This window comes from Camellia sinensis, chromosome 15, assembly GCF_055761805.1.
Source record: "Camellia sinensis isolate YWXY chromosome 15, ASM5576180v1, whole genome shotgun sequence".
NCBI classification, from domain to species: Eukaryota; Viridiplantae; Streptophyta; class Magnoliopsida; order Ericales; family Theaceae; genus Camellia; species Camellia sinensis.
Window position 1 is genome coordinate 104,183,982 of NC_138975.1, and position 72,089 is coordinate 104,256,070.

Below are 72,089 nucleotides of genomic sequence, written 5' to 3' on the forward strand. Positions count from 1 at the left end.
TTTTCTAGTTTACAACCATGTCTGGAGGAATTATGCTAACTAATTAAAATAAGGTTATCTCTTTGGTTAAAGTCATATGATTCTGGATGCCTTTATTCTATTAATGATATTGTCTCCAACATTCAACAAGTGAGAAGAAGCTACTAAAAGTTTGGTAGGCTGCAGTGGGGTTATGATGAACAAATTAGTTGGTTGGGGAAGGCTGATCTGATATGGTGTATTTCAAAGGGTTAGTGAGTTGCTGTTGTGTTAATGTTGAGTGGAGGCAGAGCAGATCATGAGCTCTGTTTTGTTTAATCATAGTGAGCTGTTGTTGTGTTAATGTTGTTGCTTCTGTGCTGCTGATTTTTTGCTATCTTGCCTGCTTAGCTTACTACTAATGCTGCTGCTGGATGGTTGTTTCTTATGGTAACCTGTTCTTGCTGCTATTGATGCTATTATGATGTGGATGGGGTGTTTTGTTTCTTATGGTTGTTGCAGATTCTAGTTTTGGCTTTGGTTGTGCACGTTTAGGTGTTGGGAGTAGTTAGTTTTGGAGTTGTTTTGTGTCTCTGTTCTTCTTTTTTGTCGTTGATTGATCTCTCACCAATCTCAGGTTTGTGCTAGTGTATGATTGTGCTTTCTCTCCGGTGCCAACCTAGTTGGGATTGTAGAGTTTTAGCTATGATGCTTTTTTGCACTACCTTGTTTTATTGTTGTAAGTTTTCCTCTTGTATTTGGTTCTTCATCAATAAATATTCTTTTGCTGATAAAAAAAAAACTAGCAGTATGTTGTTATTATTTAGGATCATGTTAAGATCCCAACTGGATTTTATGTTCATCTCACGTTGCTAATCCTTTTTCAAGTGATGTCGAGAAGTGTTTCAAGATCGAAGATCTTCCTTATGTGTTGGCCATGGGGCCTTTTACTTGTTGGTGGAATGCAGATGTTGAAAAAGGGTTGAACCCTTTCTCTTATATGTAATGACGTAAGCCTGCAGGCAATTGATTTAATTGTAACTCATGTAGCATTTATTATATATTCGAATGAGAGAATCTTTATTTATTTATTCTTGTTAATGAATAGAATTTCTGCATGTTGTTTCTGAAATTGAATTATAATAATGGATTTGGTAATAGTATTCGAGTAATTAAAAGTGAGGTGTTACACATATCTTATACTTAATATTAATTTTCTTCCTTTTTTAGAAGAATTAGACAAATTTTTTATAGTTTGTAATGTAACTGAATTATTAAGAAAGTAAGATTGTAATAATTACTGCATACCATTAGAGTACAATTGTAAGGATAAACACAATAATAACTTTTTAATACTTTGCTTACTTCTTAACATATTTTTATACATTTGTCACATATATGTATCTCATATTCATGTCCGTACTTTTCAAAAAATAAAGATAAATAAGAAAATATGATGATTACCAAAATCAGATTTCAACAACAAACACGTAAACTTGAGTATAATATTTTTGCATATAACACATTTAATTATAAAAGGAAAAAAAAAAAACAATAAAACTAGTGTAGACTTGATATTGTAATGAAATTTTCATTTTCATTAGGAGCTACTAAAAAAGAGTCAAGTTATTCTCTTAAATTAATATGATTTTTAAAAATAGTTTCTCACCATTTCTTATGACACTACAAGAAAAAACGTTTTTGGCGACCAAAATTTCATTTTTCGTCGCTGAAAGTAGTACAAATGGCGACTAAAATGGAATTAGTCGCCAAAATTGAACACTTTTGCCGACTAAAACACTTTAGTCGCCGAATACAATGGTTTTAGCGACTAAAAGACAGTTTAGTCGCTGAATGTAGGGGTTTTAGCGACTAAAGGCTGTTCAGTAGCCAAAAGTGACGGTTTTTGGCGACTAAAATAATTTAGTAGCCAAAAGTGATGGTTTTGGCGACTAAAAAGCAGATTGGTTGCCGATTATAGGTGTTTTGCCGACTAAAAACAGATTGGTCGCTGAAAGTGAAGCTTTTTGGCTACAAAAAAAAATTTAGTAGCTAAAAACTGAGTATTGGAGACTAAAATTCAGTTTAGTAGCCAAAAGGGGACGTTTTTGGCGACTAAAAGTAGGTTTCGTCGCCAAAACTGCTGATTTTTAATTGGAACTTCTTTTTTTAGCGACAAAAAAATAATTAGTAGCCCAAAATAATAGAATTGGCGACTAAATAATGGTTTTAGTCGCCAAAAGTGGCCTAAATTTTTTTTTAGTAAATAATTTATTTTTTACATAAATTATATTGAATTAAAAAAATTATATTTATAAATATTATTTTGTATTAATAGCGGTTAATATACTATATATATAATATATATTGCATATATATTAATGTGATGGCATAGTGGCATAGTGGAGGGAGCCTTTGGCAAAAGGTTTGGACTGTGGTGGTCGGATGTCTCAAGTTCGAAACTTGGGAGCAACTGGTTCAAAATTTATTTAGTCGCCAAATGTATAATTTAAAAAATATAAATGAGCTTTGGCGACGAAAATTTTAGTCGCTACAGAGTTTGTTTTTGGCGACTAAAAGTGGGTTAGTCGCCCATACCTTCCGCGACTGTTTTCCAGCAACAAACATGGCGACTAAAAAATTTAGTCAGGAAAAGCTGAAACCTGACTTTTGGCGACTAAAACATCACTTTTGGCGACTAAAAATTTAGTCGCCAAATGTGTATTTTCTTGTAGTGTGACAATATTCCTAGCCACACTTGTTTCTTATGTTTTTAAATTTTGTCAATCATCATATCCATATCCATATCCATATAGTATCGTACTTGTATCATGTATCTAGATCCACGTTTCATATTTTACATGTCATTCTACACACTATACCTTCTTGTGCCATGATCATATTGGTTTGAAGATTTTAACATTTTCTATATCAAACAAGACGTTTTTTCTTTTCAAATTGGCATTTTTTCCAGGGCCACGTCAAGGGTATTGACACTAGATCCTTTGTACTTGTACCACTTCGCACAAACTATGAAGTATCCCAAATTCAAGACCTCCAAACCAACAATCAAGTAGTAAAAATAGTCCAATCTCCCCTTGTTAAGATCCTCTGGCAACCAATTCCTCTTCCCATCTCCACCTGTCACACGATGAACTATAGACACAAGGAAGCTACTCAAATAACTAGACAATGCGAATCCACAAAACAAGAAAGATCCAGCTATGCTTCTCATGTTTTCCGGGAATTGCTTGTGGAAGAACTCAACTTGACCGATGATAGTAAATGCCTCAGAAAATCCCGTTAGTGTCAGCTAAGTGATTAACCACCACCAAGACATAGAAGAAATCTTGCCTTTTCTCGGTTCAATCCCCAATGTTGGCCTTGTAAGAGCCAATGTCCTCCTTTCCTTCTCAACAATTGCTGATAGGATCATAGTGAATACAGCAATAACCATGCCCATGCCCATCTTCTAGAGGATTGTGATACCGTCATCCTTTTTTGTGAGCTTTTGTAGCATTGGAACTATGAGTCTGTTATAGATGGGTATCCAAATTGTGAGGCTTAGCATCTGGAAGACATTGTATGATGTTGCTGGGATTAGGAAACCGGTGTTGCCTAGTTGCCTGTTGGATTGGAGGGCTTGGAAGACTATGAAGGTCTGCTGTTGGACTAGGGAGATGGAGTAGACGGTCCCTGCTGCCCATTTGGGGAGTACTCTTAGTACGCATTTCACTTCTTCTACTTGTTGGATGCTGCAAAGTCTCCATGGATTGGTTGCTGAACCATCTGGTTTGATTTGATCTTCTATGGTAATGATTACTGCTTTGTTGAGAAATCTGGGATCATCAATGTTTTTGGTTACCTAGTGAGGAATTAGTAACATATGAATATAGCAAGATAGAAAAGTGTAATATTGAAGACATGAAAATTATTTACATCCTCATCATCTATGCAGATATGACTATGTACCTAATGTACATTTTCTTATTCAACTGCACTCTCTGGGAAGTTACTTCTGTATTCAGTGCTCATGTGTGGCTAACTGTCACGACCCAAACCCGGCCCTATGGGTTTAGCACCGTAACCGGCCAGTAATCCGAGATTACCGAAGGCCTGCTGAACAGTAATACAGTAAAACAGAGTGCAGGGCCTGGCGAAAGCCAATACAGTAAGTAAATAGTGTCCATTGAGCTGTGACAGTCTGTATGCCAAAAGATTTTTCATGCATTCACATACAACAGTACAGTCTATGCAAAATTTACAGTCACACAGTACGGGGACCTAATCCCCTGATAACAGTACGGTAAGCAGTCAGTCTATATAATCCATTCAGTTATTACAGAACAGTAAGACAGTGCAGAAGGGGGAATTGTAAAACACCCCTAAGCCTTAACAGATAGGCTCGGAACCTCGCAGTGAGGCACAAAGGCTGGCTTGACAAAACTGGAGTAACCCTGACGCTCCTAGCCGCGGTCTGGTGCCTGTACACCTACATATATATATATGAGCAGTGAGCTAAAGCCCAGTGAATAACATAAAGCGTAAAGAGGTTAAGGATGAATGTCCTTACAGTATGAAAACAGTTCATTTCAATCAGTCATTCAGTTGTTCAGTACAGTAAACAGTCATATGTGGTACATCCGTTAGCATAGCAGTAAACAGTAGGTCTAGAAGACCGAACAGTAATGATGGCCATCAGTCAGTAAACAGTAGTGGTTCCACGAGGGAACCGACAGAGATCTCTATAACAGTAACAGTAAACAGTAGGGGCTAAGGATGCCACAGTACAGTTCAGAAATAAAGGACATACATTCATTCAGTAAATATTACCAGTTCAGTAAACAATTCAGTTCAATATTCAAAGATAATCAGTTGAACATATCTTTACACAATTGTTACTCACAGAGTTTGGGCTACGGTATGCTAGAGCGTGTCTCCCCAGTCGCCAACCCTACACAGTTAACAGATTGAACACACTAAGCCACACAATTGGGAACGGTAATAACTTAATCCCTAACGCCTCGGTGTGTTCTACATCTATATCCTCAACAAGATATCTTAAACTAGGCCTAAGAATGCCTAGAATGGGATGAGGATGCAAAGATGTACATTTAAAAGCATTTTCAGAAAAACAAAGTCCCGCTCGAGCGCAGGTTTCCCCGCTCGAGCGGACATGCAACAAAGGTACACGCTCGAGCGTAAACTTTCCCGCTCGAGCGTACTGTGAAAGTACTGGATGGGTGAAATCTCCGCTCGACGCCCGCTCGAGCTTGAGACATGACTCCGCTCGAGCGCCCGATCCTCCGCTCGAGCAGACTGTAAAACAGTGCAGAGAGATGCTGGACGCTCGAATTCCACGCTCGAGCGGAAGTGCGAAATGTGGAAAACCCAGATTGCACCTCCAAGCTCAAACTCAAGTCGTTAACAACTCAAAACCGATCCTCTTGGGCTCATTTTCTGGAAAACTCTTGCAAACATATAGAATGACATGATTCAAAACTCAATTTGAGAAATCAAAGCCCAAGGGTGTTTTATTCAAACTCAATTTCAAACCATTTTTCAAGAACAATATGAACATGCAAACATACATGGATTCAAATCATTTTCAAAGCTTTAATGCTGTTTCAAAAGAGCTCAAACCTTCAAAAATAAGATGAACTCATGGAGTATGACCAAAAGATGGACATGCATGTGATGAAACATGGACTACAACCTCAAAACTCATCAATACTAACATGCATGCAAAGATTGAGCTTCAATTCACCATTAATGACCCAATTCATGACTTAGCTCTACAATCTAACATGGACCATGCAGCAATCAACTCAAAACATGAACAAGAAGACAATGGAGCTACCTTAAGTCTTGTAGTTCAAGAAGGGAGCTCAACCATGCAATCTCTTCAACAATTTCTTCAATTTCCAAACAATTCACAAGCAAAATTGAGATGAAATCAACTCCTCAAGTCTCTCTCTCTCTAAGGTCGGCTAGAACAAGAAGAAATGGCTGATGAAATGTTCTACAAGTGTGTACATAAGGCTCAAGTGTGTGTATTGAGTGGGCCACTAAGGGTGGCAGTTCGGTAATTAAGTCCAACTCTTTAATTAGCTTAATTTAATCTAATTTAATCATACCTAATCAGTTTTCAGGTAAATACACCATAAAGTCACATTAATTATGACGGTCATAAAACATTAATCAATTCCGAATTCGGCCGCCGATAGGGCCTTCAATTAGCAATCTAAACATATAAGCATGAACAGACAATCATACAGTCAAACAGATAGAATGCAATTTAACTAACCTATACTCAATCAATTCGGTTTCCAATTTCAGTCAGTCAGTTCAGTACTTTTAATCAGTCCAATTATCAGTCATAATCAATTCAGTTTAACGGTAATCGATGGTTATCGACAATCAATCAGTCATTAATCGGTAAACAGTATGAGGGTTGTTACACTAACCGTATCCCCAATTAAATGGGAGATAATTCATCTAATTAAATAATGAAGTTTTTGCTGATTATTGTTTGGAAGTCAAGAATGGCTGGTACTAATGGAAAAATCATGTGAGCTACAGATTTTGTAAATCAAGTTTCAGCCGAGCTAGTTTTTGTATGATGGTTGTTGGCAAGGTTGTTGGTGGCCGATCTTAACTTTGGCTCCCCCATTTTGTGTATAAATGGGAGTGCATGGGATGCGTGTTTGAGCAGCAACATAGCTATTAAAAAACACAGAGTGAGTGGTGTGTGTGAGTGTGAGTTGTGTTGACAGTATTGTCTCTGTCAGCTGACTGATTTTTTTAGGATCTAAAGCAAATTTTTAACACGGATCTTTCATACATATATTAAGAATAAAAATTATGTGTCTAATTTTTTTTATTTTTTATTTTTCACAGTATTCGTAAAAAGGTTATTTCCAATATATATATATATTTGTTAAAATTTTCTTAAATATACATTAAAGTTTACAATAAGAAAAATGACCAAGATAATTTAAAATGAAGTATCAAATAAAAAGTAAACAAATTGTAACAAAAATCACTAAAAGGTCATTCTTCTAAATTTTTAATTGTAAAATTACTAATCTAATTGGCACAAACCAACTTAGAAGCTAAATCATTTTTAATGGATAAAATTACTAATCCGTTCAATTTTTAATTTGACATAAAGGTAATATTTAACCAATTTTAATTTGAATCAATCGTATTCTATATATAATCTAGGGTTTTTTTTTTAAGGTCCCTCGTATTAAGACATTATAGCATAAAGGACATCTAATATTTTCATAATGTCTAAGGTCCCTCAAGTTGATCTAGAGAAATTTCAGTCCAGAAAAATTTCATTGCAGAGAAATTCCAGTCCAGAGAAATTTCTGCCCAGAGAAATTCTATTCAGAGAAATTCTGGACTACACAGAGAAAATCTCATATTTCTCTGAACTTTCCAAAGAAATTCACTTCAACCCAGAGAAATTTCCCTTTCTAACTCAGAGAAATTTACTGAAAACTAGAAAAATTCTCATCTCCAATCCAGAGAAATTCACTTAACCCAGAGAAATTCTCCCTCTCCAACCCAAACCAGATAAATTCTTCCTCTCCAATCCAGAGAAATTCCAATTTCTGTGATTGGGATGCCAGAGATGGAGAAAATTTCTCTACTTTAACATCATGGGCAACTTTGTATACATCAAGAAGATAAATACAGAAGGGAAAAAATGCAATGAAGCATATTACAGATTCAAAAACTCTAATCTAACCCCAAACAAACAAAATCACGATGAAACATATCGAAAACATACCAAAAAACTGATAATAAACTTGAGAGTATGCAGAATTCATAAAAAAAAAACATACTGAACAAAAACAGAATCTAGATCAAACTAACCGCAGAGAAGTACCTTATCGGGATGAAGATAGACTTTGTCTCTAAAGAGAAGGAAAAGAAACTTGTGCACTTCTGCTATTCTTTTTCTTTCTTTTTTTTTGTGTAATAATATTTAAAATTTAGCTCTGGTAATTTAGCTCACACAACGTCTATTGGCAATGGAAGAAGAAACAAAGATGTTGAAAGAAGCTTTGGCAAAGTGCAACAGTGAATTGCAAGCTTCCAGGAGTATTTGGCAATGGTACTGAATTTTCTCTGGGTTGAGAATTTTCTCTAAGTTGAGAATTTCTCTAGTAATTTAGCTCACAGAACGTCTATTTCGATTATTTTTTTTTCATTTGAACTAAATTTTCTCTGGGTTAAGAATTTTCTCTGGGTTGAGAATTTCTCTGGAGAAAATTCAATTCAAATGAAAAAAAATAATCGAAATAGATGTTCAAAATAAAGAGAATCCTTGACAGTCTTGTGGTGCAAAATAAGCCCCAATCCAAGACCATCCATTCCTGCATGCATACATACCACTCCTGCATGCATACATACCACATAAGAAACAAGAAACATACCCATAAAATCTTCTTAAAGAAAACAGTAATCAAATAGCATGGAATAAATTGACTTCTTGAAAGCCAAGAAATTTATATACCAAAATCTAAACATTGACATATGTCATTATAAATTCAGCAAATCTAGACTACTATTCTACTATTGGAGTTCAAACCCAGTGCTCAAACAGTGATTACCAATCAAAGACCCAAGTCTCTATTTCTCCCCAACAGAAGAAAACCCATTAACTCTAACAGAATCTGTAGACAACACCACTAAATCCTGACTACCTGAACTCTCAACTCGAGCTCGAAACCGGTACTTGTTCTCTGAATTTAATGGATTGGCAGCATAAAAATCCTCATCCATCGAAGGAGGCCATGCAGACTGAGGCAAACCCAGTGGCCTCGCATATCTTCCATTATTATTCTCGAACCCACCTCCATTAACAACTCTCCCTTCTCTGTTTTGATCCATCATCTATTGTTGAAGCTGGTTTTGCGATAAAAACAAAATTTCTCTGGTTTGTCTTCCCCAAATCGAAGAAGAGCACTGTTGTTTCATCATTTGGTCATGTCTCGTTTGCTAAAACTGCAAAACAAAACAAAACATAAACAAAACCCAAAAATAAACAACTAGATGAGAAAAGGGAACAAGTATATATTGTGAGAGAGGCACTGATTGGCATAGAAAGAGGTGTTGATGTTTTTCAGAGGCAGTGGAGCGAGAGACCAAGGAGGGCCGAGAAGGCCTCTAGCTTTGGGAGGTCCTTCATCGTTCATCTTCAACCTCGCCACTTGTCCCGCGGCCTCATAAATCAGATCCCAAGAGTCGTTGTTTCCACCCGGCGGCGTAGTCGGCGGTGATCCATCGAACTTGGCGATTTACTTTTGTTCGTTACTTTGCTATTTGCGAAAGAGAAAGAAGATAAGTGGCTTTGTGATCAGCGATTTGCGAAAGTCGAAGAAAGAATGGCGTCTGGTAGTGGTGATCAAAATGAGGTAGACTGAGAGAGAGAAAGAGAGAGAGTGAGAGAGACAAAAGTTAAATTTCTCAGATATATGTTTAGGGACTTTAGACATCAAAAAATAATTTTATGGATTCCTTCCATTACGAAAAGTGGGAGAGGGACCCTAGACTAATTTTCCCTATAATCTATACATTTGGAAAATAATCATTCAATAATTTCAAATGATTCACCACATCAATAAGTTTTTTGCTTTCTTCCAATAAAAAATAACTATATAGTAGTTTTAAATAATTTATTATATCAATCATCTATTAGTTTTTAACCAACTAGGCCTAGCCTAGTTAGCCACCATACCTTCCTTAGGGCTTAGTCCCAAGGAAGACATGTGTTCAATTCCCCTTAGGGGATTGAATGAAGGGAGAACTTTGTTTTTTGTGTCATCTTTGATCACTTAGATATTTGCTTTGTATCTCCTTGAGAGAGTTGTTCAGTAGTGTCTGTTGGTTGAAACTCATGTTTCATGTTGTGTAGGGAAAATTTTGGATTTGGTGAGAGAGGTTGTATTTGGGTTTGGTGAGTATTGTGTGAGTTTCCTTTGTCACCATTGTAGCTCTTGAGAGTGTTATTCTCTTTTATTAGTGAATTGTTCTCGTTGTGATTGTCTGTGGATGTAGGCTGAGGTTGAACCATGTAAATCTTGGTATTGTGTGATTTGTTTCTCTCTTAGATTTGCATAATTTATCTTGGTGTGGTTGAATTCTTTTGGGACTCATTGCACGAACTATATTCTGTATCATAATTTCCACTGTGCACATCAGTCTCCTCCTCCATTGTTGTATTTGTTGTTTGTTCCTTATGAAATTAGTAAAATCCGTTGTCTGTAGACATAGGTGCATTACCGATTCACGTAAAGCTTGTTTGTATTGTTTGTGGGTGCGTTATTAGCGCTTATATCTGGGCCTTGGGCACAAGAGTTGATACATCTCACCCTCCTCCAAAAATCTTGGCAACTTCCTCCCTTAGAGGTTGATCTATTGATTACGACTTTCCCAGCGTGACGCTTCAGTTCAAAGCTTATCACTGTGAATGCAATTTTTTTCCCTTATTCCCGTTCCTTCTCTTTTCAAGAGAAGGAAGATTATACCAAATTAATTAAAATTGATTTAAAGTAATTTATTGGCCATTTTGTTATTCACAATTTCGGTCAATCGATATGAATATGTTTGGCAATCTCATCATCTAATCCGAGATACGACTCTGGACTTAATGTCAAAGGGTCATAAAATTAACATTGTTGCTAGAAATATAAAAATAGAACACAAAATTAGATACAAAAAAAAGTATAAATGAACAGGATTTATAAATTAGATCCATTTCTAAATTATCTTGCCCATCAAAGCATTGCGTCCAATTTTATGATTGGTTTATGTGTTTAGACTTCAAGTCAATTTTTATTTATTTATATATTTATTTGATCTGTCTAGAATATATATTCTAAAAATTTCAATAAATTACGAAAGTTTGGAAGAAGTCAACCGAAGATGAAAAAAAGTCAAAATTTATCACACAAAAAGCATAAAAAAGCTGAACTACTTTTTGTTTAGTGATTTTTTTAATACTTTTTGTATATATATATATATTAAAATTGGAAAATGCATTGGACCCCACCATCCCCTCTATTTTCTTATTGGCTGAATTTTTTTTTTTTTTTTCTGTCAGGCAATCACAGAGTCTCACGTGGAGTGGGGGTGCTAGGGGTCCCCAGCACGGTTGATTAAAATTTTATTCTCGTCTTATCTAACCCAACCTAAATGAAAAAATCACTATTGACAAAAACAAACTAAAAAAAAGTCAAATTATATGCTGCAGTAAAAAAATAAAATAAAATAAATCAGGAATAGTGTTAGTTACCTAAATTGATTTGAGTAAGGGAGCTTGGAGTTGATAGAATAACTACATGGTTAAAAAGAGAGATCAAAGGTTGGTCCACAAGGTCATTCTGAGGTGCTAGCAAATAGCAAATGGTGGATGAATGGCTATTTGTAGGGGTATTATGCTGGTTGGTCTGTCTTGATGAATGGCAATTTGTCTGAGTTGGGTGGCTACTTGGCTATTTGGCCCTGATTTAATTGCTGAATATTTTAGAAGACAACAATACCAAAGGAATCCAAGAAATTGGCTTATGGGAATGGGATGACTTGGTGATGGCAGATAATATGAACTTTGAGTGGTTGCTGAGAGGGAGATTTGCGCCGGATAAGTACGGCCGAGCTGCAATAATGCGAGTTATGATGGACCTTGCGAGAGCCGTTTGCTCGGTCGAAGCGGTTCCCCATCCCGCCACGCCAGTCCGAGCTACATTTGTCGACTAGAGTGTGGAATCATGCGTAAGGCAGACTGAGCTGTGATTCGGCTAGGCATTCGGTCGGATCCGCAATGGTGCGTCTGGACCGAGCAAAGCATGGCCCGGAATGAATTTAGACCAGGGAGAAGGTCGGCACGCCTCACGGCCAGTCAGTCCGGAAGGATCGACTTCTTATAGCTCAGTTGTATTGATTATGGTTGTGTTTATTCCCAAGGGATAAGTCGGTCGTGACAGCCCGGTAGAGTGTGCCACCTGGACCAATGGTGTGACGGAGGGGAAATCCACACCTGGCACGTGTCAATACCGTTTGGCAGTTCCATACATACTGTTTGGAGGTTTTGGCCTTTGCACGCGTAAGGCAGTGAGAGGCGAGCACTGCTACTTATCCAGGGAAGGACAGCAGAGGTAGTGCGCGCACAATCCCTGAGGCTACATGGCCAGCCTAGAAAAGGGAAGGATGGGGAACGTTGAAGGTAAGCAATTCATGCGATTTGAACAATTCTCTCTCTCTCTCTCTCTCTTGACTTGATCGTCGGAGGGTCTATCCAGCAGCACATCGCCGGGCAGCTCACCATTTCTTTGTCTTCAGGTCAAGTGTCGTTACGTGAAGCTTGAGTTCAAGGAGTACGGAAAGCTAAGGATATTTCGTCCGCCGTACAATTGGCGTCGTCTATGGGAAAAAATTCTTTGATACATAAACCTTACTCTACAAGCTTTTTCGACTGTTTCCATGGCTAACAATGATGAAACTCCACTGTCCATCGTCGATGGTGTCACGCCAGAATCTGTTCAACAAAGAGAAGGCTCCCCTGCTATTCCAGCCATTGCGGGCCTGGAAACCTCTTCGAGAGATGCGCGAGACAAACGCGCACGGAGTACTGATTGCTCGAGGAGTCTAGAGGCCCGTCGACGGCGGGGGGAGTCGCATGCACAATGCCTGGAGCACAAACTCAAAGACCAGGACGCCCTCATTCGCAAGATAGCAGCTGAAATGGAGGTGTTGAAACGCCAGATCAAGGGAAAGGGTGTTGCTGGAGAGGGCAGCCTTAGTGAGCGCACCCCGTCTCCTCGTTCTAGCAGTCGCCACCAAGAAAGGATGCACTCTCTCTCTATCACCAGAAGCTATGGGGTTAAGGACTCCGACCCACTGGTGGGCAAATCTCACACTCGCGATAGCACCTACCGTTCCTCACGCCCATCATCGACATCATGATACTCTTTTTCCGCCCGTTCGGGAGACCTGAGGGATGTGTTGGAGGAGAGGGCTCGCCGTAGGGAGGCTCAGAGACTGCCGGCGTTGTAGAGGCTAAGCTCCCAAATCCGTTGTAGTGAGGAAATGGCAATGCCAGGACCCAGAGTGGTGGCCCCAGCGCTCGTGGACAAAGAGCTAGCGAGACTTACAGCTACGCCGATGTCTCCAAAAATCGAGAGTACACCACTCCCTATCGAATTCCACCAGCCTAAGTTCACGTTGTACAACGGCAAGACGGATCCGTACATGCACGTGAGTCATTACCGGCAAGTAATGGCAGGACACCGACGTAATGACACCTTGATGTGCCTCATATTCCCAGCAAGCTTAGGAGAACTGGGCCTGAAATGGCTCGAAAGGCTTCCGAAGGGGAGTATCGAGGGATGGCAGCAACTAGCGGAGGCCTTTGTCACCAGATTCAAAACCAACACTCGAACGCCAAAGGAGGTCGACCATCTCCTGGGCGTCAAGATGGTGTCTGGAAGTTCGCTGAAGGCATACAATGCGAAGTACTGGGAAACTTACAATGAGATCCTCGACTGCCCTACCAATCTGGTGATTACTCAATACAAGCGTGGTCTCCCAGTCAAACATAGGTTGCGAGACTCGCTTACAATGCACTAGCCCGCAACCATGGAGTCCTTAATGCAACGGATCAACGAACACATCCGTGTGGAGGATGATTCCGCTTCCGCAACTGAGAAAGCTAATCCAGTCGCAGCGGACAGAAGAATGGCGGGGAAGGTTCACTCGGTGGGGCAGGAGGACAACAGCCCAAACGACCGGTCAAAAGATCAACGTCGTGGCTGGAACCGCGATGATAGAAATAAAGGTCGCAGAAACGACCGAGCTAACGCTCCCCGTGACGAAGAGGAAGATGCCAAGAGAAAATTGAAAGTGCGGACCGGTATCACCACGGTCTTTAAAATCCTTATTTACCACATCTTGAGTGAAATTCGAGGTGAACCTTTTGTTCGTTGGCCGGCCAAGTTGGGGAGTACATAGAGAGGCTTCAACTCAGATATCGCTGCACCTTCCATAAGGAACGAGGGCACCGAACAGAGGATTGCTTGCCGCTCAAACAACATTTGGAGGAGCTGGTGGCAGCTGGACATCTGGACCAATACATCGATGGGGGCATGAAAGCCGCTCCGTTGGGACAGACCAAACCAAACGGCCTAGCCGCCCTGGACGCGGCGCCACAAGGTGTAATCAATGTCATCCATGGCATCATTGAACCTGCAAGGGTCTGCGAGCTGAGAGGGATGATTAAGAAAGCCGAGCACATGAGGGAGGTACTCTCTGTTCAGCTCGTTGTGAAGAAAGGAAAGACCGAAGAAAAAGATATCCTTTCATTTTCAAGTAAGGACTTGGAGAGAATTCAAGTGCCCCACAATGACGCCCTAGTAGTGACTCTTCGCGTCAAAGACTTCGACATTAAAAGAATTTTGATTGACTAGGGGAGTTCGGTCGAAATCATGTATTATGACGCGTTCAAACAAATGAAGTTGGAGGACAAGGACTTAGCCCCTGCAACGTCTCTTTTGGTTGGCTTCAACTCTCAACCAGAATGGCCGATTGGAAAGATCATATTGCCGGTCAAAGCGGGTTAGGTCATGAAACAAGTAGAATTCTAGGTGCTTAAGGTCCCATCCACCTACAACTTAATATTGGGCAGGGGCTGGTTGCACGCCATGCAAGCCGTAGCGTCGACCTACCATCAGGTTTTGCACTTCCCAGCGCCAACCAGGCAGGTAGAAAAGGTTTGGGGAGACCAGGTAATGGCAAAACAGTGCTTCGTCACAGTGAATGGCAGCCGAGCCACCAAAGGGTTTGTTCAAATGATAGAGGGCCCGGAGGGAAAGGACGTCCTGGAAGACGTAGGAAGAAAGGCCGAGGAGAAATCAGTTGAAGATTTGGTGGAGGTACACATTGACGAGAACGATCCAACTAAGTTCTTTCTTTTGGGATCATCCTTGTCCAGCACCGAGCGACTCGAATATGTCAACTTCTTGGTTTCCAACATAAAAGCTTTTGCATGGATGCCTTACGACATGCTTGGAGTCGACCCTAGCTTCATCTGCCATCAGTTGAATGTCTTTCCGAATGCACTGCCGGTAATCCAGAGGACACGACGCTCGACCCTGCACCATGTCGAGATAGTGGCAGAGGAAGTCAAGAACTTATTGGAAGTAGGGGCAATAAAAGAAGTGCAATAACCTCAGTAGATCTCTAACACGGTCGTGGTGCTGAAGAAAAACAATAAATGGTCGGTGTGCGTTGATTATAAGACAGTCTATCGCGCGTGTCCAAATGATAGCTTTCCCCTCCCAAGAATCGACCAGCTGGTAGATTTAACTGCTGGCCATCAGAGGTTTAGCTTCCTGGATGCATATCATGGCTACCACTAGATTTTCATGTATGAACCGGACCGATAGATCACTTCATTCACCACTCCAAGAGGCCTGTATTGTTACAAAGTCATGCCATTCGGACTGAAAAACGCCGGGGCAACTTTTTAGAGGATGGTAACCAAGATATTCGCTTCCCTTCTGGACCGCACCATGGAGGCTTACATCGATGATATAGTGGTAAAGAGTAAGGAAAAGTCTCAACACCTCGCTGACCTAGCAGAGATGTTCGCTACACTTAAACAGCACAAGCTGCGTTTGAATGCCTCCAAGTGCGTCTTCGGAGTTGGCACCGGAACGTTTCTGGGTTTTTTGGTCACAAACCAAGGAATTGAAGTCGACCCTTCCCAAATCAAGGCGATACAAGAACTGGAGCGACCAAACTCCACAAAGGACGTGCAACATCTTGCCGGGATGGCAGCCGCGCTGAACAGATTTATAAGCCGGTCTTCAGATCGTTGCAGGCCCTTCTTCAAAACTTTGAAGGCCAAGTTCTTCTAGGATGACGAATGTGACCGTGCGTTGGCGGATCTAAAAGTATAACTTTCCTCAGCCGCTATCCTGGTCACACCAAAACCAGGCAAAGAACTGTATCTCTACTACTTGGCAGTCTCTCAAAATGCGGTGAGCGCCGTCCTAGTCTGTGCTGAAGGAACCCAGCACCTTTCCATCTTCTACGTAAGCAAGACCTTGCTGCCGGCTGAATCAAGATATCTGCCGCTGGAAAAATTGGCCCTGGCCCTCATGATGGCTTCCAGAAAACTAGCACACTATTTTCATGCCCACACAATAGTCGTGCTAACTGAGTTTCCACTTAAAGTGCTATTTGAAAAGGTGGACTTTACCGAGAGGATTTTGAAATGGACTGTAGAATTAGGGCAATACGACATCAAGTTCCAACCATGTACCGCAATCAAGCTCAAGCTCTGGCTGACTTTGTGGCGGAGTTTGCCCCTAGAATGCATCCAATTTGCCTGGTTGATTTGGCTAGCGCGGATTTGGCGCAACTGATGGTTCAGGTAACATGGACAAGTGGTGGATCACAACTGGGAGAAGGGCAAATGAAAGCCGAAGTGGAGAACCCAGATAACTTATCAAAAGACAAGCCCGACCAAGACATGGAAAGAGACCAAAATGAACCGACCAGTACCTTGGAGTTGAGAAGCTCCCAAAACCCATCAGACTGCTGGAAATTGTTTATTAACGAGATGTGGAAGCTATTCGTCGGTGGGGCCTCCAACAGACATGGCGCCAGGCTAGGAATCGTACTGACTTCCCCGGATGGGTTGGTTATCGAGCAAGCAATTACGCTCGGCTTCTCGGCGTCCAACAATGAGACAGAATATGAGGCCCTCCTCACCAGATTGAGAAGTGCATTAAGAATGAAAGCGTCAACCGTTATGGTATTCAGCGACTCTAAGCTGGTGGTCAATCAGGTCTCTGGGGAGTATGAAGCCAGGGATGAAAGAATGACCAAGTATCAGGCACTGGTACGCGTAGAAATCAAAAAGCTCGTCGCGATAAGAGTGGAACAAATCAACCGCGAAAAAAACAACACAGCTGATGAACTGGCCAGCCTTGCATCCATGCAAACAATTTTCCCCAATCCTTTGATGATAGAATTCCTACCTCGGCCTAGCTTTGAGGAACCAGAAGTGTCTGAAGTACTCTGCACCGACTTAGGACCATCCTAGATGAACCCCATCATCGCCTTCCTAAAAGATAGAATTCTACTGGAAGAAAAGAAGGTGGCCAACAAAATTCGGGCCAAGTCAGAACAATTTTGGCTCTCTCCATCTGGAGCCTTATACAAGAAGTCTTTCACCGGGCCGTTTCTGAAGTGCGTTCGGCCCGACAAGGTGGAAGCTTTCCTCTAGGAGATTCATGAAGGCATCTACAAGAGTCATATTAGGGGAAGATCTTTGGCTTACCGAGCAATTTCCCAAGGTTATTGGTGGCCATGCATGCAGGCGGACACGGAGAAATATGTTCGAAGGTATGAAAAATGTCAAAAATTTGCTCACCAAATCCACCAGCTGGCCAGAGAGTTGCTCCCCCTTACAAGTCCTTGGCCGTTCGCGCTTTGGGGGTTGGATATTATGGGACCACTCCCAACAGCTCCGAGCAACCGCAAGTTTTTCATCGCTGCTACCGACTACTTCACTAAGTGGGTCGAGGCAGAGCCATTGGCAACCATAAAGGAAAAAGATGTGAAGAAATTCATTTGGAAAAATGTCGTCACTCGCTTTGGTATACCGAAGGCCCTCATCTCGGATAATGGCACTCAATTTGATGGAAAACTCTTTCGCGAATTTTGCGAGGAGTTAAAGATCGAGTTCTATAATTCAACACCGGCCTACCCTCAGTCAAATGGTCAAGTAGAATCCTCAAACAAGACCATCCTGGATGGACTGAAGAAGCGGCTAGAGAAAGCCAAAGAGAGGTGGGCTGAAGAACTCCCAATGTGCTTTGGGCATACCGCACCACGCCGAGACGTTCGGCCGGGGAAACACCATTCGCCTTGGGCTATGGCATAGAAGTCGTCATCCCACTGGAAATCGACATGCCAACCATCTGGTTTGAAAGCTTTTGGCCAGACTTGAATAATGAAGTAGTGGCCTTGGAACTTGACCTAGCTGAAGAAAGAAGGGAACGGGCTCTGATCCACATAGCAGCCTATCAGCAAGAGGTCTCCAAGAAATACAACAAGGTCGTGCATCCAAGGGTATTCAAGATCGGAGACTGGGTCTTGAGAAAGGTAATGGGCAACATGGTGATCCCGGGCGAAGGCAAACTCGGTGCAAATTGGGAAGAACCATATAAGGTAACTGGCCTTGCGGGCAAAGGGGCATACTATCTGGAGGACTTGGATGGTAAAGCTATCTCCAGACCGTGGAATGCAGCTAATTTTAAGATTTTTTACTTTTGAAATGTAATTGTTTTTGTTCCTTAGCCTTTTGGCATTTGATATAAATCGCTGACATGTAATGAAAGATAGCCCTACTTTTTTCTTATATTATGTGTTTATGACATCACAAGGACATTGGGCCACTATGGATGCCAGGGGCAAGGAGACCAACTTGCACTAGAGCGAGCTGATTTTTTCTCACCGACGTGAAGACAAGTCGTACAAACAGTTGGTGTTCTGCCCAACTTGTAAGGGCCGAGCTGATTTTTGCTCGCCCGAAATGAAATGTTGGCGTTCTGCCCAACTTGTAAGGGCCGAGCTGATTTTTGCTCACCTGAAATGAAATGTCGGCGTTCTGACCAACTTGTAAGGGCCAAGCTAATTTTTCCTCGCCCAAAATGAAATGTTGGCGTTTTGCCTAACTTGTAAGGGCTGAGCTGATTTTTACTCGCCCAAAATGAAATGTTGGCGTTTGACCAACTTGAGAGGGCCGAGCTGATGTCGCTCGCCCGTGTAAAATATTGACATTTTGCCCAACTTCCTATGGGCCGAGCTGATTTTGGTTGCCCGACCTGGAACTTGTATTTGACAGATATTTCACAGATATTTTAAGTCGAAGAAAATTTGCTCATTATAACCGAGATATTAACGATTGCACAGAAATAGATACAAGGTGGGCAAAAAGTTAAAGTTTTCATTGATTGAGCAAGTTGGATTACAAAGGTGGGGCCAAGCCCGGTTACATAAAAAATAAATAAATAAAAAAAAGGAGGGAAGGGAAAGAAAAAAGGATCGAAGATTAATGTAGATCTATGTCAACGGTCTGCTCGACCAATCCCTCCGCGACCTCATCTACCGTAGCGTCCACCACCGCGACAACCTCCTTCTCGGTCTCTTGATCTTTGGCCCCCTCAGAAGCTTCAGGAGGAATTTGCTCAGTAGGTTGCGCGGCGGTAGCTTCCGCTTCAGCTGCTTGCTTAGCCTCTTTGATGAGCCTCTTCTGCATCGCGCTAGCATAAGCTTGCATATGGGCCGGGATGAAGGCGGCAGGAGGGTTTTGAAACACCTCAGCATCTGGGCCAAGGCCAAGGTTTTCCATGGCGGCTTTCCAGCCGCACTGGAAAAAGATGTCCTTGGTCCCCTGAACCTGCCGTTCATAAGTCCTCTCACCCTCTGCGTAACTGCGATCCTCAGCAACGTCGACCTCCTTGTCCAGCTCGGCTTTATGGGCGTCGCGGAGCTTGCGGAGCTCGTCTATGTATCGAGCCTTAGTCTTTTGGAGGGCCCTTTGCTTGTCCTCATCTGCCCAGGCCAATCTTTCGGCAAGTTTGTCGCGCTCGGCCTCTGATGCTTCTTGCGCGGCCTTCAATTTTTGCAGCTCGGCCGCCTTGGCCTTATTGTCGGTAATGGCCTCCCGCAGACTCTTCCTCACAGCTATCATTCGCTTGTGGGTGAGATGGTTCTTCTGCGCGGCCTGCAAACACACGAAGATTGTTAGAATAGAAAAAACTAAGCAACAACTTGACGATCAAGAAGACTGCCAACTTACCAACACTACTGATTTCGCAACCGAGCGGAGCACCTTCAGGTCAGACAGCTCTTCGTGCTTCTTCATGTCAGCGGGAAGGAGCAGCCCCTTGGTCATATTGAAACCGAAAGAGTAATCCTTGTCCGCGTAGACTGAGTCCACAGTGGAGACAACCCGACCATTGTATGATAACTCTGGCGACCAGACCGGGAGGGCACTGGATCCTGTGGATGGCTAGGTGATCGGTTGTTCGGTCTGGTCCCCCAAGTCGGTAGAGGCATGCTCGGTTGAATCCTCGTCGGCCAGATGTTGTTCGGTTTGATTTTTTCTCGGTCTCTTCTTCGACCGACCCGCAACTTGTTCGCTGGCAAGAGCCAACACAGCCCCCTCCTCTTGCATGGCCGGTATGAAAGAAGTCCCCACAGATGCCTCCGGTGGCTGGGAGTCGCTTGCCTCGCCTGTGATCATTGACTTGATTGCTCGGATCTTCGCCATTTCTTGCTCGGCTGTTAGAGGGACCAGTTTGATCGGTGGAAGGCTTGGATCTGGTTCTGGAGAGGGTGCACGTAGAAAGTCGGTCACTCTGCTCTTGCGCGGCGCCGTATAGCGGTAGCTCGGTTCGAAGCCAAGCAACTTTGGTGATTCTCGCTCCTCAGTCGGATGACGCAACAAAACCCTTATAGCTTCCTGTTTAGCATGGGAGTAATCCTCTGCCAAGAGCTTATAATCTGCAAAAAGAAGAAGTGTTAGATTCGCCGAGATGCTCACCGGCACTCCCAAAATCTTTCCTAATGTACCAGCCCGGTATGGGTGCCTCAGTGTCCTCGTAATGACCGGACACCCACAGGAAGTCATCATCGTTAGTTTCTTTATCCGGATTACCTTCGATGAGGTTTGCTCGGGCTTTCCTGACCTTCAAATACCAGCAAAGCCCACCTTTATTTTTGCTAAAACTATATTGGTGAAATATCTCAGCGAGGTCGAGATTCGGACCGAGTATTCTATTTAGCTCGGCCACACCGTTTATTATTTTGTATGTATTGTTGGAGACTGGGCACGGCCTTGTCTGCCTCAAAAACTCGCAGGTCAGCGGTTGGACCGGGAAGCGCAGGCCTCCTTCTACTATGGACACCACCGTGAAGGGGCATTTGTCTAGCTCAGCCCAAGGAGTGTCTCCTTTCTTGGCGAGCTCCAAGTGGACATCATCTGGGATGTTGTACTCTCTACGGAACTCGGCCAGTGCCCCAAGAGAACTCACCATGAACCAGTATTTCCCCATCTATCCCGGTTTTATTTATTAGGGTGACTTAGGTCGTATCTCGGTGAAAAGTTTTTGAGTGTTTGCTCAGACTTTGAGCTTCACCGTTGGTAACGCCGAATGGGCCTGGTCGGTCCTAGTTTGTTCTGCATTATTAAGAAATAAGGCCAAGGATTAGCGTGGCATAAATTGCACGGCTTCTATATGGACGTTCCTAGCTCGGTAAAAGTTTTCTGGGGCGTTTGATCGGTCTGACTCTACCTCGGTTCAGTTATCTGGCCGATTTGGCCTTCCTAGTTCGGTTCCGGCTTTCAGCTCGGTCGAGGCCCCAAGAAGAGACCTTAAACAAGTTTTTACTCGGCTAAATCCTATTATGGATCTAAATGGTGGATTTAGCTCGATCTTACCCAGGGTTCAAGCTGTTTATCCTAAATATGGAATTTGTGCACTGAAACTTGGGGAAACAAGGGGCATGGGAGCCCCATCTGCTTCTCCGGTTCCAGTTTTTCCTAGGGTGTACCAGTACTACCCCAAAGAGGGGTACTGGTAGGATTCTAACAGTCCCAAGCAAGAACATGAAGAACAAAAATGAAGAACTTGAAGAACACAAATGGAAAATACAAAGTATGGGCGGAAAAACTTACTGATATCGGATGCCAATCAGAGAGCAAACGATCACGAGCTTATTTGCAACTTCTGAAAGAACGGAGATGGTTGAAAATGAGGCAAACAACAGCAAAGGTGGTGGTGGTAGGAGCTCGACGATTCGAAAGCTAGGGTTTGGCTCTAAGAGGAAGGTGAACAGTAAGGGCATGGGGGACCCCTCGTATGTGTATAAAAAGAGTGGCAAATCTAAAAGGCGGCAGACATTTGAATTTTACGCGTGAGGGAGACAGTTGTGGGGCTGCATGGGTCCAATGGTGTGAAGCCACGTGGCATCGAAGAGATGGCTCTGTCAGTACGGCTATACGATCGATGACAAGACTACTGGCGCAATTCAAAAGACAGACCAAATAGGATAGCTCGGTAGTGGCGGTAATCCCAATCACGCTCAGCTCGGATAGGATTAAAGGGAAATTGAAAGGGAGATTTGCGCCAGATAAGTACGGCCGAGCTGCAATAACGCGAGTTATGACGGACCTTGCGAGAGCTGTTTTCTCGGTCGAAGCGGTTGCCCGTCCTGCCACGCCGGGTCGAGCTATATTTGTCGACCGGAGCGTGGAATCATGTGTAAGCCAGACCGAGCTGTGATTCGGCTAGGCATTCGGTCGGATCCGCAATAGTGCGTCTAGACCGAGCAAAGCATGGCCCAGAATGAATTTACACTGGGGAGAAGGCCGACACGCCTCACGGCCAGTCAGTCCAAAAGGATCGCCTTCTTACAGCTCGGTTGTATTGATTATGGCTGTGTTTACTCGCATGGGATAGGTCGGTCATGACATCCTGGTAGAGTGTGCCACCTGGACCAATGGTGTGACGGAGAGGAAATCCACTCCTGGCATGCGTTAATACCGTTTGGCAGTTCCACACATACTGTTTGGAGGTTTTGGCCTTTACACGTGTAAGGTAGTGAGAGGCGAGCACTGGCACCTGTCTAGGGAAGGACAACAGAGGTAGTGCGCGCACAATCTCTGAGGCTGTATGGCCAGCCTAGAAAACGGAAGGAGGGGGAACGTTGAAGGTAAGCAATTCATGCGATCTGAACAATTCTCTCTCTCTCTCTCTAAAAAGTGCTCCCTTTTTCTTCAAGTGGTCTGACTTGATCGTCGGAGGGTCTATCCAGCAGCACACTGCCGGGCAACTCACCATTTCTTTGTCTTCAAGTCAAGTGTCGTTACGTGAAGCTTGAGTTCAAGGAGTACAAAAAGCTAAGGATATTTTTCCCCCCGTACAGTTGCTAATGATGTTATATAAAGATTGTTATGCTGCTGGTATGCTATGCTGCTGGTATGATTTGCTCAGCTGGTACGCTATGCTGTTGTGATGGACTCTGGTTCTGTTTGGGTGTTTTGCCTCTTGGCTGCTCAGTTATGCTCTGGTTAGTTATGATGTGCTATTGTTTGTTGAGCTTGCATCTTGACTGAGGGTGATCTGAGCATGGCTGCTGCTGTGATGGACTCTAGTGTGGTTTGGTGGTTTTGTCTCAGGTCTGTGTTGGTCTGCTCTGCTAGTGGGCTGTTTTGCTGGTTTGTGTTAATCTGTTTTGATATGTTTGCTCGAGCTACTCAGCTAGCAGCAACATTGGTTTGGGGTCTAGCAGCAGTAGTGCTTCAGTGGGTCTGATTGCTCAGTTGTGCTGTTGTTGCTGTGGTGTTTTGGTTTATTTCTTTCATTAGTTTCTCGCCAACTCTAGGGGTGCTAGCAAATGATAGGATGACCTTTTAGGTGCCAACCTAGTTGGGATGATTTAGCTCATTGTGATGCTCTTGCACTTCCCTTTTCTTTATTGGTGTAATTTATTTTGTACCATGTACTTGATCCTTACATCAATAAAGTCTCTTTTTTGCCGATAAAAAAAAAAGATTGTTCTGTTAACACCACTTTCCTCTTCTTAATTGCAGCCACTATGACCTGCACCACACTAGTCAATGGACTACCATGTGGAACCACCATGACATAAATTCTTGTACCAATGAAGAACACAACACAAGACAAGAACATGAGGAATGTAGGAATAGCCAATCCCAAAGCCCAGTTCACATTAGACTGAACATATGCAAATCACTGTCAATGACACCATCATTGCAAAAGTGAATGTGAAGTAATACCAATTGAAGAAGCTTGAAATTGCCCTCTTTCCAGACTCAGCTTTGGGGTTGAATTGGTCTGCTCCAAAGACCAGGTTACATGGTCTTATGGCACTGGCTCCAACTACTAGTAGTCCAAAGCCACTTAGTAGGAAAGTCATTTGCCATGGGGTTGGACCTTTTGCAAGACGTTGAGGACTCTTTTGATCCACATTGGGGGGATGGTGGGTTGAGATTGTTGCTGTGAGTGTCAGTGTGAGCATACCCTGTGATTAAAGATGGAAAATCAAATAGCGTATTATTAAGAAATATACCTCGAAATGAGCTGTATGGTGTAGATTTAAAATTGGTGGGATGTAAATCATACCTAGAATGATTGTGATCTATAGATGTATTCTGTTGGTATTTTTTCTGGGTTTGTGGTATTGTTGAATGGAGTAACATATGTTTTGTAGAAGAAACAGTTTCTGTTTAGTCCTGTAAAAAGCACTTGATGGTCTAGTTCAAGTAAGTGGTATTACTATGGATTTCAATTCAATTATTTGATCCCTTAATTTTTAAGGGTTTCGTATATAGATTATTCATTAAAAAAATCAAATTAATTTGATAATTATATCCGTTTGATTTAAACATATTGGGCAAATTACAATAGTATTCTTTATACTTTGGTCCTTGTGTCATTTTAGTTCCTGTAAATTCAATTGACTCAATTTTGACATGAATTTATGACTTTATCCCAATTTGGTCAAATTGATTACAACTCTTAACATTAATTTATGAAAAATATTCAAATAGGTGTCATGCGCCATATTTTTAAAGGCAAAATTATAAACTTACCCATCTCATTGAGTTAACTTCAATCAATTTAGTGATATTTTTTTTTCTTAAAAAATTATAATGATATTATCAGTTGGACCAAATTTGCGCAAAATCTAAAATTAAGATTCAAAATAGAGTCAATTGAAAGTGTAGGAACTAAAATAACACAAAAGGTAAAATATAAAGATTACCAGTATAACTCGTTCAAATATATTTGTCTTACAAAAATAAATAGACTATTTTTAAAATTATATATATTTATTTTTTGAAGACATATAATGAAATCACGTGACTAAAATCATTGGATCAATCTTAATTTTTCAAGTGAATGATCTTCATATTGAGAGTTAAAAAATAACCGATAAAATCACTAAAATAGGACGCGTGAGAACTAGAGCCCATCTCTTTTGTAAAATGGTAATTTCAAAACTTTGCCAAAATTTATTTCCGACGTAAACAAATAAAATCCCTTGCCAAAATGACATTGGTTTTGTTTGAAGTTTAGTGCTTGCGGTGAAGTAATGAAAATGGAGATCTACATATGCCAATAAGGGTTGTCTGGGATGTTTTATATAAGTGTATTTTTTAATTTTTTGATTAAAAAAGTAGAGAAAAAATATGTATGTTTAGGATATCTTTTTGACTTTTTAAGAAAATATGTGTAATAAAATATTGTAATAAAATCAAAATGAGCATTCTACCATTGTTGACTTTTTGATTTTTAACTTTTTGACTTTTTGGTAGTTGCATTCAAAGGACAAAATAATAATTTTGCCCTATAGGGTTTCCCTACAAGTTTCCCCCAAATAGTATAAACTTTTTTACTTTTTTTTAAGTAACTTTTTGACTTTTTTAAAAATCAACAAATTAAATATTTTTAATTCAAAAAACAGTTAAAAGGGAATTTTGGGTAAATTCTAATTTGCACACTTGCACTTTTCACCAAATTCCACTTTGATCCCTATATATAATGTCTCAATGGGACCACATAATTAAATGTGGTGTTATCATTTATAAGAAGCTTACAATTTAAGTGATTCAATTTAGTTAATAGGCTTAAGGGTATATGTGTTATGGACCTAATGTGTAGATACTAGTTGTATAAGTTCTATTTCTATGAGGGGCAGAAATAGAAATTAAAACATATTGGTTAAAGTTGGTTTTCATTCCTTTTGAACTTCCACAACTTTCTTAATCAAACAGGAGTTAAAAGAAGTTACAAAGTTAGTGGTCTTGTATGGTGGAACATGGAAGACAAAGTGGAAGAAGTTAAAGCACATGTGAAGAATATGATGAACAAAGTGACTTAGTGGAAGACATGGAGGGATATGTGGCATTGTGGGAATGAAAGTGGAAGAGTAGGTAGTTTTAGGTAGTTATTGGGCAATTATTGCTGGAAGTTTTTTCCTATAAATAGCCATTGATGGCTACATTTACAAGGAACCAGAACCAGAACCAGAACCAGATCCAAAAACCAGCCTATTTTACTTTACATTTTCTAGTTCTTTATTTTCTAGTTATTTACTTTCCAGTTCTTTACATTCCAGTCCTTTACTTTCCTGCACTGCATTTTAATTTCTTAGGAGTAGTTCTTAGTTAGTCTGTTCATGCTGGAATCCCCTTCGAGGCTGTGAAAGTGCGAAGGTACATTTGTAAACATTGGTTTACTTAATGAAATTATTTTCTGACACTGTTCTCTCCCTTCTTCTTTTACTTTTGTGATTAGTTATTCTAAATTTTCTCCTAAAACAGGCCACCAGTAAAAGTCCTCTTCATTGAGGCTAAAAGAACTTCAAAGCAATTGTCTGATAAATTGGTTGGCATTTATTATCTCTGTAAAAACTTATTGATCCTTGCTGGCACGCTCTAATTACATTTTTAACCTTCGAAAACCAAAAAAGCCAACAGATACCACGTCATCATCCATACGTGATATTATCGACGAATAGCATATTATTACTTATCTACCATGTACAAATCTCAACCCCATTACGATGACATGGAAGCTGCATAGAAGCTATAACAATGACATGGGTGGATGGTTACAATTAAAAGATAAGATTTACTCAATCATGTGTTAGGTTATGATTTAATGATACCACATATGCATTGTAACGTAGTATCACTATTATACTCAAGTTTTACTCCTAATGCTGACTAGAAAAAGTTGCCATAATTGTCTTGAATTTGACTACTTAACTTTTCTTATAACTATCTTGAATTCGGCATCTTTTAGGTTGTGTTTGGTTCATAGATTGTATCATATTGGTCTAATAAATAACGGCCATTAGGTTTGGTGGACAGAAAGTTGTCACATGCTCAAACGATGTGTCAATTTGGTCCGTGTAGTTTACACGATGTGACAATTTGGTCTCTAGGATTTTAATTTGCTCGATTTTAACAGGGATCAAACTAACATATCGTGTAAACTACATGGACCGAATTGACACATTGTTTGAGTTTCCGTCTACCAAACCTAACAGCTGTTATTTATTAGACCAATATGACACAATCTGTTAAATTAAGGGAAAAAATCGAGCAAATTAAAACAATAGGTACCAAATCGACACATCGTGTAAACTATATGGACCATTTGGGTAATTTACTCTTTTTTTTTTTTTTTTTTTGAAATTCCTATCTGAATTCATAAATCAAACATAACGTTAATGGTTTCCAAACTTGATATGCTATTTGTTTCCGACTTAGGGAAATGTGTAGAGCTACCATAATGAATTTAGGGGTTTGGATGGGTCGTAATGGATTTCGAGAAAGTAGATCAACTTGTTGAAAAGAAGTGTTGTGCAAATTAGGGTTAGAGTAAAATTGTCTTTTTTGTATTTTGATTTCCATTTAATTTCAAAATAAATTTATGCCTACTCACAAAATTGACAAGTGTATTACACCATTGGTTAGTTTAAAAAAAAAATGTAACAATTGTAATTTGATCCAAAATTATGGGGAGCCTCTCTGTTGGCAGTTAAACGATAAGGCTCAGATTGGTTAGATAGATAATATAGGAAAGTGAAAGAAAAAAGAAAAAAAAAAATGTATGTGTTTGTTTAGATAGAGAGTCCTAAAAAGTAATTGAAACTAAATTTTACTATACAATTCAAATTAGTTTGTTAGTTATGCTAACAATTTCTTGCAGAATTTATAGGGAAATTTATTTTTTTTCCCACAAATCCTGACAAGGTTTATTTTGTTTTCTTTTTTTCCCATCTTTTGATCCACAACTCCCGTTATGTATTGATTATATTTTTCTTCCCATCATTTTCTTACAAATTTTTTCATCTATTCAAATGCAATCAAGAAAATAAATTTTCCTTTCTTTCACTTGACTTTCTACTATTTTCATTTTCTATATCCGTTTCTTTCTAACAAATGGAGTCTAAGGGAGAAAGTACTCCAAGCTTAAACTACAAATGATTCTATTTGTACATCACATTTTGTCTCAGTACATACCATTTATGTTGTTCATATATCAACTTCCACACAAAATACAAATGCTCGAATATCTACTTCCGAACAAAATATAAATTTTTTGATATCAACTAGTGAACGAAAATTTACAATTAATTTTTGTTCAAAGTTGATATTTGAATTTATTTATTTATTTTCGGAAGTTGATAGATGAACTGCACAAATAATATGTAGTGAGATAAAATAGGATGTGCGAATATAATTACCTTTGAACTACAGCTTGTTAATTTTGTCCTATTTGTAACATACATACTTAAAATATTGAATGTAGAGAATAATTTATAATAAAAAAAACATTATATCGTTAATTATTAATCTAACAAAATAATATATAAGAATAATTAGTGTGAATATTATAGAACAATGACAAAAAATAATATATATATATATATAGAGACAAAAAATAAGAGCAGGGAAAAATAGCTAGAGATTTTGAGAGTGGCGCTATCATTGCTTTAAAATTACTTTTCTCTCCCTTGAAGTTACAATTAGAGTAAAGTAATTCCATAATAAAACTCAGGTTGCTCACAGCATTCTTCATCTAGAGTTCATGACCATCAGAAGACTTGAATCAAGCCACGCATCATAGTTGCTCAAAACAATACTTAAACTACATATATAAATATGTATAATAGGACAAATTACAACGGTAGTCTCTGTAGTTTACCTATTTTATCATTTTGGTCCCTATTGTTTTAGTTTGATTAATTTTGCTCCTGAATTTTACGGATTGTGTCATATTAGTCCAATAAATAACGACGGTTAAGTTTGATGGATTGAAAATCAAATGATGTGTCAATTTGGTCCCTGTTGTTTTGACTTTCTTATAAACTACAGGGATCAAATTGACACATCCTATAAACTACAGGGACTAAATTGACACATCATTTGATATTTCATCCATCAAACTTAACCGCCGTTATTTATTGGACTAATATGACACAATCCATAAAATTTATGGGCAAAATTGATCAAATTGAAACAAAATGGACCAAATAATAAAGCGAAAAAATTGTAGGGACCATTTGCATAATTTGCCCTATAAAATAATATAGAGAACTCTCTCTCAAGATCATTCATTTTTAACCTCACCTTTCTTGTGTGTTTTATTCTTTAGAAAACCTAGGATTATTTATAACATATGTAATCAAACATAGGTTTCGTTTGGGATGTGGGTTAACTTTTTGACTTTTTAACTTTTTTAGCTTGGGGCCAAAAAGCCTCGTTTGGGATAAGCTTTTTAGTTTTTTTGCCTTTTTTGAGAGAAAAAATGAAATGATTATGGTTTGAGTGTGACATTTTGTCTTATTGGGCTAAAAATTCTATTTGGTCTTTTTGTAACTATTTTAGCCAAAAAGCCCAAAAACCTTCCATACCAAACGAACGCATAATTAGAACACGCTTAATGATAATAATAAATCACATTTTAACATTATATTAAATAATGAAATAGTGAGATATAAAACTTTTTGTAACTCAAAATTTATTGAATTAATTAAAACAATATTTTATTTATTTTTATTAAAATATCCCAACATTAATTGCATTATTGAATTAATTAAAATAATATTTTATTTATTTTTCTTAAAATATCCCAACATTGGTTGCATTAATAGATTATATCTAAAGTACTAAATATCTATATTATTTTAAGTCCAAATACATGTTAAACTCTTCTTAGTGTTTTTTTTAATTTTTTTTATTTTATTTTTAATTTTCAAGCATAGCACAACTTAAATGCCAGTTAACAGTAATATTAGAAATACAAAAGTGAAATACAAAAACTAGATATAAAAAAGTATGAATAAATTAGATTTATTAATTTTGATCACTTTTCCAAAAATGCCTTGCGTCCAATAAGAGACAATTAATTTTGGATTTTAATAATAGTTGACAAACAAACATAAAATTCATATATTAAAAAATATATAAGTAAATAAATTTAAAAAAAAAAAAAAAAGAAGAATGAAGCTTATACGTAATGATTTTTACTCAAACACCTTAAAACAAGGAAAAATTATTTAAAAATTCTATTTGGGGAAATGTTGTTCCATTTAATCTTGGAAGTTTTCTTCCAAACTAATTAGTCCTTTTTATTTATGGCGTGTTGTTTTTGTTTAATTTGGGAGTTGTGGAGTTTTCTTTTGTTTCCCCTTGGATGTTATTTTTCTCTGATGTTTGGGCAGGTTTGTTAAAGTATGGTGTTATGTTTCCATTTTTTTTTTTTTTTTTTTGGATTGTGTGGAGTGATTTGTGGGATTGATGATGTTACTCATTTTATGTGTGTTTCTGATGTGGAATCGTGGGTTATTGTTGTAGAGATTGTATTTTTTTTCTTTATTTTCAATTGTTGCTTCGGGTGCTGTGTTGTTGACGTATTGTGCAGCAATTTACAGGTCAGTTTCATTGTTGTGTTGCTGACGTGTTGTGTGACATTTTTGCAGGTCAGTTTCATATATTGTTTTGTTGTCAGTCCAATGTCTTTGGGTGTGGTTTCGTTTTTTATGATTGTGTCGGGAAGTCTAGATTTATGGTGCCAATGTTACATTTCCATTCTAGGGGTGTATTTTGAATTCTTCTATGCTGGATGGGTTGTTTTATTTTTGGTTGTTGCGGTGTTATGATTCGTAACATTATGTGTTGGTGTTTTAATGTACCGCAAGTATGGAGTTTGCAGTATTATTGTGTACATATGGACAGACCAGTATGGTTGTTCACCTTCATCAAGCCTTCACATTTACACAGTTGATTAATGATGTATGTGGAAGGTTTGGTAGCTTGGTGCTGGGGTCGATGTATTTCTTGTTCACCATTCCTAGATACAACAAGTTCAAGGTTCATTGTAACGAAGATGTGCCAAAACATGTTATGCCTTGCAAAGTCGTTTGGACTTAATCATATTGATATGCTTATTCAAATGCGGAGTGAAGTGTCTGGTGTTGAGTGTGGTGAGGCGGATTCTCCAAATGTTGGTGTGCCTGACACTGTTGATGGGCGGACGAGCGATATAGAAGACCAGACCGATTTATTGTCATTATATTGTCTACACAAATTGAAGACGTTTTTGTTGGTTGGGTGAGCATTTGATATTAAACATGTTGGTCAATCTTTTTTGGGGTGACACCCTTGAATTCCAGACAGTTCTTTGCAAATATGTCGTAGAATGTGACTTTTAGTTATAAAAAATGATTCTGTACGAATCACAGCAGTGTGTAAGTTCGTTACATTAACTAGTTGTGGATGGTTGGTTCGTGAAAGGGTGTGTAGACGTCCCCGAACGCCCCGGAAGGGTGAGCTCCCGTTCTGTTCATTTGGGGTTCACTACAGTTCGGACTCTCAAATTGTCACGGTTCTAAATCTGAACCAAAGAGTCCAAATCCCATCAAATGGCCTAATGTATTCACCGCCATTGTCTATTCGGATGTACTTCAATTTCTACCCTGTTTCTCTTTCAACCATGACCTAAAAATTCTTAAACACATCTAGAACTTGATCTTTAGTTTTTAGTGCAAAAGCCCAAACTTTCCTTGCATAATCATCAATGAAAGTAACAAAATAAAGTGCACCACTATGTGTTCTAACTTTCAAAGGACTACAAATATCTGAATGAATAAACTCCAAAACATTTTCTTTTCTAGAAGCAACATTTTTATGAAAAGAAACTCTGTTATTTACCCGCCAAGCAATGAACACAAGTTTTAAGATGCGTACCTTTAAAATTGGATAGAAGCTCTTTTTTGAAGAAAACTTGCAGCCCATTTTCACTTATGTGCCCAAAAGTTGGGAGACTTTTGTTATAACGGATAGAAGCTGGATAAAAGTTCTTTATTTTATCCAAATGTTCCGGAATAAGGCTGCCCTCTTTATATTTTAAATTAACCAACTTACGAAATAGAAAATCTTTATTTGTGGTTGATTTTCTATCATAAAAACCTTCTAATTTTTTCCATAAATCATGTGCTGAAGTTTCAGTAGCAACATGATTAAACACACTGTCATTAATCCATTGACGGATAACACCAACGGCTTTTCGATTAAGCCTATTCCATTCATCATCTTTCATACCCTAAAGTTTGCCACTATCACCTTCAAAGGCCCATACAAATCTTAACAAAATAATAGGTCCTCTATTTTAGTTTTCCAAGTTACCTAATTGCTTCCACTGAAGCTAGACATACAACCCACATTCTCCTTCATTGATTTACACAAATAAATAAACCCAAATAAACCGTAAGCTCTAATACCAGTTGTCAGGGAAAATAAATGATTTCCCATAAACCAATGCGAAAAAATTAAATCAACAATGACACAAGAATTTTTACGTGGTTCCCTCAATGTGAGGTACATCCACGAGATTAAAATCCAATCCCACTATCAACCAATAATTGTCCTTAGGTGAATTCCAATAATCACACAAAAACTATCCTTAGGTGAGACACGGATGGTCTCACAAAAACTATCCTTAGGTGAATTCCAATAATCACATTTTGATTGAAGTATCACTTTTATTTTTTTATTTTTTTTTTTATTCTTTGGGGTGATAAGTGGCCCCATTAATCTAAGTGTTATGCTCCCATAGTGGTTTGTGTTTGAGATTGTTTGTCCATTCCATTCCCTCTTTCCATTATTATGATTAGTGTTGTGTTTTTTGGTTAAGATAGTAGCATAAACATGGGTGACCCATCTAGTGAATCTACTACTTCTCATCCATCCAAAGGGGAGAGTCCCAATCCAGTTATGACTACTACTTCTAAGAACCTGAATCCTAGCCTCAAAATCATCACCTCTCTGTTTAATGGTCAGAATTACCTTGCATGGTCTTAGTGTCTGACACTTTTTCTAAAAAGTAGGGGGAAGATGGAATATGTTTATGGAAGAGTTCAAGCACCAGATATTTTTGATCTTGGCTATGATAAATGAGAGATTACCAACTCTTTGATGATGGGGTGGCTCATTCATTCCATGGTCCCTGAGATTGGTGAAGGCTATTTATTTATGGAAACTGCCCAGGATGTTTAGGAGGCAATAACTGCTACATATTCCTGGAAGGGAAATTTTCCTCATTCATTTGAGTTGTACCGATCTATTGAGCACTTAGTACAGGGAGAGCAGACATTTTTTCAATATTACACCTTTTTGACTAATGGTTGGAAACGCCTAAATCCTTTTCTGGATTACAAGCCTATTTGCATAGTTGACTCAAGTTGTTACCGGATGTTTTTTGCCCAAGAGAGAATCTTCAAGTTCTTGGAAGGCCTTACTGTGGAGTTTGACCCGATTCAGAGTTATGTCCTTATTGTGGATGTTCTTTAATCTCTTCAGGAGGCCTTTGCTTATGTCCAGAATGAAGAGAGTCATCGTTATGCTATGTTATCACCAACTTCTATAGACCTCTCAGCATTACTTTCTGCACCTTCTCAAGATGGGGTTGGTTTGCCACTTCCTTTTTCTCATCCTTCTGGGAAGGATAATTTGATCTGTGATTATTGCTGCCGACCGAAGCATACTCGTGAGACTTGTTGGATGCTTCATAGGGTTCCATCAGGGGGTCGAGGAGATCGCTTTGGTCATAGAGGTGAGCGTTCTGGTCAGTTGAAAGGACGTGGGTCTCACTTTCATGTTTATCAGTCTAGTGTTGTAAAGATGCATGATTCAGCACCGGTTATACAGACTTCTAATTTGGTCTCTGATATGTCATCTTTTAAGTTTGAAGATGTTCTGCGTAATCTTCTTGATCGTCGGTCTCCTGTTCCTCCCGGTGCATCTTCTACTTCTTCTTCGTTTGCCCATTCGGGTAACTCAGCCTCATCTTTTAGTGCTTTCTTATCCCATAAGGCCTTGCCATGGATTATTGATTATGGTGCCATAAATCATATGTCTGGGTCTTCTGATCTCTTGTCATACTATACATCAGTCTCTAGTTAAGATAAAGTTAAGATTGCTGATGGTACTATTTCTTATGTCTCTGGAAAAGGTTTAATTTGTGCCACACATTCTTTACCTTTGTCTTCTATTTTACATGTTCCTAATTTTTCTATTAACCTGTTGTCATTGAGTCGTGTTACTAGAAATTTGAATTGTAATGTAACTTTTTTTGCTAATTCTTGTCTTTTTCAGGACCTTATCACGAAGAGGACAATTAGCAATGGTAGAGCAGAAAATGGTCTCTATATCCTCAATCAATCGGACCAGTAGGCTTATCATTCCATCCCATCTCGATCTACCAAGGAAGATTTATGGCTATGGCATCGACGTGTAGGACATCTATTATTTTTATTACTTAGACATTTGTTTCCTTATGTTTTTGTGAAAAATAAAGTCTCTGAGTTTCATTGTGAGTCTTGCCAACTTGGCAAACAACATCGAGCCTCTTTTGCTCCTAGTAATAATAAAAGTTCAGTTCTTTTTTCTTTAATTCATTCGGATGTTTGGGGTCTCTCTCATGTGATGTCGATGAAAGGTCATCGACGGTTTGTTCTTTTTATAGATGACTGCTCTCGTGCTACTTGGGTGTACCTTATGAAAGAAAAAAAGTGAGATTTTTTTTTTGTTTTTCAATACGTTTATAAGATGGTTAGTAACCAATTTGGGGCGGTTGTCAAAATAGTGTGCTCTGATAATGGGGTTGAGTATATTGATTCTGGGTTGACAAAATATTTTTCCACTCATGGCATTATCCATCAAACATCTTGCACTGACACCCCTCAATAGAATGGGGTTACCTAGCATAAGAATCGTTATCTCCTTGATATGGCTAGCTGTATGTGTTTTTCTATGGGTGTACCTCGGGCTTATTGGGCTGAGGCTATTCTTACTGCTAATCGTCTTACTACACAAGTCTTACGACAAAAGGGCACATCTTCAAGTTCTCTTAGGTTTTGAGTCTCTGTTTTTCATTTCTTTAAAAAACTTTGACTGTGTGTGTTTTGTTCACAATCATTCTCATTCTCGGAGTAAGTTGGACCCTTGTTCTCTCAAGTGTGTGTTCTTAGGTTACTCTCCTACTCAAAAAGGGTACACGTGTTATCATCCTCCCTCTCGTAAATGGTTTGTATCCATGGATGTCACATTCTTTGAGTTTCAATCCTACTTCTTGTCCCATCTAGTGTCCTAGTCATCTCTTTAGGGGGAGTCTTGGAGTGAAAAGAGTCATGTTGCTTCTATTATTCCATACCCAATACCACCACTAGCAGCACCTATTATTGCTTCTGTTGTTCCTGACCTAGTACCACCTCCAGTGATATATATTACTAGTAATATAGAATTCAATGTTGCCAAGAACAGAGAATGGCAAGTCTATGTCAGGAATAAAGAAAGGCAGACAGTTACTTGGATACAAGAGACCATATCTGATCAATCATTGATGTCTCCTTCTCTTGATGAAGGTCCAGGTAATCCTAAAACTCCTGATATTACTACCTTTGAGTCTAAACTTACTGATCTTAATATCTCCATTGCCAAGAGAAAAGGTGTGAGATCTTGTATTCATCATCCTATTTCTAACTTTTTGTCTTATTCTCATTTGTCCTCTTCATATAAAGCCTTTGTGTAAAAAACTTCCTCTGTTAGCATACCTAATAATTTTCAGGATGCTTTTACTATTCCAGAGTGGAAACTAGCCATGGTAGAGGAAATGAAAGCACTTCATAAGAATGACACTTGGGATTTGACTGAGTTACCTAGGGGCAAACGAACTGTGGGATGCAAATGAGTGTATACTATGAAGCACTCTATCAGTTTGATGTGAAAAATGCTTTCCTGTATAGTGACCTAGAAGAGGAGGTGTATATGGACATTCCTCCTGGTTTTGAAACTCTTCAAACTAAGGGCAAGGTGTGTCGACTTCGGAAGCCATTATATGCCCTCAAATAGTTCCCTAGGGTTTTATTTGAGAGATTCACTCAGGCGATGCTAAAATATGGCTTCAAACAGAGTCAAGTTGATCATACTCCATTTGTTAAACATTTCCCTCATGGTAAGACTACAGCTCTCATTGTATATGTAGATGACATAGTGCTTATAGGAGATGATGTTGAGGAAATCCTTTTGTTGAAGAAGTATTTGGCCAGTGAGTTTGAAATTAAAGACTTGGGGAACCTAAAGTACTTTTTGGGGATTGAAGTGGCTACGTTCAAAGATGGGATTTTCATTTGTCAGAGAAAATATGCCATTGACTTGTTGAAGGAAACATGGATGCTTGGAAGTAAAACCTGTGAAACGCCACTGGAACCTAATCAGAAACTTTGTGATGATAGTGGGGGAGCAGCCGCTGATAGGGGGAGTTATTAGAGACTAGTGGGTAAGCTTATTTACTAAGCCTATTCTTGTCTTGATATTTCTATTGCCGTTAGTGTGGTTAGCCAGTTTATGCATGCTCCTCATGAAATACACTTGGCGGCAGTTATGAGAATTTTGAAATACTTGAAATCTTCTCCTAGAAATGGTCTTTATTTTTCCAAACATGATCATCTTAGTGTGAAAGCTTATATGGATGCTGATTAGGCAAGATCAGTAATTGATAGGAGGTCCACTTTAGGGTATTGTACTTTTGTTGAAGGCAATTTGGTTACTTGGAGAAGTAAGAAACATAATGTGGTTGCCAGGTCTACTGCAGAAACTAAGTTTAGAGTTATGGCACAAGGTGTGTGTGAGCTCTTGTGGATCAAGTTGTTATTGCATGATCTGGGAATTGACCAGAAAGATTCCATATGACTATATTATGATAATAAGGCTGCCATCAACATAGCTCACAATCCTGTTTAACATGACAGGACAAAGTATGTTAAGAATGATAGTCACTTTATCAAAGAGAAGCTCACTAGTGACACAATATGTATTCCATTTGTGAAGTTTGGTGAACAACTTGTAGATATTCTCACCAAGGGAGTTGGTAGTAAACAATTTCATGATATTCTTGGCAAGCTGGGCATGAGAGATATCTTTGCACCAGCTTGAGGAGGAGTGTTAGAATATACGGTAGGATAATTCTATTATTTGTTTCCTTATTTAGATTATATTTTTGATTCCTTAATTAGTGCCTTAGGGTTTTCTTGTTCTATTAGCTATTTTCTTATTCTATTATTTTCTTATTTTTGCCTCCAAGATTTTCATTATAAGCTACCTATTATCAATATGAAAATGGGTGATTGTTTAATCATTCTCGAAGTTAGTTTTCTCTCAAATAAACAATGTGTGATGACATTTGTAGACACCTTATTTTTTACAGTCTTTAAGACTTGTGCGCTTTATTACGAACACTTGATGATGAAATGTTATGCTGTGCGATCGTTCAAATCTCCAGCAAAAGAATTCTGTTTCAAGCTTTAAAACCTAAACCTTGCACCCTATTTTGACCAAATCCTTATTTTTTCTAGCTTGACCAATTAGAGAACAACTGGCCAACAGATAGCTGACATGACATTTTGATTAGGCCGACCGTACATCCTTATAGCCGGCCAGCTAGGTCTAACAAAACAGATATTTTGTAGCAGCAACTTGCTCCTATACACTGGATTTGGACCAGCTTTCTCTTTTGAAGATATTTCCAATGTGAGAAACTGAAATTCTATAAATACAGCACCCCCTTCATGGTTTGGGGTTAGAAAAAATTGCCAAAAGCCTATAGCTTGTCTAATACACTTCTCTACCCTCTTGCAATATATATACACAATAGATATACCATATATGCTTAAATTTGAAGCTTTTTGTTGATATTTTGAACATAATTTCAGATACTTGAGAGTGCTTAGAGTGAGGTTTGTTAACTAAGAAGATCTTCCTCTCTTTCAAGAGGTGAACTTTGAACTCTTTCATCATCTTTTCTCTCTCTTATTCTTGCCTTTACATATTGATTTTAGAGTATATTTTGGACTTAAAATGTGATTAAAACCTCATTAAAAGTGGGTGGGCTAGCCATTCTTCCAATGGGTAGCTAACTAGTTATCCTTCTATTGACTAGCTAACTAGTTGTACACCTTTTGCTTTCTTTCATTTTTTTTTTCATTTTCTTTTCATTTCATTTGGTTGAATTTCAGCACTTTTAGCACTATTTTAGATTAGTTTTGTGTGATATGAATTGAATATGAGCTTATAAAAGGGTCCCCGTCCCCCCCGCTACACGTTCTCTTACTTCGTATGCTTTGAGTATCATATTTGTATTGTTTTAAGACTTCACAGATTTGATGTGTTTAGGATATAGCGGCTAATCTATTTGAGTTGATCGTTTTACTTTGTTATAGTTTTCCTTATGTATCTTGGAACCTTGTGGTCATGGCAGGATTAAAGCTTAGGCTTAGCCACCCCGCCACAAGTTTGCTTATCTAGTGATTAGTTTCTTTCTTTCATATTATTGTTTTCCACCTTGAAGCTAGGTAGTAGCTTCCATGTTCAGAGTGTTGAAAAACTCTCTTGTCAATCATTTTTGAAACATGGAAACAGATGTCTCATCCTTGTTCTGTGAATAAAGAGGAGTTGTCAATAACTTTGGTGAGTTATGTGTTTAGGCTTTGATAGATAGCTTGTTTCTTGTTTTTTCCTTATTTGCTTTGTTGCTCATAGAGAGCTCTTTATCGAGATGTGTTGAAAACTTTCTCGTAGTTCCACTTTGAAGCATGGAAATGGATGTTTCATCCTTATTCCATGTATAGGGAGAAGAGTTGACGACAATTCTTGAGTTGTTATTATTTGTCATTTGAGTTGCTCCATAATCATAAACATTCTACCTTGTGATGTTTGATGATTTGTGAAGCGTGTCTACGTCTTCCTTGAATAAATTCATGATAGGAAAGAGTTAAAGAGAATAGCCTTTTTTTTGTGTGTTTAGTTAAGACTACTCCTATTGCTTTTAAGATCATCACGCAACAAATTTGTGATGGTTGATGATTTGAGAAGCAAACCTATTCACTCCTTGAAAATCTTCATGACAGGAGGGAGCATGAAGGATGAACATCTTTTGAAAACACTCTGTCTCACTCTGTTCCAGTTCTATTGCAGTAAGGTTTTCCTAAAAAATAGTGGCCAGTCGACCATTATTCTGTACAGCCGGCCAAGTATGTTGTACGGTAGTGGTAATTTTCCAACAAAACAAAGCTAATTTTGAGTCCAAAACAGAACTATTTTCTGACTACAAACAGGGCGACTTCTGGCAGCAAACAGAGAGGTTTCTGAAAGATGTTTTCACTTGTGCGCATGCGATTCCCCGCCTCTCATTCAAGTCGTTTAGATTAGTAGCTTTGAGATTCATATTTTGTAATAATTAGTTAGTAAGTAATTAATTAGTTCATTCATTTAGTGTTTGTAATAATTAATTAATTAGGACATTTGAACCCTCTTCTGCGAGGGCAAATTTATAATATTTATATGTCTTTTAACTCCTATTTCTTTCTCCTTTTTATTTATATGCTTACTGTGGTTGTGTATAGCATCATATTTTCTTTTATCATTGCCATGATTCATATCCATTTTTACATGCATTAGGGTTCGGCTCATCATACTTGATGTCATTGATTATTTCTTACTTGAATACGTGTGTTCCCGCATGCTTTGAGTGGATCCGTATATCATGTTCATAGCCCAATCAAGTAGTTGCATATGTGTATGTGTTGTATTAGCCACTTGCATATTAGGATCATGCATTTTTCTAACTATCTTCTTTTCTTAGGCTTGCCTCGTTTGAGTACTAGGTGAGCGTTTTTGCTTTAGCATATTACATGTGTGTTTACATTGCTATGTCAAGCATACTACCATGAGGCTACGTTATTATTTGAAATATCTCTTTGAATGCCTGTGGATGAAGGCTATTTCGTTTAAGTTGGAATGAATTTGATTATTGTACATATGAGCTTGCTTCTTTTAAGTTGCACATATTCAAAAACTCTAAGCATGAAATCAAAGCATTCCAAAGTAAGTGACGTGGTCTATAATTGCTCGCTTTACATAGTAATGTTAGTATACTTAACAAATTAGAACATGAGCATATAATGTCCATAAAATTCACATCATGATTAGTAGAGGCCGATCTTTGATCAGGTGAGTAGGGTGCTCAATTCATGACCTTCCCCTCTCATACCTAAGTTGCTGAACTGAGACTTTTTGGGTATGATGGACAAGTGGCCTTTAGCACGAGTCACGGGTTTCCTAAATTTTTCAAAAATATTTAGGTGGCGACTCTGAAATTTGGCAATACAGTCCATTTTTGGCATCTCTGATGATTAATGGATTTTCTAGGATTTGCCGGATTTGGACGCTTATTCATTTTTTTTTTTCCTGTTTCACATTGCACTTGTAAAACCAGATTCAGAACTATGGGAGTCCGACCTATAGGGCAATCACATTCGAGGAGACTAAACCCCTCTGAGGAGCACGAAAAACCAACTACAGTTTTTGGCGACTCTGCTGGGGAAATGAGAGAACTTGACTTGGACTTCATGATGTGAAATTTTATTTACATATTTACGTTCATTGCATTGCATTTGCATGGTGCTCTTAAGTCACTGTGTTTACCATTTGATATCCTGGACAACTTGCTGGAGGCTTGCCAAAAGGCTGGTCGAACGTAGGCAATGTCTCGTTGGGAACACAACCCTTGGATTTGGGTTACCGCTGTACCGCTTGATCCTTCTTTCACTTTTCGGTGTTAGGTGTGAGAGGTATATTAGGTAACCTTACTGAGGTACCTGTTTGACCAATTGGCCTAGCACATATAGTAAAGCTCTAGTGACTGTTCCAAGATAGGACAAGATGCTCGCTTATGCAGGATATTGTGAAACCACTTGTTTGTAGTAGTGAAGCTCTAGATCATGCCAACGCTAGGACAGGGTAACCCTACCCCCTCATAGGGGTGTTTTGGTTTTTTTTACCTTCTATGTGCTCTACAACAGATCTATACAAGGATTCATCATATCAGTGGTTCAGTTATATCAGTTTGTATGGCAGAATTTAGTGGGGAGTATAGTCATTCAGCTGTGATCATATCTATTTTGGTGAAATTAGGCTTAGGCATTGTCTGATTTTTTATTTTTATTTTTTTTTTCTTTCTTTTGCTAGGTAGTTTTGTAAAAACATAGCTTCATAAACACTTGATATCGCCCAAGTTTTGTGGACTCGCGCCAGTAGGCTTTGCAAAATCAGGGATTTGGTTGAAGGCCAGCCATTGTTAGTCTCTCTTCCGCCAGTAATATGAAGGAGAAGGGATAGGTAGTTACCACCAGCACAGAGCACTCCATATTACTCCCCCAGTTCCCACTTACTCAGCTCTCTAACAGTCAGTTCTTCTAGAGCTGCAGTGGCACAGAGTCCAGAAGAAGTTGTGGCCATGATGACAACCTTTCAAAAGGCCATGGACAGACTGAACAACAGGATCGCTGCTCAGGAGGAGACCATTGCTGAATTACGCCACCCATCCAGGGCGTCTAATGTCCATTCCATTTTAGGCCTCCAGTCGAATTTTGACCCACCTCCGATAGTTGAAGATTTGCAAGGTCTAAATCATCGAGAAGGATTGGCTCAAACTTGAGCTTTTAGGCCCTTGGTGGAGCCTAATGAGGGACTTTTTCCCCTTGATAGTAATGATATCGACCCGGCTTTGTTAAAAATTACTAAACTTGAAAAGCAATTCAAAAAGGCACAGGAAATTAGCTTCATTCCAGACATTGAGGATGGGTATACAGAGTTTTCTGTAAGGCTCCCAGACAGATTCAAAATGCCACACATTGACCATTTCGATGAGTCTAGAGATCCCAAGGTACATATCTGACTTTTCTCGGACATTCTGAAACAGACAGATCTGACTAGGCCTCAGAAACTCTTTCTATATGGAAGAACCTTGTTGGGTATAGCAGCCACTTGGTATGCCAAGTTGGAGGATAAAGTGAAACAGAACTGGAAAGATTTGGCTAAGGTGTTTGTTAATCAATAGTCTTACAATACACAAATTGAAATGATGACCCGAGAGCTGGAAGTAACTCACCAGAATCTGAAAGAACCTTTTGTGGAATTTGTTGCAAGGTGAAGGGCAAAGGCAGTTCAAATGACTGATCGACCTTTTGAGAAGGACCAAGTTCAGATAATGGTACAAAACCTCGAGTCTGATCTACTACAAAAGTTAATAGTCGCTCCATCGTTCACCTTCAAAGATTTGCATGAATTGGGGGTACAGATCGAGAGTGCATTTAACAAAGGAATCCTTCCACGAACAAGCGAACGGTGAAAAGGGCATTTACCAAAAGTAATATTGCCAGTAGCAACACTATTCCCAAAACCAATACCGTCGTTGCCAATCCCAAAATTGCCGATCCATTTTCCAATATGAGCCCAAAAATAACCTAACTAGCCCGAGCCCAACTCAGAACTTTTGCTCCTCTCCATATGAGCTCAACCTAAGCATAAAAGTCCTAATGCAAAGAGGGTATCTCAAACCCCTTCATTCCCAGTCCCTTCCTGACCTACTTCCAGCTAAGCACGACCCTACTCCCAGCTAAGCACGACCCTACTCAATATTGTGCATACTATCAGCAGCACGGTCATCACACCGACCATTGCTTTCGCCTTCGTCATGAGATCTAGGATCTCATCAACAATAAGACTATAGCTCCACCTCAGAAACCAAATGTAACCAATAACTCATTTCCTGTACATGATCGCATACCTCCTCCTCATCAAAATCTAAACCTAATCCATACACTACCATCCACCTGCAACCCCAGTATATGCATTACCCCAGCCCATTTACCCAAGCCTGAGGTGTTCATTCTAGAAGGCACGGACTTGTGTATGATGGATGCACTTGCCCAAACCCTAAAACTTGAACTCCACAATAGCCCAATTCCTGTTTAACTTACTCCAAAGAGCCTAACCTAACCAATTCATCAAGACCAAGTCAGTTCAAATACATTGCGAGCACCAATGGTTGAGCCTACTACTTCTGAGCTGTAGAGCAGATTTTCAGAGAACTGTGGTAGATTTAGCTTTTGGGATCTTGGCTCCATCATTGACCACATCACATGCTAGAAATTTCATGACAAAAAGTTCCCTAATCTTGGGGTGAGCTGTAGTTGGAAAAGGGCCAACCCGAAGCTATCTCAAGTCTGGGTGATGACATGTTAACAACAAATGGGCCTCGCTCTAATATAGCCACCCAATATCTAGCTGAAGCAAGTGGAAAAAACAAGGCCGAAGAAAGTATTGATCCCTATGCACATCTCCGGTGGGATATTAAGGATTTGAAGGTCAAAGGATTGAACAAGTAACAAGTGCTTGCAATTATTGCAAAGATTGTGGATGACACTTTTGTCATTCAGGATGGTGGCATTTTAAATCCGAGAATAAGCCATGAAAAGGGATGCCTTGCTAGAAACACCCCTTTCAGTTCTGATCTTACACTTACAAGAGATCTCCTAACCTAGTCAATACCTGCTGACCCCTCTGTCAATACTTCCAGGATTGGTAGCCGCACCTTCAATCCCTTTTACATGACATTGTCCAAAGCTCTCTAAATACTCATAGGATAAGGCCATCTCAAACCCCTTAACCCTCGATCTCTCCCTGATCGCCTTCCAGCCAGACATAATGCTGCTAAGTATTGCGCCTTCCATCAGCAACCTGGCCATGACACTGACCGTTGTTTCGCCTTCACCATGAAATTCACGACTTGATTGACAACAAGGTCACCACCTCACCAGGTCCTACAAAGTCTACCGATGTTGGATCAATGAACTTGGGGGATAATGCGACTAGTTATGTGGTTGAGAGTAAACCATCTGTTGATTGCGCTCCATTTACTCCGGACATGGCAGATGGCACGCACCAATTTTAGCAATTTGAAAATGCTTTTTTCTTTTTACTTTCTGAATTGGGTATTGAGTCAGTCTTATCGCATCAGAGTTTGGTGATTTTGGGGGTGTTAACTTGGACATCACTATCTTGTTTGTGTTTGTCTTTTTACTCTTTCTTTTAAGTCTGTTTCAAATCATGGAGCCAGAATTTCTGAATGAACTGTAATAACTTTCACCTATTTCTCTGTGCCTTTAAATCTTTGTATTGATCCAAGTTTTTCAAAATTGTTTTCACAACTATGGTGAAAACAAAGAGGGACTGAGAGGAAGATAGACGTGCTAAGCACTTAATGACTAAGATCATGTCTATTAATGTGGGTACTGCAAAGGATCCTAGCTTAATCCATATTCGTTCTACATTGTTTTTAGAGGAGCATGAGCGACTAGTCACTTTATTAAAATATTTTAAAAATATTTTTTCATGGTCCAACGAAGACATGTTTGGAATTGGTCTTGAGATTGTACAACATAGGATCACTCTAAGCCTTGAGACTCGACCCCTTAGTTTGATTCAGAATGTTCAATGATCAACCAAATTATGAGGCTCGCATGGCCAGATTGAAAGTAGCTCTTGAACTAGTGGCAATAAGGTTGAATGTGATTGAAGGAAGCGTACATAGCTAGATTAAAAGCACCTATTGAACTAGGGGCAAAAAGGTCAGATGTGATTGAGGATTCAAAAATGGGTCATTTCTCAAGCCAATAGAGACCAACAAGAAAGCCTAATCCCAGAATCTAAGAGAAGAAAAAATATTGTTAAAGGACAATTGAGTTCCTATCCATGACACTAAGGGCAAATTCAGACCCAATCGGATGGGCCCTTACATCATCAAGGATATTTGGTCAGGAACAACAGCCATTCGCATGGATTCATATGACTTAGAGATCTCATAACCAATCAACATGGACAAGTTAAAATTCTCTATCCTTAAGAGACTCACTAGGTCGAAAATCTGGAAGGGCGACCCAGACAAAAGTTAGAGCATGAAAAAGAAAAGAAAAGAAAGAAAAAAATGAAATGAAAGAAAATAAAAAGAACAAAAAATAAAAAAAAAAATAAAAAGAAAGAAAAATGAAATAAGAAAGAAAAAATAGAGCTCGCAAGGTTGAAAACCTGGAAGAGTGGCTTTGGCAAAAGTTAGAGCGTAAAAGGAGAGAGTTAATACCCGAGTGCATCTTAACTCAGGAACTACGTAAGGCCTAATTCTCATCTTTGGGATATGTAGGCAACTTCATCATGAAGTTCGGCCCCAACCATTTTTAGCCTACTTGTCTCATTTATGTTGATTGGCTTATCCTTATTCAACTCGGCTATCCAAATTGGCTCATTTTCGTTCAAATTTGGTTGTCCTATTCTGTTAAAAGATTCCGCTACAAGACAAATCAAATTCGGATTTGAGGTTGTGCATCTCACGAGTTAATTCCACGTTGGTCAGGTATTGGTCATTTGCAAAAACAAATTTTGAGGATTTTTAGTGCAGTTGACTAATTTTTTTCGAAAATTATTCCATTTCTTTTAAAGTCGGACCATTTCTTGGAACCAAAAAAAGAAAAAATTTCAGTGCTCACAACTTGACTTACATGATTTCAAAAGGGAAAGTAGAATAAGCATGCTAATCTAAACTCTCATGCTGGTCAAAATTGTTTCAGTAGAAAGCCAAAAACAACAAAAAAAAATAAATAAATAAAAATAAAGTCAAAGTGATGAACTAAGGACATAGTCGAGTAAGGTTTTCTATCTTTTCCCCATTGTCAACACACTTTCTAGAAAGAGCACAACTAAAGCTAGCAACAGGGTCCAAAATCTCTCTCATCCTCCAAGTAGTGAGGTATCGAGCCAAGCGTGAGGCACAAACTAGAAATGTAGTTGGATATTTGACCTTCTCAGTTTGAACGGGTTTGATCACACCCAAACTGGCGTCTGAATCGGAATGGGAAATAGAAAACAAAATGTGTGAGACCAATCAATTGTATACCTGGCCGGCGGGACATGCTGAAACTCATCTCAGTTAAGTTAAGCCAAGGGCATCGACAAGCGATGTCAATTGCAGATTTGCTACACACCACAACCTCTCTGTGGGAAAGCTCATTAGCTGTGAACAAAAGAAGTATGATCTAGTAGAGTACTCGGGCCAAACATCCATAACTTTCAGCTTATCCATCAACCATACCTAGGTAGGGATAAAAAAAAAAGAAGAGAAATTAAAGAACAAAGAGATGTGCGTTGAGAAGAAAAAGTAAGGAAATGGCTTTTGAGAGAAAATAGAGATTGAGTGTCAAAGTGATGTGAGAATCACAAATAAGAAATGGTGAGAAACAGAACCCGAAGAAATAGCAGGCTCCTCACGAACTGAGAAGGCTCTGACCAATGGAAAACATCCAAGCCCATTGAGGTTTCGGTCAATGCCAAGCCTATGCTGCTTTGACCCTCCTTGAGGCATTGGGCCACATCAATCAGCCCAATGCTGGCTTTGTTGCAACTGGGGACAAGTAGGAAGTGTGCGAGAAAACATAAGAGATTGGGAATGGGTGAGTGCATGATAGTTGTATCCCATTGCCCAATCACTACTTGGATCCGGCTGTCTTTATTTAGAATCAGCCATGTGTATTTTAGACCCGACTGGATCTCAATTCCTGCCAAAACAACACAGCAGTTGTAGAAGCAGCAAACCTCATCGTCGTGTTTCAAGGTCTTGTTTTAAGTATTGCTTTACGTCCAACAAGTGTAAATATGAGTGTTTAGGCTGTTTTTACTTTGTTTTTCTTTTATGAGTTGTATTTTGCCTTTTGGTCAGTTGTAGGTTCTCTGTCCAGTTTAGAACTCAATTCGAAAGCAATTATTCTTAGTGTCAAATTTTCAGAAGTAAATCAATGTTGTGTGAGTGTCGTGCCATTCACTATATGTTTTGCAAAGAAACAGAAGCTCTTTCTTTCATAAACAACATGGTTCAACCTCGATCATAGTTTTACAAAAGAAAATACAAGTTTTCAAGAGCAAGCAAAACAAGGACCTATCTGAAGCTATGTAGGTTCCTGATTACCATGCAAAAAAGAAAAGAAAAGGAAAAATTAACCCCTTCTAACCGTCTTCATCCTCGGTTGTGGATGAGGGGACTCATCACTATCGATACTGTCTCTGGTAGACTAGATATCAGCACTAGCATCCCCTTCGCCCTCAAAGGCAGTGTACTTAGCATAATAGTCAAGGGTCTCCTCTAAAAAAGGCGAGCGCTGTCTCACTCTACCTCTACCATGTATCCCTTGATCAGCTCGCCCTCTACCTCTCACCGGGGCTCATCTCTTTTTACTCTCTCTAGCCGGAGGAGGTCCCACAGGTATAGCCGGTGCCAACTCATGTTGAAAAGATACAGGGTGTCAGAACAAATATAGCAAAATTGTGAACAGGATATCAGAGTATATTAGGACAGAGAATGAATAAATTGTATAGTATTTGACTATGAAGAGAGTGGGTAAGTGTACCTCGATCCCATGAAAAGCCAAGGTAATTTGTCTCCTCCGTACCATAAGAAGTAGACAGTCAACCGTTCGTAGGAGATCATCAACATACTCCACGGGCACCTGCAAGTGAGAGAAGGCATGAGTAGACATAACAAAATTGTGAAGTATAGTGGGCAAACACAAAGAAGAAATGTTTACTTGTGTAACATTAGGAGTAATCACCAACCTGTGATCCCTCTCCACAATATGATCAAGAGGGATTTGCTCAATCACCCCATCTGGTCGCGTGTGTACGATCTCAGTAGAAATCCCAGGAATGAGAGTTGCGGCGAGAACACCTTCAAGAGTGGCTGCGGCAGCAGCAATAGGGAGCACATGAACCATATCCCTCGTGAGAGGAGCCATCACACGGGTCTGCAAGAATGTAATGAAGTCGCCTCCTCCGTGATGCAAATCGCTGTCATTTTCCAACATAAGTGGTCAATCAAGTGTTTATCGTGTAGATCATTGACAATCTTTATGCTCGAAAGAGGGAGATGTGGAGCGTCAGGATCGGCTTGGCCCCAAGTTTAACATATGAATCTCTCTCCTAAGTAATAGGCCCTGCCAAAAAGACGCTCAAATAAAATCCGCATGGTAGAGGCATTCCATGCAGCGGTATAAGTCACCCTTGATGCTTGGGGGATGCCTGTCCAAGGGTGCCAATCAATCTGCAGGTAAAGGATGCAAGTCAAATATCAGATATCAAAGGTTAAACAATATGAAAGTAGTAAAAGACAAAGATCAGTATGAGGTTTTTTTGCCCTCTTCACGATGACTGTATCGAAGAAGTGGCGAAAGTAGACAAAGTCATTATCTAGGAGTCTCTGGTGCTCCAATCTAGAGTTGTGGTACCGAGAACGGGGCACAGATAACTCAATGGGCCACACAGGAACAGAGGCGATAGATATGAAATATGTGTAAACCCACAGCTGTAAAAGAAAAACAAGTTTATGAATCAAGTGGACAAATGAAGCAAATACAAACAGAAAGTGCAAAGCAGAAAACTTGGTTTGTAGCAGAACAGAAAAAGAAGTGTAAGGTGTACCTCCCAGACTTTCCAGTAGCCACCAAGCGAGTTCGCCTTTCGGTGGGATGCTGAGCTCCTATAGCAGTAGAGGGTGGCCAGGCTAGTGCTACCTCAATCATACTCGCTCACATGTGAGACGTGCACTAGCTCTCCCAGAAAGTATAGCCCTATAGTATTCTCTCTGGTCGCAAATAGGGTAGTACTGAGGAGATACATAAGGAACCTGCGAGTGCACTATGTAATCTCATCTGGAGTAATTGGCTGGAGGGCAGAGAAATGGTCCAAGAACCAGCTATAACGCACTATCCCATGTCCGACGACATCTGGGATCTCCTCAAGAAGGTAAATTTGTGTAGCTCAACACTGAATCATATCATGTTGAAACGAGATTGAGTCGCCAACTCCTACCCACAAGTTGGTGAGCATCGAGAAGTCATAGAGAGTCATGGTCAGCTCCCCAGTCGATGAGAAGTGGAAGGAGTTAGTGGTGTCCTACCACCTCCACCAAAGCATCGTATAGTAGTGGCTCGGCCTTCATCTATATGAGCCCTGAGCAGAAAGGTCTGAAGCATCATCAATCAAAGTGCAAACCTCCTGAGGAAGCCTCTCGTACCAGCCTTACGGGCCAAAAATAGTTTCATATCCGCTCATCTTCTGAGCCATGACCTGTGGCAAGAAATGTTGTTAGCATTTTAAACAAAGGGGCTATAATGGAATTCAAGTAAGACATGCGCAAAAGGAAAGATTTCATACCGTGGAGGCGTCAGTGGATAGGTGCTCTGTCAGCTCCCGTAGAAGCATGTCCTCATTAGCCCCAGGAATGAGGTCCTCAAATCTCAAAATGTAGCCAGGAGTCAAATGGTCTATCTGCAAGGGGGAGCAACTCAGGCTCTGGCGCAGGAGGAGGAATGTCCTCAACTGCCAAATCCTCACTGAGAACAGCCCCGACGGCTCTAGAATAGGCATGGAAACATCAGCTAAAGACACACCACCCTGTGGAACCTCATCATCAGCCATCAGAAGTGTAAAAGTGAGAAAATGTGAGGGGGTGGAAAGAGAAAATCAAGGAAAGTGGGAGGAATGTGTGAAAAGCCCCATATCCAAGCCCCAGGAGAGAGAAAATGAAGAAGTGGAAAACCAAGAGGGGGTATAGGAAATCATAAGAACAATCATGAGGATAAGCCAAAAAACCAAGAAAAACCCAAAACTTAACCAAATCAAAATCCAATCGGTCCAAAATGTAGAGGATTAGAAGGCTTGTCAAAAGAAATTTTGCAAAAATCGTTGGGTAATGCGAATGGAGGGGAAATCTTGAGAGAGAGAATACCTATAGAGAGAGGGAGAAGGTTTTCACGCGGTGTGGGTGTGGAATAAGAGCCCAAAAGTGTGTTTTAAGGAGGCACGGGTTGTGAAATGTTGAATCTGCCCTGAGCCGCTGCTGTAACCCGGCCGTGTGTGTTTTAGGCACGGCTGATTCCCAATGTAAAGCAATCAATTTTGGGGTTTAGCTTGGCCCTGTGCGTGGGTAGGTCCACCTTCCATCTGGAAGAAGGTGTTTTTGCATGTCAGATCTTGTTCCAGACTTCAAGAATTTTGAGAGTTGTCTTTCAGAATGCGTTTCTGTGTGCCTCGTTTTTGTCTCGATAGTATCGATGCACATAAGCCCAACTTCCAACAAATACTGATTGAGATATTTTATAAAGTATCGCTTCTCAGCAGAGGTGTTGTTCCAAAAACACCACTTTTCGGCAGCGTGGTACGCGTAAGTCCAAATCCGATTCACATACCCAACAAGGTGATCTCTGTGAACACTGCTCCCGTGGCATTTTCTAAAATAAAATAAAAAGACAAAAAAAGAGGTTTCTTGTGTTTCTTCTCAGAACGAGACGGCTTCATACTTCGGGTTCCGAAAACCTTTTGCCTTTGAATGTTCAAAGAGCATTAACCCCCAGCATAGCTTTCAACATTTTTGCGGTAAGCACATCTAGGCTTGTTTTCATACCATTTTATTCCCCTCACCCTCTCTACATGAGACGTAGTTTGGCTTGCACCTATCACCCTCTCTACGTGATGCGTAGTCTGGCTTGTATCTTTCACCCTTATCACGTGAGTGTGATTTGGCTTGCACCGTCACCTTTTTTGCATTTCTCGCATTTAGGCTTGGAATTTCACTCTTATCACACGAGTGTGATTTGGCTTGCACCCTCACCCTTTTCGCATTTCCCGCGTTTAGGCTTGCAATTTCACTCTTATCACATGAGTGTGATTTGGCTTGCACCCTCACCCTTTTCGCGTTTCCTACGTTTAGTCTTGTAATTTCACCCTTGTCACACGAAAGTGATTTAAGCTTGTATCTTTCACCATTGTCACACGAGTGTGATTTGGATTGTATCTTTCACCCTCTCTACGTGATGCGTAGTCTGGCTTGTACCTTTCACCTTATCACACGAGTGTGATTTGGATTGCACCATCACCCTTTTCGTATTTCTTGTGTTCTGGCTTGTATTTTTCACCTTTATCACACGAAAGTGATTCGGCTTGTTTCTTTCACCCTTATCACACGAAAGCGGTTTGGCTTGTATCTTTCACATTTTCTACATGATGCGTAGTTTGGCTTGTATCTTTCATACTTGTCACATGAGTGTGATTTGGCTTGTACCTTTCACCCTCTCTATGTGATGCATAGTGTGACTTATACCTCCCTCTTCTTTATGATTTTCGAGCGGTATGCTCGTTTGTGGTTTTGATTGATCATTGCATAAATGTCATTTTTATCCTATCCTTAAACTACACTGGTTTGATTCCTTGCAAAGGGATACGTAGGGTAGCTTTCGAGTTCAACCAACTGCATTTGTATATTGTTTGTTTGCCCAAGTCTTACGGCCTTGTCAAATGGGTCATCTGCGGGCATTGACATTCACTCATGTCATGAAATGACTCCGAGCTTTGTCAAAGAGGGGTAACTGTAGACACCCCATTTTTGACTGCGCTTAAGACTTGTCGTTTTATTCCGAACACTCGATGATGAAATGCTTTGTTGTGCGATTGTTCGACTCTTCAGCAAAAGAATTCGGTTTTAAGCTTTAAAACCTAAACCTTGCACCCCATTTTGACCAAAACCTTATTTTTTCTAGCCTGACTACTCAGAGAACAGCTGGCCAACATATGCCTTTTGATTAGGCCGGCCGTACATCCTCATGGCCGGCGGCCATGTCTAGTGAAACATATATTTTGCAGCAACCAGCTGCTCCTATGCACGGGATTTAGACCAACTATCTCTTTTGAAGATATTTCCGTCGTGAGAAATTGAAATTCTATAAATACAGCACGCCCCTTCATGGTTTGGGGTTAGAAAAAATTGCCAAAAGCTTATAGCTTATCCAACACACTTCTCTACCCTCTTGCAATATAGATACACAATAGATACACCATATAAGGCTAAACTTGAAGCTTTTTGTTGAGATGTTGAACATAATTTTAGATACTTGAGATTGCTTAGAGTGAGGTTTGTTAACTAAGAAGATCTTCCTTTCTTTTAAGAGGTGAATTTTGAACTCTTCCATCATCTTTTCTCTCTCTTATTCTTGCCTTTACATATTGATTTCAAACTATATTTTGGACTTAAAATGTGATTAAAACCTCATTAAAAGTGGGTGGGCTAGCCATCATTCCATTAGCTAGCTCACTAGTTGTACACCATTTACTTTATTTCATTTTCCTTTCATTTCATTTGGTTGAATTTCAGCACTTTTAGCACTGTTTTAGATTATTTTTGTATCATATGAATTGAATATGGGCTTATAAAAGGGTCCTCGTCCTCCCCGCTACATGTGCTCTTACTTCCTATGCTTTGAATATCATATTTGTATTGTTGTAAGTCCTCACGGATTTGGCGTGTTTGGGATATAGCGGCCAATCCGTTTGAGTAGATCGTTTTACTTTGTTATAGCTTTCTTATGTATCTTGGAACCTTGTGGTCATGAGAGGATTAGAGCTTAGGCTTAGCCACCCCGTCACAAGTTTGCTTAACTAGTGATAAATTTCTTGCTTTCCATCTTTAAGCTAGGTAGTAGCTTTTGTCTTCAAAGTGTTGAAAAACTCTCTTATTGAATCATTTTTGAAACATGGAAACAGATGTCTCATCCTTGTTCCATGAATAAAGAGGAGTTGTTAACAACATTGGCGAGTTGTGTGTTTAGGCTTTGATAAGTGACTTGTTTCTTGTTTTTTCCTTATTTGCTTTGTTGCTCCTAGAGAGCTCTTTATCGAGAAGTGTTGAAAACTTTCTCCTAGTTTCACTTTGAAGCATGGAAATGAATGTTTCATCCTTATTCCATGAGTAAGGAGAGGAGGTGACAACAATTCTTGAGTTGATATTATTTGTCAATTGAGTTGCTTTATAATCACCAACGTACTAACTTCTGATGTTTGATGATTTGTGAAGCGTGAATATCTCTTCCTTGAATAAATTCATGATAGGAAGGAGGTAAAGAGAATATATATATATATATATATATTTTTGGGTGCTTAGTTAAGACTTTTCTTATTGCATTTAAGATCATCATGTAACAAATTTGCAATGGTTGATTATTTGGAAAGCAAATCCATTCCCTCCTTGAAAATCTTCATGACAAGCAGGAGCAAGAAGGATGAACATATTTTGGAAACACTCTGTCTTGCTCTGTTCTAGTTCTGTTGCAGCAGGGTTTTCCTCAGAAACAGTGGCCCGCCGACCATTATTCTGTATGGCTAGCCAAGCATGTTGTATAACAGTGGTAATTTTCCAGCAAAATAGAGCAGATTTTGAGGCCAAAACAGAACTATTTTCTGACCGCGAATTGGGCAACTTCTGGCAGCAAACAGAGAGGTTTTTGAAAGATGTTCTTGTTTGTACACATGCGATTCCCGCCTCTCATTCAAGTCCTTTAGATTAGTAGCTTTGAGATTCATATTTTGTAATAATTAGTTAGTGAGTAATTAATTAGCACATTCATTTGGTGTTTGCAATAATTAATTAATTAGGGCATTCGGACCCTCTGTGGGAGGGCAAATTTGTAATATTTTTATGTCTTCCAACACTCATTTCTTTCTTCCTTTTATTTACATGCTTACCGTGGTTTGGTATAGCGTTATGTTTTCTTTTATCATTGCCATGATTCGTATCTATTTTTGCATGCATTAGGGTTTAGCTTATCATAATTGATGTCATTGATTATTTCTTACTTGAATACGTGCATTACCGTATGCTTTGAGTGGATCCATATGTCATGTTCATAGCCAAATCAAGTAGTTGCATATGTGTATGTGTTGCATTAGCCACTTGTATATTAGGATCATGCATTTTTCTAACTATCTTCTTTTCTTGGGCTTGCCTCATTTGAATACTAGATGAGCGTTTTTGCTTTAGCATATTACATGTGTGTTTGCGTTGTCGTGTCAAGCATACTACCATAAGGCTACGTGCTTATTTGAAATACCTCTTTGAATGCTTGTGGATGAAGGCTATTTCGCTTAAGTTGGAATGAATTTGATTATTGTACATATAAGCTCTCTTCTTTTAAGTTGCACATATTCAAAAACTCTTTTCAAAGAAAGCATGAAAGCAAAGCATTCCAAGGTAAGTGACGTGGTCTATACTTGCTTGCTTCACATAGTAATGTTAGTATAATTAACAAAACAGAACATGAGCATATAATGTCCATCAAATTTACATCATGATTAGTAGAGGCCGATCTTTGATCCGGTGAGTAGGGTGCTCATTTCATGACCTTTCCCTATGATACCTAAGTTCCCGAACTAAGACACTTTGGTTATGATGGACAAGTGGCCTTTGGCACAAGTCACGGGTTTCCTAAATTTTCCAAAAATATTTAGGTTGCGACTATGAAATCTAGCAATACAGTCCATTTTTGGCATCTTTGATGATTAATGGATTTTCTAGGATTTGCCAGATTTGGACTCTCAATCATTTTTATTGGTTTCACATTGCACTTGTGAAACCGTATTCAGATCCATGTGAGTCCGAACTGTAGGGAAATCACATCCGAGGAGACTAAACCCTCCAAGGAGAGCGAAAAACCAACTACAACATTCACATCCATGTTGGTAAATATTCCCTGTGCGGTATGTTGTTTGTTAGACCAAAAATTACCTATATGCTGAAATTAATGTTGTCATTACGTTAGAGTATGCGTTTGGTTGCAAGGGGTGGGTAACGTTGATTGTATTGGTGTTATTGTATTTTATTTTTAAATAATTCGATATGCGTGATGAGGGCTTTTTTTGTGAGGTGTTGTTGTGGGATGGCCTTTTTGAAGTCGTCAACACATTGTCCATGTTGGGTTGTGAATGAATCCTCATGTTTGGAAAGTCTTGTCATTTTTGTAGATAGATATGGTAAAATGAGGCAATATGTTTTTTTTAACATTACGGATTGGTCATTAATTCGATGGTGTTTGAAGTTGTTACGTCTCCGTGGTTGAGTTTTCTCATGGGAATGTAGTTGTTAAACATTTATAATGTGTATTGCATGGTGCGGCTTTGTCAATATGAATTAAGTCACATGCGTGGTTTGGTGTGATTTCATGTTGATTTATGTTTTGGGTTGCTTATTTATTTTTTATTTATGTTTTGCTTCGCTACCGACAGTTGGACTAATAATTTGAAGTTAATGTTGTGGTAGGTAGTCTAGGGAGACAAGGATGTAAACGTAAGATTGATGGGAGAACACTCTACTCAAATTTGACTGCCCAAATGTCCACTCGGTTGGCCGCTAAGAAACAAATGCAAACTACCCTTTAAGCAAAACAAAGCACGAACTGATAGTGTTAGAAAACCTATTGTCGACCTATCGAGGGTAATGTATTATTCCGATGTCGCTGGTGTGATAAAGACAATGCTTGAATTAGAGTTAAGCAATAGACACGTTCGATAATTGCAAAAGACCCCATTTTGGCTATTGATTGAGGCAATCTGTGTGCCTCAATTGGATCCAATGGCTTATAAAAAGTGTGATGCCACGGTGTGTCGAATAATACAGATGTATAACTCGAAGGACAAGAAGTTTTACATTGGGAGGAACGGCCTGCCGTTGAGAAACAGTGATATCTGATTGTTGTTTGGGGTCCAATGTAGGAAGGAGAAGTTAGATTTGGCACATGGGGTGATAGCTCCATCTGATTTCATACAGAGACGGTGTCCAAAAGTTGGTCAGATCTTTTCTAAAGTCATCAAAGATCTGCTGGTAGTAGCAATGTGGGGGGAGACTGAACGTGATGATGAAGATGTTGTCAAGCTACTATGTTTGTACATATGTGCTAAGCTATTTTTCTCTACAATGGGGTGAAACTATAGGGTTGTCATTTGTGTGCGTAATTGACAAACTGGAAACGTTCGATTGTATGATTGGACAACAATGATACGTAACACTTTGATTGGTTCGTTAAATGACCCTACAGGAAATTGCACTTTTGCTGACTAAAAATTTAGTCTGTAAAAGTCTGTTTTTAGTCGGCAAAAGTCTTCTGCAACTAATTTGTTTAGTTTCCACTTTGGTCGCGGATACATGGTCAACAAAAGTAATTTGCGACTAAAAATTTTTTTAGTCTTAAAAAAGAATATATTTGCCAACTAAATTTTGGTCGTTGAATATATAATTACGGCGACTAAACCATTTTGTAGCTAAAAAATGTTAGTCACTAAAAGTACTAATTTATTGGCAAAATATTTTAGTCGCCAATTGTGCCATTCCTTGACCAAAAATGTTTGTAGCCAAAAGTAATGTTAGTGTGACTGAAAATTTAGTCAGCAATAGACTTATCTGTGACCAAACACTTTGGTTTCCAAAATTAATAATTTTACCAACTAATTATTTAGTCACCAAATGTACCCCTTCGCCTACCAACATTTTAGTCGCCAAATGTGAGTGGTGAAACACCGACTAATCACTTGGTCACCAAAAGAGGAAAAACCAAACCAAATTTTGGTCACCAATTCAATTCTTTTTGTTTATCAAAATTGAAATAAAATATAAAAAATTCCGTTTGACCTGTATGATATATAATAATCCATCCAAACCAGTCAATATAACCTGTAATTTGAGAGAATCATTCAAACCAACAAAATCAACTGAATCATGAACATTTAACAAAATATATAAATCAGCCAATACTTAACCTGTTTAATTAAAGTCCTCAACTATTATAACTTTTCATCCACAAGTAATTCCAAACTAAATAATCATCTAATTAAAAAGGTTACGTAATCTATATAATCATCCAATTCACATCCATCTAGCATAAAAATTTAAAACATAACAATTATTTGTTATTAAGTTTTAAATTTTTAGCCATGCGCATCTATCTAAAAATATAATTAGTAGTCTACTCAAATATTTTCCATACACATCTATTCAAAAATATATAATCCTTCAAAAAATGTAACAAGTGCCAACTAATCCTATACAATTCATCTTCGTGCACGAGTTCATCCATCTGTACAAAAGAAAAATAAAAATAATGTCAAGTAAATTGAACAAAAATTGAAAATGTCCATGGAAAGTAAAGATAAGGGTGCTACAAAGTAAAGGGCTAACTTGCACATAAATGTCAAAAAGGTTAACATCTCAATGAAGCACTAACCATAAACTATAATATTATACAATGAAAAATTATAATATCAGAATTGAAGCAAAAAACAAATCCTCTAAATAAGGGTGCTACTTGATGTGGAATGATGCACAATAGCCCTTTTCTTTTGTTCCAATTGATTCATAGACTCCTTTACTAACAAAATATTACTTATAAAAATAAAAATTGATACTAATATAATGCCTATAAATTAATTTGCACTAACCCATTAGATTAATTAAGCTATAGCAGTATGATGAAAAAGAAAATAAAACTTGTTTCCCTAGGTGCAAAAATGCTTGTGCTTTAACACATAAAAAGGGAAAAACAGATGCATATAAAAAATGAATTAAAAATCAACCAATCAAGGGAAAGTGCAAAGGAGTTTTAGGTGGGGAAATTTAAGAGAGAGAGAGAGAGAGAGAGAGAGAGAGAGAGAGAGAGAGGAATGACATGTTCTTCTTGAAACCTCAAAAAGTGGTTGCACACTTGATAACCGTCAAGGGAATGTTATGGAGAATACTCAAACTCTATGGCCCTACAAGCCCAATACTCCAACACCTACACATGATTGATTGAAACCTAGGAGTATATCTAAAGAGATGGAAATAAGAAAAAAATAAATAAAATAGAATAAAAGAAAGAAGATCATTTAAATAAACTTTTGCTAATGTGTGTTATCATGTTTTATTTGAACAACCTTACTGTCACTGCTTGAGTATAGCTAGTAAAAGCATCATGGAGTTCAGTCCATGATCAGGGCTTTGTTCCTCCTTGTGTTTATTTGGTTGAGGACATGCTATGCGTGTGGATTTAAGAGTTTACTTTTCCATTTTATCTAATTAATACCTCAAGATACATTATATCTATTTCTCATTTTAAGCTTTGCTATGCTCAATTCAGAACTTTTTATGCATGAGAACTCCACCACAATTGTTCCAATTTCAATTGCCAAATTTCCTACCAAAAACTAGGCAGGACACAACAATGGTACAACATTTTAGGATTAGATTTATTGATATTAAGAAAACAAATAAATAAATTCTCACCAAATCAGTCCTTGAGTGAAAAAGGAACTCCAATATTTTTGTTCCAATACAATTTTCACAAATATTTTATCAAACACCGTAATTCGCACCAAATTCTCACAGAGGATATCATGATTATTAGTATGTGAGCATCAACAATTTTATGGGAAGAAGAATACCATGGTTGCAATAAGAGCAATGAATTTCCAGTTGAAAGTAGAAATCAAGCACAGAAGATATATCTACATGTAATCTTCTTCATCATCAAATGTTGTTTTACATTTGTGTGGATGTGTTTTGTTATTGATTCCTAATATTACTATTTCATGCAAATTTAAACTATAAGTTTTTTTTTTTTTTTTTATATATTGAATGCCATTGACACGGGTCACACTAAGCTGAAGCGGGTCACGAGTTGTGTTGTCGCATTACTGGTATGTTCTTTCAAGTTTTTAACCGTAATAAACATATTCGACATTGAAAACATGTCATCCTGTATGAATTTGTTTAATGTTTTGCTTGATTTCTTTATTGTAGTTCCTCATTTGCGAGCACATAGCGATCGTGGAACTGGAACGGCGTAATGTATCACCAAGATTCTACAGATGGAACATCAGTACACTAATCAAGAAGTTAAAAGGTGTGGACCTATCGGCAATGGGTTGTATTAAGGTATGATGCATTAGTTAATACGACTGTGTAGTTTTTGTTTCGTCTATCATAAATTTATGTTTGCCACATTGTGTGTAATATGTAGATTAATTGTGAGAAGATCCAAGGGATAATTATTGAGCATTATTTTGTGAATGCGGCGATGGGTGGAGAAGTGCAAAATCAGAATGAGATAGTAGTATTGGAGGCTGTGCCGGTTAATGTGTGGAATGGGCATCAGTCTGATGTTGATGTGCATGATGTGGATGGTATTGATTGTTGGCAACTGGACTCACATAATGGTGGTGATGTTGAATTCAAAACTGTAGAGGACACTGAGAAACAACCCAACGGGCCATCAACTGGTACAAAAAAAGACAGCGATAAGATGTTGGCAACCGAAGAAGTGTGGTTAGTATTATTTCTCAACTTGTTGGACATATCAAGCACACTAGAAGGTGACGTAAACTGCACCGACCCAACTGACGCAACTCAGTAACTAAAAAAGGCTATGCACATAATTAAAGAATTGGAGAACGAGGTTCATGCGAAGTCTAAATGTGTACATGAGCTGGATAGATGGGTCACGCTCGTGGAGAGGATGCTTGGAGCACAAGCCACGAACCTATTTATTAGATTCGATAGTGTGATCGTGTCGAAAGACACTGAAATCTCATGCCTTAACAAGGTGGTCGGTTAATTAAAAGAATCAATATCCAATTTGGAAGACCACGTTAACGACCGTGAAGCGCACGAAGTCACACAATCCATCACACATGATGGCTAAATTCAATGGAGTGTATTGCTGACATTGATGGGATTGAATGTTTAGGGATGACTATGTGGACCGGAATGTTAACAATGTTGAAACCAGGTCTACCTACATTGACATTCCCCTCGTTTTGTAGATCGGGGCAGACTAGGCCGGGTTTGTGGATGACGTTGAAATAGTAAAGGTGGACATAACATGCGTTTCAAGTCCTAGGCCTAAGATGACTTCGCTGGTCAAGCATATTAAGAATAAGCCAAGATGGGAGTTTAGATTATCAGACTACGCATACCCTGGGGTTATAGGCTGTGGCAAATAGAGATGCCAACTGTTAATTGGTAATGCATTAGAGGCTGAGGTGATTTACAATGTTGAGGATGTTGATGTGGAGTGTAAGGTATTGAATGATTTTGGGATGAACAAAAAGCACGTCATGTGGAACATGTTGAAAGATGATTAGATGAAGTTATTAGAGAATGTCTATAACTTTGATAGTGATGGGTAATATGTTTATCAATTGCTTTTATGTATGGTATTTCTTAGAATGTTGTAGTTAGTTTTTATTGACAATGATTAATGGATTTTAGGTCGGTTATACGGGATGATGGTGACAACAGAATACAAGCTTATTTCACAGATGTCTAGGATTTGGTCCAGTAATGCTCAATCCATAGGAATGTATGTGATTTGTATAGCCTAGTTCGATCAGCTTGACCTAGGGATAATGCGGAGTTGTTATTAGCGGTGGATTGATGTTTAATTTGTGTGCTTACGACACTGTTGCATGTGGTGTAGGTAATCGATGCATTCGCTGCTATGCTCATGGATTTACAGAAGAGGGCGGTCAAAATAACAAAATATGTGGACACATCGTACGTTTACCGTAGTGTCTATTCAGTATGTACTCAAAAATTAATGTGCATAACCCAATCCCCTTCCCCCTATTTGTGAACTGCAGAAATTTATGTGCAATGGGTTTGTGTTAATGTTGATCATGTGAACAGGACATGATAAGGAACATGAGTGCGTTGTCATGAATGAAGTATCTCAATGTACACACCAAAGCGGTACGGGGGCACAGATACACCCATTACCTGATCTACTATGCCAATCATTGGATTGTGATGGCGCATGATTCGGAAAGCGAGACATGGAAGCATTACAATTCCATGAGGCAAAGACGAGGGATATGGGATGAGCATTATAATGAGGAGCTAAAAATGGTAAGCATAATGTATTTGAAGTAGCATGGTGTAATTTTTGGAAATGTAATGCTTGTGATTGTTAAACTGACAATTGGTAAACAGTTTTAAAAACTTCCTCTACTTGTTTTACCAATGTTGTTGTTGTTTTACAAATACGTCACATGGCTTACGCCACTGAAAAACTTAACATTGATTAATCAAAACGAATAGGTGGTTGGCCACCATACTGGCTTTGTGAAACCAAGGTTGGCAACCAATAATGCGTTGACCCAAGATTTCAATGGAACATTTGTGTCGGTCGTAGACTGCCACAACAGGATTGGACTCGTAAGTGTTTTTGATGTCGTGTTTCAAGTTTAATTATGTTGTATTGTAATGAGTATGATGCTTCACGTGTTTATATGCAGGTTGGACTGTGCAATATTCGACAACACAATGGACGGACTAACGTCATCCGTTCTACGTGCGGCGATGGTGACAATGTTTCTGAACGACTCGAAAAAAGGACTACGAGCTAGATCAACATGATATGTTTTGTCCACCCCCCAATACCCTCTTCCCCTGCAAGTTTGAATTGGGTTTTATGTTTTTTTATTTTTTATATTCAATGATAATTCCGTTTTTGACGTGGCTGAACATAAAGGAAGTCAATGTTTTGGGACGATTTTTGTAGCTGTTTAATTAGGTGAGTTATTTATTTTATTTTTGTCTTATGTCATTATGTCGTGGTGAATAGTTACGTTACGTTGCAATTAATAAAAATATTATTTTCGGTATGTGACCATGTATGAATTTCTATCTTTAGGGACCATAACGATTTGTGATGTTGTTCTGTTGTGTGGTAAGTGTGTATTATGCACCAAGTTGGAATTACTAATAAGTCACATTTCCAGGTGCCATTTATGCATGTGGTGCATTACGATTTGTGTAATAGAAAATCCTGATTCTATAATCATTTTAGACATCTTATTGTTATTTGATTATGTTAATGTAATGGGAATTTGACAGGTACCATTGTGAATTTATTTGTGGTTACCGAATGACGTGGTGAGACAAATCTAGTTCGACGTGGTAGTTGGTGCATGTATGCATTGAAGTTAGAAAATTAGTTGCCGGAAATAGTGTACGTTTCTCTCCCCTCTCTTGTCATGCGTGGCTTATAAAATTACGTTGTAATCCGTCATGCTGGAATTGAACCTTAACTCATTGGTGTCAACCTGCCCCTTTCCATATGGGTTCTCACAAATTGTTGTTCGAAACAGTTTAACACCAAAAGAATAACAAGATGGACAATATGTTTTAATGTTTGGAACCCACCTCACCCTAAGACGAAGTTAATGAAAATGATGTAATAAATAGTCCAATACACTTCGGATGTGACATCCATTGGCCAGAATGTTTGGTAACATAAACCAACAATACAACGGGAAAAAATGAATGGTACACCTATCCATTCCCCAAGTTCCTGTTGTCATATACCCATATTGTAACACAACCCATCTCACCAAACATTGTAGCACAACCAATCTCATCAAACCCCTTTACTCATATTGTAACACAACCCATCTCATTATACCAATTACCTAGTCATCTGATAAAAACATATTTTAATAAAAAACAATTGCAAATCTAATATAAATTCCATTTATATGATAAAGTGTATTCCACACACCCAGCAAACACATATTAAAGATGTGAAATGTCATAGACTTCTACTAAGATAAACCTGTCCACAACTGTTCTCGTATGTGGCAAAGTGTGAACGTGAATGAGATAGTAAATTATTTGATGACTGGTCGTGATGTAATCATGCTAGGTATGTCCATCGACCATATGTATCAATGTGCTACATCGGTTCCTTATATGTTTTCTTGTTATGATTACCCATTTTGCCACAACGGCCACAATAAATGTGTAACACCACCTCACCCTTGGATGGGATTCCCTTTCGTTCGGGTTTTCCGGGTGGTCGCTTAATAATATGTAGAGTAATGAGGTAATCCGCTGCTGTGAACTTGGGTTTGGCTATTGTCAGAATTAGGTGAACAGACCTAGAATACGCTGCTCGAAATTCTTCAATGTGGTAAAATGGATCAATGGAGTCATATAAGTTTCTGCCACGATTCCGGGAAGCAACTAACGCGTGGAGACATGGGAAACAATTCAATTGCCACTGAAAACATAAACATGTGTGCGCGTCGATGTCGACCAACACTGATGGTTGCAAATGAACCTCAAACACATTATCATCGGCCTAACTAACAATCCACAATCAACTAATTTTAAACATTGAGTCCAAAATCTTTTCCATCTTTGGACAAAGCTCCCTACTCCATACGCTACTTTTAGCTTTTCGCTTGTTCATTTTCTTCATGATTTGAACTCTAATTGCATCCACCAACTGAGTAATAGGAAAATGACGAGCTTCTCGAATCCAGTTGTTGAACGACTCTGCACTGGTAGACCACATCTTTCCATACCAGGGCCCTTGTAATAGGAGGAATTTTTTTATGTACGACAAACACAACATTTCATTTAAATTGAGAACATCTAAAGTCACTAAATGGTACCTGAAATACGCATTTGTCTCGTGTTGTGGATGCAAATCTTTTAACAAATTTACAACCACCGCTATGCTATACTATTTCAATATCTCGATCTTCTAATTAAAATACAAAACTATAGATGCGTAAGCATACTCTTGTCACTTATGCATCGGCCCAACTTTGTGCTCCGTATTCACATATTTCATCTCTTAGATTCATTTGCAAATATAACAAGCAAAATGCATGATGTGGCGAGGGGAAGACAATTGGTATTGATTGTAGCAGACTAGCGTTCCGATTGGACACAAATGTCAATGTCTTGCTATGGTCAACAACTTCCAACAACTAGCGCAAGAACCACTCCCAATTACATGCATTTTCATAATTAATGATAGCAAAAGCGACCAGAAATAAACATGTGAACAATTCATGTTTACATGTACATTAGGCCCCACCATGTTAATTTATGCACCCAAAAATAAAACATGAGGTGAAACCCAATTTAATTCATATTTTCTGTTGTGTGAAGTGCGTCCATATGGTGAGATTGAAAATAAGTATAAAAATACTTAGAAATTGAAAAAGACTATACCTTGGTTGTCATCCTTAGCGGTTGCCACAAGCCAATTCCCCTTGAAGCTCCCTTTAAAAAATGTACCATCGAGAAACAAAAGCAGGTGGCAATACTTGAACCCATTGATGCATGCACGGAAAGAAATAAAATATCTAACGAACTTGCCAATTTGTTGATCGAAATCCAAATTGATGTAACTGTGTGCGTTGTTCTCCATGACCTCATTGTTATACCATATGAGTTGGTCGAACGACATGGTGTGATCTCCATATCCTTCACCCATCATTTTCTCTACCCCAACTAGGCAACCCGATAACTCATGTCCAAACCATAGTCGTTTTTCATATCGAACACCACATCCATTGGGTGAGTGAGGGGATACTCACGCACACGATCCACTATGACATCAGACACCAAATCTAAACCTATACGCTGGTTCTTGTATGTCCGTATAGAAGCACCACACGAATGTAGGCTATTAAAACCCTTTACACACAACACCCCATTTGATGCCAACACCCTGTAGACACCCCATTTTCGACCGACCTTGAGACTCAGACGTCACCAGTTGAGCGCTCGGTGATATTGCATATTGTGCTCGTTCAGAAGTTTCAGAGTCTCGGCTGCGAGCCTTGCCTCCGGACTTCGGACTTTTTTGTGCTTTGCCTCGGTTTGCGAACCAGGCTCCGTTTTCTCTGTTTTCTCTTTCTGAAGGGAGGGAGAGGTCTCGTAGATCATCTCTCAGTGGCCGTAGGCTACGTTTCGTGGTCGTAGGCCGTTTTGCCCGTTTGGAGTCCGGTTTCCGATTTTTCGGAGCCGTTGGCCGTGTGCCTCTATTCGGGACCGCTTAACCATCTCCGTTTGCTTTAGTTTTTGGAATACATCTTATTTACTCCCTTTTGAGGGACACTGTGGTCCGAGAGACCAACTTCGTGGTCGGACACCACTTCCGGTGCCTAACAGCCCACTTTCAGGGCCCTAAACTGTGTGTTTTGGCTCCCGAACCTTCATTCTGCATTTTTGGGCTCCGACCCAAACTTGAGATAGTCATATTTTGAGGTCCTTCTCATGTTTTATTAAGGACCGTTTACTGTTTGAGATCTCCTACTGCCACTTGCTTCTTTACCCCTCTTTTAGGCCTTTTCTTGCATGATAGTTTAGGCCTACTTGTATTTATTTTCGTGGCTTGTCATAAACTACAAAGTGTCTTATTTTGAGCCCCTCTTCAACTTTTTTGAAGGGCTCTCTTTGGTTTGAGATATCCTACTATCACTTGTCCCATTATCTTCCTTTTAGGCCAATTTTGGGGGGAAATTTGAATTTCATTTCCCCCCCATTTTTCCCCCTCTTTTCCACCATCTTGTGTCTATATAACAGACCCCCCAGCTGTGTTTTAGGGGTTAGAAAATTTTGGTTTGGAGCTCTCACATTAAATCTCTCTCTCTCTCTACTCTAAGCCTTAAAAAACCCTTTTGATTCTTACACCATTTCCTCACCATCACCTAGCACCACATCACCACTCCATTCCAGCAGCTTGGAGGGTCTTCTCAGAGCTTAGGAGGCAGCATTTCTTGGTCCAAAACGCTGTCAAAGATTAGTCTTCAAGGGTAAGTCCTCTTCTCCCTTTTTTGACCCTTTTCTTGGTTCACATCTTAGCTCTTTGTGCTTGCATGTTGGGGCTCCGACCCTAACTGAAAATATCATTTTTTTGAGCTCTATTTCATGTTTGTTTAAGGGCCTCTCACTGTTTGAGGCTCCCTTTTTGCACTTGCTTCATTACCTCCTTTGTGTGCCATTTTCTTGCATATTATTTTAGGCCTATATGTAAACTATTTTGAGCTCTAGTCCGAACTGTAAAGAAGCTTATTTTGAGCCCTTCTTCAACATTTTTGAAGGTCTCATCACTGTTTGTGGCTTCCTTTTGCCACTTGCCTTTATATCCCTCTTTTGGCCTCATTTTTGCATGATTTGTTAGCCCCTTGCGTTTGTGTTTCTGGACTTTGGTCCGAACTGTAAATGGCCTTATTTTGACCCCCTCTTCATGTTTCATCAAGGGTCTTTTTCTTTTTGATGTTTCCTTTTTCCTCCTTGTGTTTAGACCTCTTTTTAGGCCTTATTTTGTATAGTATTTTGAGCATGCTTGTGTACTGTTTTTGGCTCGGCCACCAACTGTAGAATACCATATTTTGGGCCCCTCTTCAACATTGTATAAGGGCCCTTCTCTTTTTAGGGACAGCAGCTGCCACTTGCTTCATTATCTCGCTTTCGGGGCCATTTTTGCATGCTAACTTATCCCCATTTGTGTTCACTATTTGGCCTTGATTAAAACTGTAAATATGCTTGTTTTGGGACTGCCTTGAATCTGTCTTCATGCTTCATGATCAAATAATGCATGCTTTGTATAGCTATAGGTCATTGCGTATGCCTAATTTTGCATTTCGGGTACCATTTCATGCATCGGGTGACATGTTTCCATGATTCGGGGCTGTTTTGCATCATATTTCGCTTCTGAAATTTGCATGTTTTCATATCATATTTCATGCCTTGCCATGTCTTGTTAGAGTGACATTTGGTGCCTTAGGGTCGGTCCTCGGTTTGCGTGCATGCGTGCACGCATCTCGAGTGTCTCATTTTCATCTATTGGCCTCTTATGTGAGTGTGGCTGAGGTCCACTCATGTTGGTGTAAGCCCATATTGCATTGTGTATGTCATTTCATTTCATAGCATTGTGTATGCTAGGTTGTATGTTAGCGCATTGTGTATGCCATTTCATAGCATTGTGTATGTTAGGTTGTATCTTAGTTGCATTTCGTGCATATCATGCATATTGCATCGTGCTTGGGATAGGAATTAGCCCGAGCACGGGAAACGAGGGATGTTTCGTACTTCGAGTGACGGAACGTGTCTCAATTCCCAGTCACCGACACTCCGGATTATCTATGATGGAGTTAGGTCTTGTTCCATTTTCCTGTGCATTCATTTCATATTGAGTTGTGCAATTCGACTCCTCGGCCATCATGCATCAAGATGCGTAATTGGTGGCACGAGGATCGAAGCATGCATACATTTGTGAAAATACATTGCCATGCCCCTTTCCTGCTCTCTGTTGCAGCAAATCAAGAATCAGCAGTCTTCCGGGGCTTGGCGCGCTTTCCAAAAAATTATTGCAAAACAGAGGCTAATTGAGGCATCGTAGTGGATTTCCATGCAAAGGCAACCCGGGCATGCATCATTCATCATCTGAAGAAGAGTCAAGGCAGTCCCTGGCTTGCATGCCAGTTTATTGTTTTCTTAGTTAATTTGGTAATTAATTAGGATTTTTGTACATATTTGGACTGTATTATTTATTCGGATTGTATTATTTGGGACTGTGTTATTCTTTCGGACCCTCTGCGCGAAGGCACAACTGCAATAAGTGTGCGTGTGTGTGATGTATGTCTTCTAACCCCACGTCTTTCTCCCTTTTATTTACCTGCTTATGATGGTTAGATTAGTGCATGTTTCAATTAGCATACAGTATGATAACATGTTGCATTCATTCATCTGTTTTGCATACACCGGGCTCGGCACATCATACTAACTGCATTGTATTTTCAATTCCAAGTTGAATACATGTTAGCTGTAGCATTTCATATGCCATGTTTAGAATAGCCGAGCCTGGTATAGTTGCACTTTTGCATGTGTTGCATTAGGCATTTCTGTATAATTAGGATCATGCATGGATTTCTAATAAGCTTCTGTTTTGGCTTGGAGTACTCGGTAAGTTTTATGCTTTAGCATCCTTGCATGCGTGTGAGTGACTGCCATGAATAGCATGCTTACCATGAGGCTATATGCTTATGTGATATAACTGCCTGAATGCCTGTGGGTGAAGGTTGGGTTATCTGAATTGGAACAATTCATCAAATGTGCGTTTTAAGCCCACTAGATAGTGGCAAAATCATGTTTTCTAAGCCCACCCGAGGGTGGAAAATCCACGTCTTAGCCTACTTGCGGGTAGCACCATCAAACCATTTTCAAATAAACAAACATGAAATGTTTTGTTCCAATTCAGGCGATCCAGTCTATACTTGTATGCTGTGCGCATCACATAGTAAATCTAGGCTAATAACCGGAATAAGAACGCATAATGTTTTCAAAAATAGATATCATGGTTAGTAGAGGCCGATCTTTGATCGGGCGAGCGGGGGTGCTCACGAAGTGACCTTCCCCAATCGTACCCAAGTTCCCGAGCCGAGGCAACTTTGGTGATGACGGACACGTGGCCTTAGGCAAACGAGTCAGGGTTTCCTAAATTTCCCCCAAAATAAAACATTTAGGTGGCGACTCTGTATCTGGCAAAGCAGTCCATGTTTGGCACTTCTTTCAAAATCTGTTTTCTCAAAACGATTTGCCGGTATTGTTACAGCCAAGGTATTCGGCACCAAAAGACAGTTAAGAAGACTCCTTAGCAAAATGGCATTGCCGAGAAGATGAACCGCACTATTTTGGAAAGAACAAGGTGTCTGTTTTCACATGCTAACTTGCCAAGATCCTTTTTTACGTGATTAATTTGTCTCATTCCTATCCTTTGAATGGTGATGTTCCCGAAAGAGTTTGGATCGGTAAAGATGTGTCTTATAAGCACTTGAGAGTGTTTGGTTGCCAAGTTTTTGTTTACATTCCAAAAGATGAGAGGTCCAAGCTTGATAACAAGTCAAGACAATGCATTTTCATGGCTATGGGCGTGATGAGTTTGGTTATAGATTGTGGGATCCAGTCGATAAGAAAGTTGTTCGAAATCGTGATATTGCATTTCTTGAAGACCAAACAATTGAAGACTTTGGCAAAAGTGATCAACTAGAGCCAAAAACTAGTGATCTCATTGACATGGATCCATCTCCTTCATCTTCAGTTGATGATGAAAATGGAGGAGATGTGCAACCGCCTATTGAAGATATGGAGGATAATTCTAATCCTAATGAAATTGAGCCCGAAATTGAGGAAGAGTATCCAACTCAAGAACCATCACCATAACTTGAGTTGAGAAAATCTACAAGGGACCGACAACCTTCAAAAAAGTATCCTCCTAATGAATTTGTGTTGATATCCGATCAAGGAAAGCCCGAGAGCTATCAAGAAGCAATTGAGAATGCAAAAAAATGTGATTGGAAAAAGGCCATGGAAGAGGAAATGAATTCCTTGCTTGAAAATCACACTTATGATTTGGTGAAGTTGCCTAAGGAAAGGAAAATTCTAAAAAATAAGTGGGTCTTCAAAGTAAAGAATGATGGCAAGAATCTAAGGTACAATGCACACCTTGTTATGAAAGGCCTTAGGCAAAAGAAAGGTGTTGACTTTGATGAAATTTTCTCGCCAGTTGTGAAGATGTCTTTTGTTCGGGTTATACTTGGCATGGCTACAAGTATGAACCTTGAAATTGAACATCTTGATGTGAAGGCCGCATTTCTTCATGGTGATCTTGAAGAAGAAATTTACATGGAGCAACTAGAGGGTTTTGTGGAAAAAGAGAAAGAGAAATTTGTTTGCAAATTTAAGAAAAGTTTATATGCCCTCAAGCAAGCATGCGGCAATGGTACAAAAAATTTGACTCTTTCATGACGAATAATAGTTTTTCTAAAACCACTTCGGATCGTTATGTGTTTGTGAAAAAAATTTCAAATGGCAAATTTATTATTCTTTTGCTTTATGTTGATGATATGTTAATTGTGAGTCAAGATTATACTATGATTAACAGGTTGAAATTAGAGTTAAGGAAGTCTTTTGCTAAGAAAGATTTGGGGTCGACAAAGCAAATACTTGGTATGAAGATTGTTCATGATCGAAAGAAGGGGTTCATTTGGTTGTCCCAAGAAAGCTACATTGAGAAAGTTCTTGAGAGGTTCAATATGGATAAAGCAAACCAGTTGGTTGTCCACTTGTAGGTCACTTCAAGCTTAGTTCAAATCAATGTCCTACAAGTAAGAAAGGCAAGGAAGAGATGCTGAAAATTCCTTATGCTTCAGCAGTTGGTTCTTTGATGTACGCCATGGTTTGTACAAGGTCGAATATTGCTCACTCCGTTGGTGTGGTGAGTCATTTTCTCTCTAATCCAGGTAAAGAACATTGGGTAGTGGTAAAATGGATTCTAAGGTATCTTCAAGGGACTTCGAAGGTGTGTTTGTATTTTGGGAATGGTAAGCCAATACTTAATGAGTTTACAGATTCTGACATGGCCGATGATGTTGATTCTAGGAAATCTACTTCGAGGTATTTGATGACTTTTGCAGGGGGAGTTGTGGCATGGCAATCTAAATAACAAAAATGTACCGAAACTGAATTTATCACCATTACGGAAGCTTGCAAAGAAGAGTTATGGTTGAAGAAATTTTTGCAAGAGTTTAGTTTGAAACAAGAAAGGTATGTGCTCTATTGTGATAGTTAAAGTGCTATTCATTTGAGTAAAAATTCTACACTTCATTCAAGATCAAAACACATTGATGTGAGATACCATTGGATTCGTGATGTGTTAGATTCGAAATTGTTGCAACTCGAAAAAGTTCACACATATGATAATATTTCGGATATGTTGACTAAGACTTTGTCGAGGGAAAACATTTAAAGTGTCGAACTTTGGTGAGTGTGGTTGATGTCTCCACCTAAGTCGGTGGGGGAAGAATTGTTGGGCATACCTCCTTATTAGAGTATGGGACCCAATTGGTTTATTACATGAATTTAATTTGGTTTGGTGTTGGTTATTATATATTTTTATATATTATATCTAGCTTTTGGTGCCCAATGAGTATTTAATAATTAGATTGGCAGCAACTAGGGTTTTGATAAAAAGCTCAAACGTTTACAATATATTTGTTATTGTTTTTGTTTCTCCATGGTGAAGCAACCATGATTATCATTATTGTAGTAGAAATTGTGCTTGCTGCTAAAGTTAATGTCGGTGGGTTTGACTTGGTGGAGTTGCAGCTATTGTCTCTGATTCGGTTTATTTGGGTCTATTATTTTGGGTCTTCTACAACTCTGTTTCGATGACTTTTGTTCATCTATTTAGTGAGGTCTTTCCTCTTATTTATTTATGATTATTTGGAATTCACCTAATGGTGATTTTTACGAGACCATTTGTGTCTCGTTTGTAATCGTTTTGACAATTATTGGTTGACATTGGAATCGAATTTCAATCTCGTGAATGTACCTCAAATTGAGGGAACCACGTAAAAATTCTTGTGTCGTTGTTGATTTAATTTTTTCACATTGGTTTTTATTTCCATTGATTAATTTATTTGTGGGAAATCATTTATTTTTCCTAACAAACATCACATAAACCCCCTTTTTACCCCCTCACTTTTCAAGAAACATACGGGCAATGATGTACAAAAGTGTCTTTAACATTGAAATTAGATTTATTAGTCTACAAGAGGAAAAAAAAAAAAAAAGAGCAGGACTACATGGTTCATGAGACCTTGATTTGGGATTTATTGGTGCTTTGTCTTTAAAACAAAAAGTCCATTAAAAGTATTGGTGAAGCGCCAATAAATCCCAAAATGCGATCTTATCAACTGTTTAATCTTTTCTTTTTTCTTATGAATCCAAAGGTCCCATTAAAGTGAAAATTACACAAAAGGGTAGTCACTTATATGTTTGAGTTTAATTTTTTAGGGATAAAAGTTAATTTCTCCAAATGTAAAATTATACATTTAGGCAATTTACGCTATAGAAGTTTTGGATTTTCACTCATTCTGGAACAAATCTCACATTACCAACAAAAACTTAACACTCTAATGTAATATTCTAACAACATAACAATCCAACACACTAAAAAACTTTTTAGTGTACTTTTCCTAAACATAACAAGATAGCAATAAACAAATAAATAAATAAAAACTCTTTAGTGTACTTTTCTCAAACGTAACATTGCAATGTAACATTCCAAAAAAAAAAATTAAATTCCTTAGTGTATGAAAACCAAACACAACACTGCAATCAATGTAATTCCAAACATAACATTCTAATGTAACATACTCCAATATAACACACATACCAATATTAAAAAACTCTGTAGTGCACTTTTTCCAAATGTAACACTCACAGTTTGAAATTATACATTTGTCAAAACTTACTAATGAATTTTTGTAATCATTTAGAATAATTTTTGAAGAATCCCACAAGTTTTTTAGAGTGTTACGTTTGAGAAAAATACACTAAGAAGTTTTT

The 72,089-nt window shown here is 39.0% G+C and overlaps 1 pseudogene; it reads right to left on the bottom strand.

Annotated features, from left to right (window-relative positions):
• Positions 1-2,911: 2,911 nt before the first annotated feature.
• LOC114321027 (protein NRT1/ PTR FAMILY 2.11-like) lies at positions 2,912-24,673 on the bottom strand (annotated as a pseudogene).
• Between the last annotated feature and the right edge of the window lie 47,416 nt (positions 24,674-72,089).